This window comes from Schistocerca piceifrons, chromosome 3, assembly GCF_021461385.2.
Source record: "Schistocerca piceifrons isolate TAMUIC-IGC-003096 chromosome 3, iqSchPice1.1, whole genome shotgun sequence".
Classification (NCBI taxonomy): Eukaryota; Metazoa; Arthropoda; class Insecta; order Orthoptera; family Acrididae; genus Schistocerca; species Schistocerca piceifrons.
In genome coordinates, this window is record NC_060140.1 from 335461357 (window position 1) to 335533445 (window position 72089).

At 40.7% G+C, this 72089-nt stretch overlaps 1 protein-coding gene across 3 annotated transcripts; it reads right to left on the bottom strand.

Annotated features, from left to right (window-relative positions):
• Nucleotides 1-341: 341 nt before the first annotated feature.
• LOC124790117 (islet cell autoantigen 1) lies at nucleotides 342-50495 on the bottom strand. Of its 3 annotated transcripts, none has more exons than XM_047257690.1 (10): nucleotides 39745-39977; nucleotides 39365-39636; nucleotides 39127-39287; nucleotides 38886-39047; nucleotides 30554-30746; nucleotides 30198-30315; nucleotides 17668-17873; nucleotides 3488-3673; nucleotides 3265-3377; nucleotides 342-954 (listed from the first exon to the last, which is right to left on the bottom strand). In XM_047257690.1, the coding sequence occupies exons 1-10, from the start codon at nucleotides 39753-39755 to the stop codon at nucleotides 853-855; spliced, it is 1524 nt and encodes a 507-aa protein (XP_047113646.1). In that variant the 5' UTR covers nucleotides 39756-39977; the 3' UTR covers nucleotides 342-852. The 3 variants fall into 3 exon arrangements, with proteins under 3 accessions (XP_047113646.1, XP_047113647.1, XP_047113645.1); XM_047257689.1 differs by having other exon boundaries at nucleotides 344-954; nucleotides 3488-3685; XM_047257691.1 differs by lacking the exons at nucleotides 39365-39636; nucleotides 39745-39977 and adding an exon at nucleotides 50373-50495 and having other exon boundaries at nucleotides 3488-3685.
• Nucleotides 50496-72089: the final 21594 nt, after the last annotated feature.

Genomic DNA, 72089 nt, shown 5'->3' on the forward strand with positions numbered 1-72089 from the left:
AATTTTTTGTTGAAGGCTAGTGGTACAAACTAAACATCACTGCTCCACTGGTAATAGGAACACGGGGTCATAATGAATCTAGATATACAAGTAGTACACCAGAGGTACACACTAAAATAATTGCTTTTAAAGTGTCAATAAGCTTAATATGGATTTTAACACTGCATTTTGCCTTATGTATACACTTTAAAGAAAATCCTTGTACATGTTGAACACTGACTTATTACAATGAATTACAGTTTCCAGAAAAGTTAGTTAATTGGATATATAACTTCAGAGTGTATGGAGGAATCAAGAAGGTTTGGATTAGGATTTCACTCTCAGCTCTCATTATAATTAAAGACAGAAATACTGAACTTGTCACATATAATTTTATTATACTCAGTTGTACTGAAAAAAAAATCTTTGGGTAAAACACTCAACAAAAAAATTCATCACGTTTACTGTCGATTTCCAATTCTTCACAGAAATAGCCTCGACATGATAAATAAAACACAAGCATATTTATAAGGTATAACTATTTCAATTTCAATTATTCGAATTGCCATTGTGAATGGTGCTATAAAACTAAATTATTACTTAAACTCCACAACAGAGGTGGGAAGAGAAAAATTTTGGTTGGGCATTGACTAGGAGTCCAGAGACACTTTCAAGGGTGCTCTGTTAAAAATTCGTACTGCACAAAATAACAAGTACTGTAGAGATCTTTAGGTTTTCATAAAATATCAACAAAAATGTAAACACACATACAAAACCACTGAAATAGTATTAAAAATCATAATGGAATGTTTGGATTACTTCATAAAATAACAATAATAATAATAATGAGACACGACACTCTTGGACAGTCTTTTAACAGTTATGTTCTCCATCCGTATTCTTTGAACCAAGGGCATCTGGATCAGCAAGAGGATCCAGTTCAGCAAAGAGATTGAACCAAGCAGCTTTCTTGTCCTGAAAACATGTTTTGTTATGATTGTCATATTAATATGCTACCCTCTGGATATCTAAAGAGGAATTTGGAATAGAACAAAACATTATCATTTAAATTATGAATAATCATATGATTGAGCTCAGCGTGACAAAAAAAGAGATGGCAAATCATAAAGAAAGGGAGTCCCATCAAAAATGTTCTAGTCATCAAGTATACCTCCTGAACAGATATCCATGTTTTTATCCTGTAGGCATTGCAACTTACATCTCTCTCTCTCTCTCTCTCTCTCTCTCTCTCTCTCTCTCTCTCTCCCTCTCCCCCTTTTACTCCTCACCCCTCCTTTGGTCTATCAGTCCCATCTGTCACCTATAAGTGACACATAGGTCCATCTACTATACACACACATTCACGCATCCATTTACTGTTCAAACAAATATAATACCTTACATATTTTTGAATCTTCAGAAACAATAAAAAATAATTACAAAATGTCTGCAGACCATATCACTCTTTAGCTGAGAAAAATAAGGTAAAATTAGCTGGTATTCCACAATCTCAGGAATGGCTGTTACAGAGATAGTCACAAATTCTGTGGATCGTATTATGATTTGATGAAGAACATATCCTTTATGCAACAGTCACACATACCATAACACAAACTGCTCTCAGGAAGGAGAGATTTGGCTGTGTGTTTACCAACAAAAAGCTGGAAATGGCCTACATATTTCTTGATGGACAATTAATATAATTTTTTAGTCTTCTTCTACATGGTCCAATCACATTAATGTGACCATCTGTCAAAAGCCTGAGTAAATACCTTTTGCAGCATGAATATGTGGGAATGGTGTCAGATGAGGTTCTGGAAGATACCAATATGAATGTGGAGCCGTGATGACTCCAGTGGCATGGCTAGCTGTGATAGGTTTCTCAGCTGAGGATCCACGGTGCAAACAGCAAGATCGATGTGACCACACAGATTCTCGATTGGGCTTAAATCTGGGGGTGGTGGTGGTGGTGGTGGTGGTGGTGGTGGTGGCGGTGGTGGTGGTGGTGGTGGGGGGGGGGGGGGGGGTTGAGTATGGTCAACTCATCCTGGATCCTGGGGTATTCTTCAAACCATGCACTTACACTGTGAGCTGTGTGCCATCTTCCACTGTCCTGCTGTCAGAAGCCACTGTGCCGAGGAAAAAGAAACTGCATGTAATGTAAATCTGGACATAATCCCCAAGGGCAGATGCATACATGAGTTGACCCATTGTGCCTTCCAGAATAATAAGATCACCAGGGAATGACATGAATACATGCTCCCTCCTCCTGCCTGCCAGCAGAGCCACATGTACCAAAGAGCATCTGTTTGATGGAACATAAAACATGATTCATCTGAAAAGGCCACCTATCGCCACTCAGTGATGCGGTACTGATGTGCAAATTCCAGCCTTTGTCGCTGATCAACAGCAGTCAGCATAGGTGCGTGATCCAAACAGCAGTCAACGTGGGTGCATCATCCAAGTGCCTGTTGCAGAGACCAATACGCAGCAACATTACATGTGCAGTCATTGAGGAGACACTTTTGGTAGCCCCTTGGTTCATCTAAGCAGTCAGTTGCTCAACAGTTGCACATTTATTCACCTGTACACATCTCCACAGTCGTTGTTCACCCCCTATCATCAATGGCACATGTGCACCACAGTTGCCTCGACGCCAGTTTTGGATAGCACCATTCTGCCATGCTCAGTACACTTTAACCATTGGCATAAGCGAACAGTTTACAAGCTTAGCCATTTCAGAAATGCTTCCATCCTTGGCCTGAAATTCATGATCATGCCCTTCTTGATGCCAAATAAATCGTCCCATTTCCGCATTACACCAACAGCTGCATGGTTTTCTGTGTCCACTGACACGTTTCATCTACCCTACCCTGCTAGTGCTGCCACCTGCCATATGTGTGTCATTACTGCACGTTGACTTCAAATATAGTCAGTGGTCACATTAATGTGATTAGACTGCATATATCAAAACTCCAAAATACAATCTGTAATAAGCCTCAGAATTCATTATAAAACTGATTTAAAAAATTCTGCCTAGCTTTCATTAAAACTGACACCCACTCATCCACCCACTCTCACACCCACCCTACCCCCTACCTACCTACCCCCCCCCCCCCACCCCCCCCCCCCCCACACACACACACACAAACAATTATTTTTAAGATGTGTGTAATGTGAAGACAGTAGCATTACAGATATGCCTAATACAAAACATGTCAGAATTCTTTGCCTCCCATTTAATTCATTGTAAAAACTAATGAGAAAAAACTTTTTTATACTTGCCTTTTCCTTAACTCGGCTAGGGCCATGAACTGGGGAACTTACAGTTTTATTTTCTGTCACATTGCCCAGTGCCACATTTGGAGAACTGAGTGATGTATTTGAGGTAACCTCAGCTGAAAGAGCACATCCACTATTTTCATATAAGCTACAAAAACTATCTGAACAAACCACAACTTATAAAAACAAAACATTATGAATCTCTAACATTAATTGCATAATTTACCATTATCATTTGTAGTCTGAAGCGAAGCTAAGTGATCCAGCAAGAAAGATGTTGATGAATCCTCTTGTGGATTGTCACCAAAAACTTCATCCCACTGGGAGCCGAAACTGCTCTGTCCATCACTTGCCCCAAAAATCTCATCAAGCAGTAAAATGTCATCAGCACTGTTGGTCAACAAATCTGTACCTGCAGCATTTGCTGGAATGAATTTTGATGAACAAAAACATTTTATAACTTTCTCCTTACATCTGATGGCCAATTTATACATTTAACACAGTGGAAAAATTCATATTTGAGACGTAACACAGTAGAACTTGATCTGATAAAATTAAAATACTCCTATCTACATCATTTACATTTTCATGAACATTTTTTTTCGTTCTTATAAAACAGACATTCTGGAAGTTTTGAGGATGACTGACTTCTGCTCCGCACCCGTACTTCCAAGAAAGCTGCAACACTGTACAACTATTAAAGACATAAGAAAGCCCTACACTGTGCTGCAAGCAGTATTTGGTGTTTTCCACCATGGAACTGAAATAAAGAATTACTGTGCACTTATTCTTTTCAAAATTGCATTTGAGTGTCCATCAGTGTCTTCAGGTATTTCACTTCAGATTTGAGTGTCTGTCACCTTCCACTCTTTCCTTCCATATAATAATTCCAACTAATTCAGAAAAACAAAAATTTTCTTGTAAATGATACTGATAGAAAGCCTTTTTCTATTTGAAGAATGAGTGAAGCATACCTACTGCATCTATCATCACATTTTGAGCACTCTTCTAATGAATACACCAACAATTTAAAGATCTTGCATCAAATTACCATGTCAGAAAAGCTTCCAGTTGGTTGATGCTACCTATGTAATCACAGAATTAAACCAAAGTACAGAAAGAAAGCTCATACTTTAACATCACAATGAGAGCAATAGAGATAAGAGCAAATGCTTAGATCGGACAAGAGGAGGAATACTGACCATGGTGTAGTTTTTTGTACCCAGCATCCACCTTGGAGTGATTGAAGGGGTGTTTAGATTATGTTTGCTATTCTGCTGTTCTTCAAATTTTAATCATTATGTCAAGACACTTAAATTACATAATTAATTCCTTGTTTGTTTGCAGGTATCTTTTACAGTCCAGGTCCACATTAAAGCCAGCTGCTAGAGGAGTCAAAATAATGATGAAGCCTACTGATAAAGTTGAGTACTGTATAGTAATTCGTTCACAACATATGAAGGGGAACAATGCTAAAACAATCCATGCCGAGATGTGAAAGTGCGCACAACAATGTTTCATCATATAGCACAGTGGTTAGGTGGAGCTGACATGTCCAGTATGGTCAAACAAGTCTGAATGATGAAGAAAGAAATGGCAGGTCATCTCTCTGCATAGGATTGGGAGCACCAAGAGAAACGGAGGCCCTGGTATTTAAAGACCAACATATCACAATTGAGACAACAAGGGAAAAAAAGAAAACCAATAAATAATTTCTTTTCAATATTTTGCACAATGTTTTAAATATGACAAAGGTCACTGCCCACTGGTTTCCATTACTGCTGACAACCACTCACAGAGCACACTGAACTGAGACAGCAGTGAAAAAGCTATAGCTGTGTCAAGCCTATTTAGCTGTCTAACCACAGACTTAATGTCAGGATGACACTACGAGCATGAGACAAAGGAAAAAAACAAGCAGTGGAAACGCACAGATTCACAAGTATCGAAAAGGCAAAGACTCAATCATCATCACGAAGAAAGGTTCTGGGACTGGAATGGCGTGCTGCAAACAGGTTTTGTTCATGAGCAACATATTAACTATGGAGTATACTAGTGAAATCTTCTGATGAGCTTAAGGGTGGCTGTCAAGACAAAGCAATACAGTCAGCTGCCCAAGTGGTGCTTTTGCTTCATGCCGCCACCACAGTTTATTCTGCACAACTCACAGTGATACATGCTCCTCTTTTGGACTGTCACATTTTGCACTGCCGTACCTCCCCCATATTCTCCTAAGATGGCAACCAGCGACTTCTTCCTGTTTCCTCAGATGAAGAAAACATTGTGTGGCAGACGTTTGCAGGATGATGACAAGCTGATTTTTGATATGGAACGCTTTCTGAAATTACAAAACACTGCCTTTACAACCAATGTCTCCACTAATTCACCTGTTGTTTGGGAAAACATGGTTGGATCGAAGGATGAATGTGCAGAAATGCCTAACACCATCATCAAGTTTCATGGTCACAGCTGGATTAATCTAAAGTGATAGTTAAAACTTTGACTACTCCTCGAATACCTATACCACTGATGTTTACAGTTATCATCAGCATCACAAACTTTCCTCAGTTTAGACACGATACAATTATTTTAACCTATTTTCATTTTGCCCCTATGTAGGAGAGCATGTGTTTCTGATATACAAGCACAGTTTGGCACAAAATGTGTGCTCAGTGAATACAGTGAAGCATTTTATCTTTCTGGACTTTATTAATTGCTCTTGTTAAGTGGTATTGTCCATTCAATTTCTACTTCTGCAAATTTAAAATCTGATACTATTGTGGCCATTTTAATTTTTTAAATCCAATTTCTTTTTTAAGATATTTCCAGCAGTCATCTGTAGCTGCATTACCTCTCTGGCTATTACAAAATTATTTGCAAGCACAAAATCATGGTGATAGTCATTATACATCATTCTTCAATCAAAACAGTGAAGACTAAACATTTTCTTGTTGTATATCTACAATTGTCCCAAACAGCAGTGTCACTGAATATGGATAAAGGCAAGACACACAGCCAACGGATACAAGCATTATGGAATGCCACTGCGCCCCACTCAACATCACAGTCAGTCTAGTAGCACATGGCTTTTCATAAGAACCACATTCCTCACCACAGTCATTGAATAAAGGAAGGCATGAAAATTCACTCTTTCTTGTAACACTGTCACAGGCTTATTCTATGTGGAGCAATATGACTCCCCTGATAACAATTTCTGCAACATACGAACTGCGGTTTCTGGCATGCATTAGTGTTATTGTGATGGTGCAGATGACAAAGTTACCCTGCGTTACAAGATTGTTTTCATGCGCTATCTGAACACAGCACCAATACCTTGAAATAAGGAATTTAGTACATTACTATTTTTTGAAATGTGGTCAGGCATATATTATGTTATTTCAACTGTACACAATCATCAAAGGTGTCTTATGCTGTACAGAACTTTTCATATACAACACGCTAAACATTGTTTAGTCTGTAAAATAAATAATTATTTATTAACCTATGACAGTTCTCCAGCTGCTAGTAGTAGAAGTAGAAGAAGAAGAAGAAGAAGAAGAAGTAGTAGTAGTAGTAGTAGTAGTAGTAGTACTGATCACAATTCCTTGAAACAGAGATTGGATGAGATTGAGAGGGTAAAAAAATTCAAATACCTTGGTGAAGCAATACAAGAGAATGAACTGGAGAAAGCTGCTGTGGGGGACCAGGTCTCAAAATGGAGAGAGAGCTTACAGATTAACTAAAAAAAATTACAATAAAAATGCATCTCTTGGAATTCCAAAATAAAGCAATACAATGCTGTGGTAAAAACAGAATGCCTGTATGCCAGCGAATGCCTGCCAATGAATTACAAGTTGTAAAAGCTGGAGATGTTAGGAAGAAGAATATTACAGAAAATCATGGGTCCAGCCCACGTTGAAACTGGCTGAAAACTTTGGAGCAACAATGAAATCTACAAATAGGTGACAAAAATCTTCGAGACCATGAAAAAGAGGAGGTTATCATTTCTAGGACACCTGTACAGAATGGACTAAACCAGATTAACCAAAAGGATACACGACTACCTGTGGAGAAAGAAGACAACAGTGACATGGATTAAGAACGCTCATAAAACCTGGAAAGGTTCAACATTTGGGAAGTTCAGATGTTAAATAGGGATACATTTCAAATTTGGAAGGATTTCAAGTTGAAAGAACTAAGAAGATTGGAAGAGCCTGGACAGATGAACAGAAGCAACAGCACAGTGTCCATATGAAGGAGTACTGGAGGAGGAGGAAACTTCAGACAAAGAAGAAATGAAATTGTAGCATGATCCTAAGTGGTCAATTCGCCAATAAAAAAATAATAATAATAATAATAATACAAGAAATGATCACCACTGCCATTTGCTCCTCAGCTTAGTCCCTGAGCAAGCATCATAAGACAGCAACATACAAGAATAAAGTTTTGAAATTCATCTCCGATTACATTTATACATGAACAACAACATTAAAAACAGACCCCTTTCCAAATGCAGATGATCTGTTAGTCTACAACTCCTAGTATTGCAGCAGCCCAAAAACAGAATAAATTTTTAAAGGAAAGTGCAGAATGAGGTTACCTGAAGATTTTATTTCCAAATCACGAAAATTGAATCAAAAGTACAGCTAAGGAAGTCAAATATCAAAAACCAGCAACCAATACTGTGCACCTCCAAACATACAAACCTAACAGCCCTACCATTAAACTACAATGCATCTATATAATGGAAACATTAATTCCGAACTAGGACATGGATACAAGGAACACTTAGGAACAAGATATAAAAACAGATATGTCATATGAACACCACTCACAACTAAAATTGCAAGCTCACGATAGCAGCATGCCACAAAAGTCAAATTGTCAGGCTTGGCTATGCAAACGATTAGCATTTCAGTACAATGACACAAAGCAGATAGGAGTAATGCCATCTACATTATGTATATGAAGAAAGATTTTGAAGTGGGTTCCTCATCCAGAAATCATATTTTAATATAGTTTGTGTGTGAGGAAATTGTGTTATGCCTTGTGTAAGAAGAAGAAACATGTATCAGCATTTGCTGGACTTCAACAGTGCCAGGATTTTGGCCCATCAAGGCAGTGCTTTATTGTTCTGTGATACTGCTGCTCCTGTTCACTGTGATACGACTGGCACGCCAATATTGAATCAACAGGCTCAGGAGGACCACACTTGACGCCATGCAGCATTTCACCGGCCCGGGGCAACTGTGTGTCCAACAAGATAGGTACATTTTTCACTCTGCTGTCCAGAACTGTGCAGCTACATCACATACCATGAATCAGTAAACATGCTTGTTTGCATCAAGCAACATATCTACATGTACAGTAACCACTGTTGTTTCCCCCGACACAGCAGCAGAAAGAGGTACATCGACAGTAAAGCAACCAATGGCAACAATGGACACAGGAGTGACACACATCATTTTTCCAGATGAATTCCAGTTCCATGTACGGCATTACAATGGATGTATCCGTTAGTGAAGGCTCCAAGGAGAATGAACATTGTCAGATTCCTTCCCCCATCATCATATAGACCGAGCAACTGGTAGCAGGCTTGGGTTCGCATAGACAGTAATTTGAACAGCATCCTTTACATTTCTGTCATGTTAAGAGTGATGGCTGTGCCATGTCTTCAAGGTCTTCATGATGTTATCTTTCAACGAGATCATGTAGGACCACATGTTACCCATGCTGTCATGATCTACCTTGATACAGATAGTGTTCAATTGTTACCCTGGACATCATGATCCCCAGATCCTACATCCACTGAAATTATCTGTCATGGGGTATTGTGAGGTTGGTATGTTAGTTACCATTCATCAGACACTATGATTGATGAACTCTCTCAAAGAGTTGAACAGCACAGAATGACATACCTGTACTTGTCCTCTAAGCTCATTTTGACTTGATACCAAGACAGATTACAGCAACTCTGCTGCCAGAGATGGCAACTCTGTGTACTAAATTTTGCACTTTGTAAACCTCAATGTCACCTACAAATGTAATATATTCTTTCTACTATACAGCATACACACAATAAGTAAAATTTCATTATTTGCTATACTTCCTAGTGTTGCAATTTTAACTGCCAGCAGTATATTTATTAATTTCTATAAGTTGGCACGACTCTTTCAACTTCTCTGAATATATGCTTTGCTTACAGGAAGTAACATATGAATTACAATGAGTGATGAACCATCCAGACAGGTTTCAATAATTCAAATCCCATAATTTTGATTGGTCTAGAAGTTTCAGTGTAGTGTCTGCCTTGGAACAGAAGTATCAGTTCGAGTGTGCTGGCTTCAGCCAGAGATTTTTAAGATTTTCCTTGAACTTTCACCTAGAAAATGAGGTTAGCAACATGCCTACACTACAATTAAGGGCCAACTTAAGTTGCAAAAGCACCTTTTACTCATATAAAGTGAAGATCTTCATAAAATGATATTATTGCATATTGTTTGGATTTCAGTTAATTCTCTTCCCACATAATAGCCAGTGTATAAGTTTAGTTTCAAAATGTGCTGTATTTCAATTTTTATGTTCACTTCTTAAGACCTACATACCTCCGAAGCAGTTTAAATCAAACAAAGAAACACGGAAAACTGAGTGCAACACACATATCTCAATATCTCAACCTATTAACTTTTGTAGGCGGTGCTGTAATAAGTGAGCTATCCAAGCACAATGTAACACCTATAGGTGGCAAAATTTATTAAATGTGATTAACTTTGACCAGTTAAACTGCCTGTACAATATTCTCACATTAAAGGTTAAAATTAGAAAGGAGAAAAGTCATTAACTACTGAACTATTTCATTTCACTAGTGGCACGATTTTCCAAAATTTCTAAGAAGGTGATGTTTTCTAGAATAGTATTCCAACTGAGCAAAAATAATATACGCTGTATATTACAGTCTGGATTTCAGAAGAGATGTTCAGTTGAAATGCCACTTACATGTTCACCAAATTTTACAAGCATTAAATAACAAAATATCATCAGCTGGTATTTTCTGTGAACTGTCGAGGGCATTTGACTGTGTGATGCTCAATGTCTTCCTGAATAAGGAGAAGTTTTGTGGAATTGATGATGTTGCCAACCAACAGATGTCATGGAAAGAGAATGCACTCAATAATTCAAACATGCAGACACGGGAGACTCTTCTGACTAGGGAGAAATCACTTATGGCATTCCACAAGGCTCAATCTTGGGTCCTCTATGGTTTCTCACGTATACAAATGACCTTTCATCTAACATACATCAAGGAGGATTAGTTCTTTTTGCAGATGAGACCTGTATTGTAATCAATCCAAACATACATACAATAACAGAGGAATTTTTGTACAATTTTCATGAAAGTATTATTTAGTTATTTTTTACAAATGTTCTTTCTCTCTGTTTCAGAAATATGTAACAAAGGGGAGACGGGGGCAAAAGTAACAGGGTATGAAAGAAACATCCCTCCCCGACCTTCGCATGTAGCTCCAAAAATCACGTGATTCAAACAATGTATTCCCTTCATGTTTCCAACTGCCAACCAATTGTTGGCCAGTATTGGAAAGTCTCGGTTGAGTGTAGAGCAGTAAAATGTTTTTTCAGTGTCTCACGTAAGTTTTCTCAATTTTCTTAGTTTTGTGATAACAGTGGCATTACACTGTAAACGTAAGTCTACTGTAATAATTTAACTATGTGAACTTCCAGTTTTATGCCACCTTTATCAACTTTTTCATTACTTGTATAGATTGTGTCTAAAATATCAATTAAACAGAAAAGCATGGTCAGAGACAAAAGAAATATTACTGCTGGGGACGAAAGTAACAGTGTTTCTTTCGTCCCACTTACTGAAAAAGTATTATTAGCTGTAGGTCACTGCAGGTCACAGCACAGGCATAGTACCATTTAATAGGAATGCGTTCAGTGAAATCGATTTTGCACTATCTTCTGTCACTGATCGCCCAGCACAAGCTTCCAATTATGGAAAGCAAACTATGCCCTTAGCAGAATCATTAGTGATTTATAGTGACCAAGCTGAAGCTGGGAGGACATCTAATCCTGATCCAGTAGCAATATGCGAGAAAACACTTTCAAATGTCACAGCCTGTAATGCAGGACCTAGTGGTTTACAATCATCTTCTTCAGTTTGCGCAGCCTTTTCACCCGAAGGTGTTCGTCCACTACCAAAAGCAGGTCCAAGGCAAGAAACAAGAAAAGAAAGAAAAATGAGAAAGTCTGCAGTTTTGACCGACACTCCAGAGAAACTGGCTATAGAAAAAAAGCTAAAGACCCGTCCCCAGGCGAAAAAAGCGGAAAAGAAGCTAAATTTAAAAAGCAGCCGGCCAAGAGTGCGAAAGCAGAAAAAACCTGAAGAATCATCATCGGAAGACAATGACAGCTACTGGCTTGTATGTATTGAGCCTTTCCGACACAGTCAACCCAAAGAGAAGTGGATTCAGTGTTGGGAATGTAAGGGTTGGTCTCATGTTGCTTGTACCAAAAGGGAGGGGGAGGGGGGGTGTTATTTACGTGTGCCACAATTGAGAATCTGAACAGGAGTAAGATATGCATTACTTTTCTCTTTTATTGACTCACTGAATATTTACTCATAAAGCCTGAGTTCGTTCAGTGCTATTAATTGCTATTTCAATTAATAAAATAATTGTAAACGAATGAGAATTTAAATTTATTGACGTTTAATTAATGATTTGTAATGGTATTGTACTTTAAGTTACTGTATGAGTCCTTTAGGTAATATAATGTGGCTTAACTTATTATGTTACTTTTGTAACCTACCTGTGTTACTATCGCCCCAGTAACGGCGACAAAAGTAACAGGTACACCGATGCCTTACAATTAGTTTTACAAATACCAAATACATGTAATTTGTGGAAACTAAATTCATTTGTGTTAGGAAAGCTTCAGAGAACACGCACATTAGTTCCTTATGTTTCAAAAGTTTACAGGGAGGTAATAAAAAAATGCAATATGCAAAATGTTACTTTTGTCCCCGATCTCCCCTACTCAATTCTGTACTGCAGGTAAGTGTACAGCATGGTGAGGAAATAATAACTGGAATAAAAACTTCAAAAATTTTAGGTTTTCATATTGATGAAAATACGGAACACCTGAAGCAACTTGGTTCAGCTACATTTGCACTTCACATCATTGCAAATCTTCTGGAGCTCACCCATGATCGTCTTGTAGGCATTCTGACAACTGCTTCACACTATCTTTATTCCCTTTTGCAGTTGTTTAATTAACCCACTACAGTTCAAACGCAACAATGATGTACATAACTATCATACCAGAAAAAAAATGAAATTCATTAGTTCACATTCACACTGTCTTTAGCAAAAAATATGGTGCACAAAACTAGCCCCAAAATTTTGATCACTTCTTCTTCTTCTTCTTCTTCTTCTTTAGTATATCTGTCTTATGAGAAGTTTCAACTGGAGATTCTCCATCGTCTCATGTTCTCTGCATCTTCCTTCATCTGTCTGCAACTTCGTCCTCTTCTATAAGATGTCCATCATCCAAATCTCTTTCTACCTCTTCCTCTTGTTCTTTCCATTTTTCCTCTCTTTAATTCATTTGGCAGAAATTCCTATGCAGTGCTTGTCTCAGCCGTGATTTTTTCCCCTTTTTGATCACTTGCAATAATCTTTGTTCTTCCCCTATCCCTAAGTTTTTGCAATCTTCTCCATAGCCACATTTTATAACTCTCTATATATCTTTCTTCTTTCTTTTTTTTTAACTGTCCGTATTTCACTGCTGCGTAATACCACACTCAAGACATAAAATTTTGCAAATCTTTTCCTCGGATCTATTGGAATTCTTCCATAGGCTAGCAAGTGCTTCACAATTACAGAGGTGTCCTCCTCCTTATTTCTTTTGTACAGCATTGGTTCCATGTCATTAGATTTCCCAGGTACAGAAAGTATTTTACTTGTTCTTCCTTTTTTCCATCTAATTATATGTTGACTGGAGCTTCCTTCTTGCTTATTCTGACCAGTTTCATCTTTTTTATATTCATCTTCATTCTGTACTCCTTGCCCCTTCTTACTCTTCAAGATCTGCTATTGTTCTTCTTCCGATTTCATCAGCACCACTTGATCATCCAAGTATTATTGATCAATTACCCAATGACATAAAATATCCGACAAGCAACAAAGGTATATTTGAAAAAAAAGATTCTCCTTGACAACTCCCTCTATTCCATAGAAGAATTTCTATAATTGTGATGTGCAACAGGTGCTGGGCAGGAATTACTAATTAACATCTGCATTTTGACAAACCGGTACTGGTAAGCATGTTGCCGTATTTACATTTGAATAAAAGGACTCGTTCTACCTCATTACAATTAGTCATACAAATGATCCATGGAACATGAAACCAACTAGTAAGAAAAACTTCTATTCTTTGAAGTATTTTGGGGTGAATCAAATTGTCAGTTCTCAAATCTAAATTACTGTTTTAATGAAACAAAATGAAACAATGGATGGAATAATGACAATATTATGAAATGGATAATTGTTACTCACCATACAGTGGAGATGCTAACTCACAGACTGATACAACAAAAAGAGTGCTAAACGAGTAAGTTTCAGCTAAGAGACCCTCTTCCGAATTAGATAACATACACATACATTCATGCAAATGCAACACACGCATGCATGCACATGCACATGCACACGCATGCACACACGCACACACACACACACACACACACACACACACACACGACCACTGCCTCCAACTGCTGAAGCTGGCTGTTTTAAACACACACACACACACACACACACACACACACACACACGACCACTGCCTCCAACTGCCAAAGCTGGCTGTTTTAATTCTAGTATATATGCAGAAGAAAATGTGACTTCCCTACCACGTACAGGTAACAAATCATGCCAACAATGTAAGCATTTGCTACAAATTCCTTTGTGAAGTACACCACAGAGACAACTGAAACATCTAGATATATTTTACATTACATACATTTTGATACAACTACAGAATGATTGAAGTAGTTTTATTTCTTTTATTCTTCATGTTCACTACACCCCGTGATACAAAGCTAAGTTTAAAGCTACACAACACAGTAACCACACCTGTCGAATAAAAGTCAAACAGTTTTATATTGCCACATGTGTCAATTCAGCATACATTTTTCTTCTGGTTGTGAAATTTCATCCTAAAATTGACTTTAGGCATCAACAACATAATTTCCTGAAATAATGTTTTTCCTCAGTCCTGATAATATTAAATGGGTTGTGATTATGGAGCTTAGAAGAGTGGAAAGAACAGCATAAGCTTTGCTATGGGCCGTGATGGATGTTCCAGTATCTCATATTACAGAACATAGTCCATCTAGCTGCCAAAACATAAAAACAAACAAACAAACAAACACACACACACACACACACACACACACACACACACACAAACACTCTCTCTCTCTCTCTCTATCTCTCTCTCTCTCTCTCTCTATCTCTATCTCTACCTCTATCTCTCTCTCTCTCTCCTCCCCCCCCCTCCCCCGTGTGTGTGTGGGCGTGCGCGCGTGCGCTTTTCCTAAACATAAAGAAGGACTGTGTCCAATAGCCTAGATTCCTTTTAAATGTGCCTATCTGCCTCTTAACACTTCTCTATGAGGTGACTAACAATCTCTTCGAATTTATATTGTTATTCCATCACAAATTTTCCATTTTTTGATTCTAAATTTCTTAAGTTTACAGTCAAAAGTACAAGGTGTACAACTTTGCTTCCACCATTTGCCGATTGGTGGCGACAACGGTAAGCAGCTGTAGAAAGAAACAGATTGCAGGCATCAGGCAGTTAGCTTTGACCTTGGTCAACATAACCTCATTCAAACATTAGTGGATTTGTGTCTGCATCATAAAGTGCTCCTGACTGAAAATGTCAGTTTACGAGCCTAATTCTTGTCTTTTGCGGGAGATGTTACTGTTTTGTTTCAATATGAAGAAAACAGAGACCGAGTCTCATCAAATGCTCTCAAGTACATATGGTAAGGATGCTATTAGTGAAAGAATATGTCGTGAGTGGTTTCAACGCTTCAAGAACGGTGAGTTGAATGTCGTAGACCGGCGCAGTTGTGGAAGAGAGAATGTTTTCGAAGATGCAGAATTGGAGACATTGCTAAGTGAAGACACGCATCAAACTCAAGAAGAATTGGCACAATTAGTGGGAGTGACACAGCACGCCATTTAAAAATCTCTCAAGGCTATGGGCATGATTCAGAAAGAAGGAACATGGCGTTTGTATGTTTGTGAACAGTTGCTTCAGAGGCAAAAACGGGAGGGATTTCTGCATCGCATTGTGACCAGGGACGAAAAATTGGTTCATTACGGTAACCCTAAATGCAAAAAATCATGGGGATATCCTGGCCATGCTTCCACGTTGATAGCCAAACTGAATATTTATGGCTCCAAGATCATGCTCTGCATTTGGTGGGACTGGCTTGGCGTAGTGTACTATGAGGTGTTAAAACCAGGTGAAACACTCACAGGTGCTCGTTATCGAATACAATTAATGAGTTTGAGCAGAGCATTTAAGTACAAACGGCCACAATACAGCGAGAGGCACGATAAAGTGATTTTGCAGCACAACAACACTTGACTCGACGTTGCAAAAAGAGGTCAAAACGTACTTGGAAACATTAAAATGGGAAGTCCTAGCCAACCCGCCGTATTCTCCAGACATTGCTCCCTCTGACTATCACCTGTTTAGATCATTGGCGCATGGCCTGGCTGATCAACGCTTCCAATCTCATGAAGAAGTCACAAATTGGATAGATTCGGGAATCGCTTCAAAAGATCAACAATTTTTTTGACGTGGGATTCGTACACTGCCTGAAAGATGGGCGAAAGTAGTGGCCAGCAATGGAAAATATGAGGCATGCTTTTAAGTAAGTACTGTTTAGAAATTAAATTTACATGAAAGCCTGTACCTTAATCTACTTTTCTACATAATTTTCGTCAATATTGAGGCACTTGTCATAATGTTGTACCAGTTTTTGAATACCCTCCTCAAGAAGTCTGCCGCCTGACCTGTTAACCACTGCATCACCACTGTTTTGCATCACCACTGAACCACCCAGGTGTTTCTTCAAGTGCAGGAACAGATGGTAGTCACTGGGTGCAAGACTGGAGCTGTACAGGGGATGATCTAGGGTTTCCCATTGCAAAAATGTGATGAGATCTTTGGCCTGATTTGCCACATGCAGATGGGCATTGTCTTGCAGCAAAAGAATGCCCTTGCTCAACATGCCACGTCTTTTGTTCTGAATTGAACAGCACAGATTGTACAATGTCTTACAGTAAGCTGCTGCATTGATTGTCTCATTACGAGGCAGAAATTCCACAAGCAATAGTCCTTTTCTGTCCCAAAAAACTGTGCACGTGATTTTCCGGGCAGAAATTGTTTGCTTAAACTTCACTTTTCTGGGTGAATCTGAATGCCGCCATTCCATGGACTGTTGCTTTGATGCTGGTGTGACGTAGGCCACCCGTTTCATTGCCCGTAATAATTTGGCTTAAGAAATCATCACCGTCATTGTGGTACAGCTCAAGGAAAGTCAATGCACTGTCTAAACGTTTGGTTTTGTGCACATCCGTCAACATTTTCGGTACCCAACGTGCGCACAATTTTCAGTAATTCAAGTGCTCAGTCATAATGCCATACAAAACACTACGAGAAACATTAGGAAAGTCATCCCGCAAGGAGGAAATCGTAAAGCATCTGTTTTTTCTCACCTTATTGTCCACTTCCTGCATCAAACTTTCATTAACGACTGAAGGACGCCCAGTCCGTTGTTCATCATGCACATTTGTGCGGCCATCTTTAAATGCTCTCACCCACTTTATTACCATTCCATCACTGATAATGTTTTCTCTGTAAACTGCACAGATTTCATGATGAATATTGATCACTTTTAGGCCTTTAGCACTAAGAAATCTTATAACTGCCCGTACTTCACAGTCGGCGGGACTCATGATTATTGGAGGAATCTTAAACACTCAGTTCACAATGTAAGCAAGGAAGAATCAAACTGTAATGACATCAGTGTGTAGACAACAGATGCAGGTACCCAGTGCGCATGCACAGAACGCCGACCGCAGCGCTGCGGCCACGGTGTGGCAAAACGGTACTTACTTAAAAAACACACCTTGTACTTTGAATTATACATGTGTAACCAAATTGTTTTTCTAAAGCCTCAAAAGTTGAGGAAAAAATGGCTGAAGCAAAGTTGTACACCTTGTACATATACCATGTTTGGTTCACTTAAAATTTCTCTTTGCAACCATCCTGTTCTTCCTGCATACAACACTTTATTTTTAATCATACCTGATATATGTTCTGCAACTGCGGCAGGTTTTTCAAAGTCCAAGTCCACAAGAGAGTATTCAGCGCTCAAAGGTTGCGACGGAGGATATAAATTCTCCAAACTCTCCGACTTATTCTGTGGTGGATCACACTTATTTTTGTCAGCAGGCGTATCTGTGGAGGCATTTTCTGCTGCATCATGATATTCTGATTCAAAGAATAGTAACCTGGAAATTAAGAGAGAAACTAGAAATTAACAAAAATGTGACACTGGAAAACATGCTTTTAATACAACATGCTAAGACTCATAAATTTTCAGTCAGTGCTATTTATGAAACTTGGCAAATGCCTGCTGAGAATTTTCTCTTCCTAGATACAGAATACTTCCAGGTGAGAGGGACACCAGACACAAAGGGGTAGTAAGAGAATATTTTTTAAAGAGAATATTTCTTATGAAATTCTCAAATGGAAGTGGCACAACTCAGAGATACAAACAGAATGATACATACCAGATCATCAGTAATACATATACAATCCACGAAATCCACCCAGGTCATATTGGCTGTCCAAATGCTATCAATTGATCCTCTACCAAGTGCAGAATTCAGGTATCTTCCATGAAAACCTGGCTATCTACGACTTGTAGTGAGGGACTTTAATGCCCACCAAACTTCCTATGAATGTGATCACAAGGATCACAGTGGTGACTTTATATTAGAAGCCTGAAATTTAGATCATCTGAAATACAGATATCAAACAAGAATATCTGCAGACATACTTTACAGACAAATTCAGCTTAGCATCACAAAAACTGTCACTAGCTATCAGTTAATCACAAAAACTGTCACTAGCTATCAGTTAGGAAGTAAAAGTAGGTCTTTTGGGTTTTGATCATCCAACAGTTGTTTTGATTTTCCATGGCTTGGTGGAAGAATTTTTCTAAATCTACCTAGCAAACAGATGGAGGATCAAGAGTACCGACTACAACAAGTATCCCTCAATTAGAGATATCTGACAATCTAGTATCTCATTATCCAAAGTAACTCAGTGCAGTAATAAAACAGCTATAGAGGCAAAGCATTTCTGCATTAGAAATAAAATCAGAAAAATATGGTACAATAGTAAATAACAGGGATACTTTAATGAACACAAGGAAGACAGAGGAAAAGTAAGTCAAATAACATCCAGTAAAACAACATCAAATTGCAGAAAATATAAACACTAAGAATATGATGGATCAACTTCTACAATCCCTTAACCAAGGTGGCCACAGCAAGTGTAAGGAAGAATGTGAAGAGCTTCAAGAAACACATTACACCTCGTTACTATTACACTGGCCTATTATTTACATTACGGAAAAGACTGCAGAGAGGCAAGACACCTCACACAGTCAAACATCCTTCAAGCACACGGAATCCAAGTCCCAATTAAATTCACCTGCATCTACAGTCATTTTAAACAGTAGAGCTGCAACGAACTCTCAACTTCAGTGGAAGTATTGCTTCTTTTCAAGGCAATATCCATTACAAAATACTTACATTTGTAACTAATGAAAGACAACCTAATGTGGACAGAACATTACAATATCATAGCTAATTAGTACACTTTTTGCAATCATTTTTGCATTTTCTACTGATATGATGTGGAGCAAGTCAATTTACATGCTATGTATATATGACTGCATTTAAGCTATTTACAGAATACTAAATGTAATGAAAATGAACATATTTGTTTCTTCACTGTTCAGGTTACAAGTGAAACATGGATCTATCAGCAATAATAACCTGTTTTTCTACTATGATGCACATCCTGCCAGTGTGGAGTAGAAGGAGTTGGCTAGAAGAAAAGATTTCAGATTTGATTTAAATTTTACTTTGCTCTCTGTTAAGTATCATACAGTATCAGGTATATTATCAAAGAACTTTTTTCACTACATGCTGAACTCCCTCCCAAGTCACTGGAGTCATTTAGAGCATTTGTTTACTTATAACATGATTTTTTTGAAATACTGAAAAATACACAGAACATAGAACATAATATGTAATATACAGCCTTACAAACAAACATACATCTAAATCATTTATGTAATCTACCATTTTGGAGATGCCTACAAGAAGTCTCTAGTCTATCACTGTATGATCTGGTAGGGCATTCTTTTGTGATGTGCTGATGGTCTATGGTTCTCCACAACCAGAAAGTGTGGATGGCAACTTACTTTATTTGTGTGCAAAATATAAACATCTACAACGTTGGTTTCTAATTCTGCTTAGCATTGACCAGGTTGTTTGTGGCAAGTAAAATCTCCTAGGTTTTTGGGTAATATAAGGCATATTATTAATTTGTAGTTCAGTCCATTCCCGAGTCAATACACTGGTAAGGTAGAATTCATCTTCCACAGCGATGATTGCTGCTTTTGTTGACGCTCGTCTAGAGTGGAGTTGGTTCGCTTTGCATCAATACCTTGGTGGACAGGTAGATTTTTACTATACACACTCTTTATGTACTCTTTCATGAGAGCATATGTCTGCTGCAGTTGAGGGAGTGAAATACGGCTTAGTATTGGTAGCTATTCAGTAGGAGTTGATTTTATAACATCAGCAGTCATTCTTATAGTGTTATTTAGCTGAATGTCTATCTTTTATACATGTGAGTTGTTTAGGCAAACTGGAACACAATATTCAACAGCTGAGAAAACAAGACCCAGAGCAAAACATATGGCAGACACCAATGCTCCCCAAGTTGTACCCCACAGCTTTTGGATGATGATGATGATGATGATGATGTGCCTTGTTTTCAATTTTTCAGCTGTTTTTGTTTTGTGCCCTCTGAAAGATAAAAGTTCTATCAAGGTTACCCCAGGTACTTGATATTTTATTGTAAATGTAGGGAGTTGAGCTTTTGCATTGTACACCATTCACTGATTCCTGTTCCGTGAGCCACTTTTAACTCATTGGTGTATTTTTATTTGTGGCCCAGAATTTCATACACACAAATACATGTACTGTGGTGAGGGGGGGGGGGGGGGGGGGGGGGGAGATGGGCAGGGAGAGGAGAGGATAGGTGGGTGGGTCGTGGGTCGGTGACGGGGGAGGAGGGGTGTGGCAAAAGGGGAGGGTATCTCCCCTCCCCCAAACTAAGGGAGAGATCATTTGCATAAAATCACTCTTTCATTATTTGAAAAACATTGTTAACCATTTCTTCTGTTGCTTAATTAATTTTAAGAGGAAGATCATCACACAACTCAATGCAAATAACATTTCACCCCCAATGTTTGCCACGGAAGTTAAGGTCAACACACATATCATGATTTTGCATCTTTATCTTTTCTGTCCCTCGTATCATACATACAGAATGTACAAGTCAAGCAAGAATACACGTATGTGCTTGTTGATGGTTCAGTTTTGGCAACCCTTATATTTAACACATGCAGTACTAACCTGCAAAGTATTTCCCTGTAGCGGAGAAGAGTTCTGCAACATACGATGTCCTCCTCCTTCTTCTGCTTACCCATTAATGGATGTTGGCAACCACACATTGTATCTTTACTCTATGAAACACAGTTTGTAGAAGTTGGTCTGCACTTGATAATCCTGTCCAGTGCTTTATGTTATTTAACCCAGGGAGTCTTCTTCACCGTTTCTTCTTTTATCCTCAAGCTGACCTGTTACCGACTGTAGAAGTGTATATTTGGTGTTCTATAAAATATGTCCTATGTATGCAGTATTTCTTCTTTTAAATGTTAATATTTCTTGCTTTTCATGCATTCTTTGCTCTACTTCGGTGTTACTTATTCTTGCTGATCGTGGTATTTTAAGCATTCTGTGTAAAATTTACATTTCAAAGGCAATGTATTTACACAGAAAATACGTTTTTTCAAGGCTGTATGTTACAACTGACTACTGCAATGTTCAAACTATGGTTTATACAAAATGGATCGGAAATATCTCCAGCAAACTCTTCTGCAATAATGTTCCCTTGGAGCAAAGTAACTCTATCCTAGTTAATTCTACCAGGCCAATAACACTTACTAGTGAAGACAGCTGTCAAATATCTCAGGCTCCCAACTAGCTAAAAACTACCTTGTAAAGGTATAATTTCATTGAATCATCTTGCTGCAGAGGCTGAAAAAGACAGCCAGCTGTAACTGCCCGACCATTAGTGCCTGGGTGTTGGGAGAAAACTTCAAAACTGCTCACTGCAGTAGAGACTCCTCTCAGTTTATTATTAGCCTCCATATGTGATGCACACAGCTGCTGTCGTCATTCCCCCTCATCCAATGCACTGTTGGGTGAAGCACATGAGCCTCTTAACCATGCAAATTTTCTTTTGAAAAGAGTTCAAGAGGAATATCAAACCAATTCAAACTGACTGGTTCAAATTTAACCACGAAGTGGATAGTTGGACAATTACGGACTACCATGATTACGCTTCCATTACTACAAGCATACTTACATGTTCAAGATATTTTTCAGGAATATTACGAGGTGTGGCTAGAAAAAAACTGGACTAGTACTGGTGAAACAATAAAACGAATGCAATAAGGCTGAAAGTCACGTGGCCTGTCACGTGACTCTCGCTCCGCCTACTGCTCGAGTTTCATCTGCCTCCTGCACTCAGTCTGCCCGTGGCGTCTGTTTTAAGTAGTTGACGTTTTGTCTGTGCGTCGGAAAATGTTGAGTGTACAGAAAGAACAGCATGTTAACATCAAATTTTGTTTCAAACTAGGAAAATCTGCAAGTGAAACGTTTGTAATGTTACAACAAGTGTACGGCGATGATTTTTTATCGCGAACACAAGTGTTTGAGTAGTTTAAACGATTTAAAGATGGCCGCGAAGACACCAGTGATGACACTCGCACTGGCAGACCATTGTCAGCAAAAACTGATGCAAACATTGAAAAAATCGGTAAACTTGTTCCTTGTCAACTCCTGTTAACTCAGACACTGCTCTGATTGTTAAACGGCGATCTTGTCGAACATGAGAGACTCATCTTCGATATTTTGATTGTACTAACTTCATGACTGAAGTTCCAGCATGCAAAGTAATATGGGCTAGCCAGCAGACAATTGTATTTTTTCTGATGCTCTGCATGCTTACCATATTGCCTATTTTGCAGGAACATGCAAAGCCTTGCTAAGCCCCACTGGCTGCATGCCATGCTGACAACACTGCCCCTCCCCCCCCCCCCCCCCCCCTCCCAACTGCAATCTGCCCTAGCTGCTTTATGTCACTTCACAAGTTGTAGATTTCTTTGTTTTCCAATACAATTACACTAGTACCAGATAGTCTGATCACTTGACTGGACCCAACTAAATCTCCATTTGCCTCCACTCAATTGACTGATCTCTTCCTCAGTTCATTGGGAACACTATTTTACCACTGTTGCATCGTGTGAAGATCAAAGACAAAGCAATCAATCACTGCATAAACTGATATAACAATGAAAATAATCAATAATCAATTTCTACTATATAATGTATGGAAGGGTTGAAGGGTAAGAAAGAGGGGTAAAGGAAAAGGATTGGAGAAGTTTAGGAAAAGGGATGGAGTTTGGAAAAGTCACCCAGAACCCTGGTCAGGGGAGTCTTACTGTCGTGAAGGAAAGACTGATGGGGACAGCACCAGGCGAGATTTGAAAACTTGAGAGCTTAAAGGTGGAAGGCAGGGTAATATGCAAGCAGAGATTATTGCTAAAACATTGTGAACGAGTTATACGAGTGAAACACTACATGCATTGTACGTAACAGAGGTCAGAGAGGGACGGCGAAAAATAATCGAGTCAGAAATCAAAAAATATAGAAAAATAAAATGGAGTGAAAAAAGAAGTAGTTACTGTGAAGAAATGCTGAGGCAGAAGAAAATAATGTAAATTAAGGCCAGGTGGGTGGCGAGAACCAAGGACACGTTGTAGCACTAGGTCCCACCTGTGGAGTTCTGAGAAACTGGGGTCTGGTGGAAGAGTCCAGACAGCATGTATGCTGAAACAGGCACTGAGGTCATGACTGTCATGTTGTAGAGCATGCTCTGCAATAGGATATTGTTTGTTGCTGGTATGAACCCTCTGCCTATGCCCATCCATCCTAAACAATAACTTGCTGGTAGTCATGCTGATGTAAAAGGCCGAACAATGTTACATAATGACTGGCATACAACATATGTCTTTTCACAGGTGGGTCTCCCTTTGATAGTATATAGTTTTCCAGTTACAGGACTGATATAAGTGGTGGTAGGAGGGCGCATAGGGCAAGTCTTGCAGTAGGGTCACTCACAGGGGTAGGAGCCACAACACAGGGTTAGGAGCCATAGAGTAGCGAGATGGATGCAGAAGGAGCATAGGGTCTGACAAGGATATTTTGGAAATTGGGAGGGCGACAGAAAGCTATTCTAGGTGTGGTGGGCAAAATCTCAGACAGAATGGATCTAATTGCAGGGCAAGATTTAGAAAGCCATGGCCTTGTTGAAGTAGCTGATTAATACATTCAAGACTGAGTGATAAGTTCTGAAGTTTTTTTAGGGTGTATCAGTAGTATCAGAACTGGATGTGATGGCATCAGAAATCTACTTTTTAACTAGGTTTGTGGCATAATTATGTCCAGTGAAGGCTGAGGTGAGAATGGTGGTCTATTGCTGTAAAGGATCTGCGTCCAAACAAATACATTTGCCCCGAATGCCAAGACTGCATGGGAGGGAACGTTTGACATGGAAAGGATGGCAACTGTCAAAATGTACATACTGTTTTCCGTTATTAGGTTTGAAGTGTACAGAAGTGTGAAGCTGACCTTAGGTGAGGACAAGTTCAACATCAAGGAAAGTGGTATGGGATTCAGAACTGGACCACATGAAATTTAAATGGGTGAAGGTATTTAAAGATTCCAGGAATTTTAACTGGTCAGCCTCACTATGAGTCCACATGGCAAAGAAGTCATCAATGTGTCTACACCAAATGATGGGCTGAAGGTGTATGGATCCCAGAAAAGCCCCCCTCCTAGCGATCCACAAAAAGGTTGGCACATAGGAAGGAGCCATCCTGGTATGCTTAGCTGTACCACTGATCTGTTTGCATGTCTGCATAAGCTAAGTCTTACATGGTCATATAAAGATTATATCATGACCCAGGACCGATTCATAAACTGGTCACAATTACATCTCCTCAGCAAATTTCCCCACATTCACTATTTACTTTTGTGGAAGAAGTGGTTTTCATGTTCAGTCTTCTTTTGCCAATCAGAATTTGTGCAAGGAAGGAAAAAAGCATTTATAGAACCATAGACACTAGGGACAACAGATACACAACACTACTTGGTGTTGTCTGTAGCAATAGATTACTGTGGCTTTCTCATCCAAACAATCAAGCATTTGCTTGAAATAATTTAAGGGGAACAGGAAATGCCTATGCTGCCCATGTTAAAATCACTAAGTTTGAGGAACATTTATGAATAAACTACCAAATAGAAAAATTTGAATTTTTTTTTACATATAGAGTGGTTAAGTATTGCAGTTATGACAGAGGGATTTTGGAGTATCTTTTCTAGTTTCCTTCCAATTATTTTTTTTATTAATGACCCAAATTTTTTTTTACAAATAATTGCTTTATAATTAAACTGAAATGAAACTACTGAACAATTTGCCAAATGGCTGTGTTACAATGTAAGTTTGACCACTAGGAGTGCTGTATAAAAATTTCATCTTTCTAGCTTGAGTGGATTTTGAGAAAACGTTCCTTATATTCGAAAAATTCTAATTTACGGGAAATGGCTATCAAAGTTTCTCAATACATTCCTGCACTATAGGATGGATTATCAGGGTCTTCTTCTTCATCCTCCAAAAGCTTCCTCTTCTGTCTTCTTTTCTGGCCTGTTGTTCCATCATACTTCATATGCCTTTCTCTTCTTCCTGCTCCTCTTACCCTTTCTCTGTCAATATTTCTTAGTGCTCGTACAGTGTTCACCCCAGCTGTAAATCCTAATGCCTTCAGAACTTCACACTTCACACTGTTCCCTTGGTTGTAGGTTGCTATTGCATCATAAACGCCAAAGTGCAGTGTTTTTATGCTTACAAACACCCTTTTAGGAATCACTTTCCAAATCAAATTGTTTACGCTCTCATTAGGATTCTGCGTCTTTCCGTGTAGACATTTGTGTAACAATTCTGGCTGTGCTAAGTCATGAAAAATTGGTTTTATTGCATTTATCACAGCTGCTGGCAAACCATGTTTGTGATCATAGTCCTTTTTTGCATTATATTTGCACCAGGAATCTTTTGGGCACAGGCTGTGTTGAGGGTATTCATTGGAAGAGGCAGTATGAAGGAACAATGCCCACACTGCTTTTAGCATGTCACTAACATTACTAGTATTTTGCCTTATAGCATACCCATAGTATCTCTGTAGACGTTCAATCACCTCATCAGTAAGCCTGCCTCTCTCTCCTATTGTCTTTCCATCACTGAGTTTACTTGAACCCAAAGTTTGTTTGAGCCTTCAAAGCCGTGCACCCATACGCTTTTGCACATGCCCAACGCATTCCAACTTTTCCACTACAAATTCATTTCCATATGGTTTCAGTTCCTCTATAGTCTTGAAACCTTTGGAGTCACCATCCCCAAGGTAGTATTTGTACCTAACGTTGTATCTGGGAACTGAACGTTCAAAAATTTGTTTCACTCCATCCACTTCCATTGCTCCACTTGATCCACTAAAATTTGCCTCACAGGTTCCACTGTGCTCTCCTTTGATTTTATTTTTGCACCTACAATGTTTTGATAACATTTCAACATCTATCACTTTTGCACTATCACCACAAGTAGCAGTTACAACCCCATTCAGGGATTTATGACCCCTCTTTTGCCAGGAACCATCTAATGCCACTACCAAATCCCTAGAACCACCGTTCATTTCTACAGATTCCTCCACTGCTTCCTTCATGGTTTTCAAAGCCACATCTTCAACAGAGGATCCTACCAGTTCACAGTAGTACCCAAATTTGCTTGGAGGTGATGGCAAGTTCATAATACCACAAAACAGTTTACCAGCAGCAGACCCTTTTCCAATGGATCGAAGACCATACACAAGTCGAACATTCACATCAAACACTCTAGATCGTCCATTTTCACCAAAGAGACTGGCATGTGAATTGTAGAAAGTCACTTGATGCTTGCAACATGCACAGATTTTCTTCATCTCACAAGCTAAACCAAAGTGTTTTGTTATCTCTAGTTCTACTCCTACACTTGAACACATTTTGCACAGAGCACTTTCTTTCAGCACAGAAGATAATAATCCAATATTTAGTACTTCGCTAATATCATCACTGTCACTAACATATTCACGAAATCTGTCACTTCCACCAGTCAGCTTCTTGCTAGAAGATTTCACAGGGCTATGGCCGGCCATGTGTTGCTTAGCAGAAGAACGCACTGTTTCAGTAATTGTAGTATCGCAACTTGGTATTAGTGTTAATTTTCTTTTCCCTATGTTCTTCCTCTTCTTATATACACGGTTACTAAAACGTGGCATCGTAACCAGAACAAAGCTTTACACAAGAAGTATAATACTACCAACAACAGGTGCAACACTGAACTAATTTGAAACGGTAAACAGCAAAGAGACGATGTTCCGCGCTCTTAGCACTTCATTTGTCACAGAAAACAATGTAGCCAACCCTTGCACACTCGCTGCATGCGTAACATAAGGCGCTGTATGCGTAACAGGCCGAGAAAATCCCAAGCAGTTCACCAGGAAGTCACGAGAAGGTGTTAGATGCATTCAGCGGCCGCCCATTTCCTCTGCAGGTGTGGGGGAAAATGGTAATAACTCCACTTCTAGGGCGAGTAGAACAATAATTCAAAGTTTACATTAAAGAGGAATGTTCCAATTAATTTTCGGTAGGGGGAGAGAAAAAAAAATGTAATTTTTTGGATTTGACCACCTCCGGCTCCCCTTAAGAAAACAACATAAATGGATGCTAACAATATCTAAAACTCTGAAAATGTTGAGTATAAATGGACAAATTCCAGCATTACTATACAATGTGCTTTTAACAGATGTGTGCTGAGTGAAGTTGTGAGGGAGGGGCACGACCTGCTGTGACTCAGACAGCTATGCTAGAAAGCTGCTCTGAAAACAAAGACAGATTAAACAAAGATTTAAAGATATCCAAAGCATCATGTCAAAAAACCAAATGAAATAAAATTAGCATAAGGAGAATAATGTGTGAAGTGTCCTACAAATTCAAACGTAAAATTCTATCTGCTTATCTGAAAAGCCATCTGTCCACACATTCAGTGACCATAATGGCACTGAAATGGAGAATGACAGTGTGTCAAAATACTGGCTTGCTTTTCCAAAAGTGTTTCACTGAGAAAGCTCAGTCAGTAGTTCCTCCTCTCAATTGTTACAAAAACACAAAAAAGTGACCATGGGATAGAAATCAACTGAAATCACTCAATTGAGAAAAGTCACCTGGATCTGACTGGTTACCTCCATGATGCTACACAGTTTGAGAAAGGACTTGCTCCTCTTCAAGCTGCAGCCTACCGTAGGCACTGGTGGAACAAAGCACTCCTATTGATTGCAGGTAAAAGTGCAGATCATTCTCATTTTCAAGGAGGATCATCAAACAGATGCCTGCAACTATAGACCCAGATGACTGACAATACTCTGTTGTAGAATTTTGGAAAATATTTTATGTCCAGATATTATGACTTTTCTGGAGACTGAAAATTGGTTCTCCAAACAGCAATTGTGTGAACCACAGCTTATCCAACAGACACAGAATGTAGTGGATAACAGTCCCAGATGAATACCACGTTCCTCGAATTCAGGACGGCATTCAGTGCAGTTCTGCACTGTCACTTAAAGAAAATACAGAATATCAGACTAGCTTTGTCATTAGATTGAAGAGTTCTCAGCAACTTGAGGCAAGGCCCAAGGGAGTCTTATAGGACCATTACTGATCACAATTTATATAAATGATCTCATGGATAATGTCAGAAGCACCATGCGTCAGTCTGCAGATGATGGTGGAGTGCACAGAGAAGTCTACACTTTGTGTAGAGACTGACAGTTGACCCTCAACAAAAGTACTGTGCACTAATAAGCAGAAAGAAATGTCTTGTGTGATTATACAATTGCCAATCAATCACAAGGAGCAGTCACATCTATTAAATACCTGGGAGTATGGATATAGGGTGATTTCAAGTGGAATTACCAAAAAAACAATCACAGAAATGCAGTTGCTAGACTGTGATTCATTGGAAGAATTCCCAGGAAGTATAATGTGTCTAGGTGTAGCCCATAAAACTCTCATTCAACTGATACTTGAGGATCACTCAGCAGTCTGAGACCCTTGCCAGATAGAACTTACAGAGGAAACAGAGAATATCCAATGAAGAGTGGTGCATTTCATCAGGAATTTCTTTAACAAATGTGAAAGTGTCTCATCCGATAATAAATTCAACTGGGAGGAACAAACACAGATGTGCTGAAGTGCCTAAACCATTTTTGTCTGCAATGCAGATCTTGTGAGCCATATGTAATATAAAAAATACAAAGGCAAGCTTACTTTGAGTACTTTCATCCCAAATCTACCTAAATCTTCATTTATACTCTGCAAACCACAGTGATATGCATCACAGAGGGCACATCCCATTTTACCACTAATTAGGGTTTCTTCCTGTTCCATTCATGTATGAGGTGTAGAAAGAATGACTGACTGCCTCTGTGCTTGCAGCCATTATTCTAATATTATCCTCATGAGCCCTATGTGAGCGATACATATGGGATTGTGGCATATTCCTAGAATCAACACTTAAAGTCAGTTCCTGAAACTTTGTTAACAGGCTTTCTTGGGATAGTTTACATCTATCTTCAAGAGTCTTCCAGCTCAGTTCCTTCACTCCCCAAGTCATATGGAATCATTGTAGGGTAACTTGTCACATCAAACTAAACTTTTCCGAGTTCAAAAGTGTCTAATACACATTATTTTTCATGGGAAGTCAAGAGCATCCTGCAAAGTTATGTTGTTCAAGCAACTGGGAAGCTAAGTATTGCTTCCCAATATAGCTATTTCTTAATTAAATTTTGTCATAAATAATCTCTTTCTTTTTCAAACAACTCAGCTCATGGAATAACACTAGAAATAAGAATAATCTTCAAAAAGATTTTCATAAAGGTTATTCAAGAATATACATTTTCGATAAATTGCCAGCATCCATAAGAAGATTAATTCCTAGTAAAGTTCAGTTTAAGAGTATCCTAAAAGATTTATTGGTAGCCAGTTCTCTCTATTCCACTAATGAATTTCTTGGTAGAACCAATCAATGACTATACATTATCAATAACAGCAAACAACTTGAGTGTTGCGCAAAATCTGACTTCCGCACAGGCTCAGTGCAACAGTGTGATCAATGTAAATACGCACTGTAAACTGACTTTCTATTTGATGATACAGGACTACGGAGTCAAGATGTAGAATCATTACAAAATAGTACAAAACAATAGCTAATAGCTCAAAAAGAGAGCTCTCAGTTTTATCAACTATGAAGAAACTCACTTGTCTTTATCTTCTTCCTCTACTGGCTGGTCCTCTGATGAGCCCGATATCTGTTCTGCTAATTTTAAAGAGGGTTCTGTCAATTCCTTTACAACACAGAAGTCATAATGCTGGTAACCTGACCAAAAAGACAAGCTTTGATACAAAATTCATTATATGATAAAAATTTATTAAAAAGGACTCTCAAGTCTTGACACAAATTGAAATACAAATGAGAAAAAATAGCTTATTTAGATACTATTTCTCATGTCAGTTCATATGATTAAGTTTACATACAGGTAAATGCATTTTATTAAATCTCTTCATCAATATAGCTATTCTATCTATCTCTTTATAAACGAATAATAAATACTAACCTTTGAAGCTATTGGAGATGGTGGTGAATGTTTTAGATGTTTTCTCTGCAAACTGAAGCAATGAATTTTGATACAGAATCAAAGCATGAGAAAACATATTACATCGTGCTGCAGCTAAAAGATCAACTTTTTGAAGGCAATCCAGCTTTAACTTATCAAAACGGACCTTGCTTCGACGTACTTGTGTCTGCACCTGTTACACATACAATAATGAAATAAAATAAAACTGAATAAACAAAAGGGAGCACAGTAAACAAATAGGTTTAAAATATACTCAAAGAATGAAATTAAAGTCAAATAATTGATAAGGTAGAAAGAATACATCACAATTCAATGGTTCATAAGAATTTTGTGCCCTCAACATTGTTCAAAATTTATGTTTTTATTATATTTTTCAAACTTTCACATTTAAATCAAATGTTTGACACAAAGAACTTTACAACAGTAACAGCCATCAGAATGACATTGCAATGGCTAAAGAAAATATATATATATCAAAAAGAGAGCAATGGTATTTCTCCCTAGTGAAATGGATGATGAAAATCAGACCTAAAGAAGCAAGTTTTAGATCTTTTTGTTGAAATGACACTGGCTGAAACAAACAGATCTAAAAATTACACAAGGGCCATTAAGTCTGTAACCCGTGAACATTGGAGAAAATCACTGGAAGGAGAAATTGCCTCAGTGGAGGAAAATGCTTAGTGGACTTTGTTACCACTGCCACCAGATCGTAAGCCCATTATACAAATCTTGGGTTTATAGAATTAAGCACAAAGTTGATGGTAAAACTGATCACCATAAGGCAAGACTAGTTGTTTGTGAATTTGGTCAACAAGAAGATATGACCAGAACGAAATTTTTAGTTCTATCAGTAAATATGATACAATTTCAGCAATTATGAATGTTTGTGTTAGCAAACACCTTCCTTTGGCACAGTTCGATATATGCAGGAACCTGAGGGATTTACTGAGGGGACTAATGGGGTGTGTGAGGTTCATGAAAGCTTATATGTACGAAAGCTGTCTCTAGCGAATCCTTGACTTGTGGATAGTAAGCCAGATCCCTGCCCATTCTATGAGAAGACTGCAGTGATGTAGTGATGGTAATTCTTCGTGTTCATGACAGATTAAAATCTGTAAATATGTAGGAGGACACAGGTTTTCTCAAAGAAAATTCAAAATGAGTGCGATTACTGTTGAACCACTAGGATATTTTTGAAATATTAACATTATATGTCGAGAGTGGATCAGTGAATCAAGAAAGATATGTTAAAGACGTGCTTTGATGATTTAACACAATGGAGGCAAGCCCTGTGTGAACTCCAATCGAGCAATATCTACATCCAGATGGATTGACCAATGATAAACCAACAAATGCTTCACATTGGGAAACAGTTGGCTGTCTTAAGTATTTAGCTGTTGGTACAAGGCCCAATACAGCATCCATAGCGAGCCACACATCAAAGTTTTTAGAGAATCATTGATCTTTAGTACAAAAGGATTCTCAAGGATATCAAATGTTCCGCATAATTTGATATGAATTGTAAATCTAGACGTGCAAACAGAAGATCTGAGGTACACAGTGATGCCAATTATGCCAGTGATCCAGCAACTTGACACTCAGAGATGTGGTTGCAAGATTTTGTGTAGGAGCATTTACCTATGCAAGTAAGCGGCAACAAAGCAGATCACTGTAAACAACCGATTCAGAATATGTGGCTGCCAGTGAAAGGGCAAGAGAAGCAATATGGGTATTCAAACTCTTTGAAGGAATGTCACCACTGGATGATGATTATGACAATAAAGATGATGATATGGTTGCTTGGCTTCACATGACAGAAAGATCTTTCAGTTTGCTGTTCACCACTGGATGCTGTTCCTGTTCTTCTTGTTTGGAATGCAAATGCCATCAAACTAGTCAAAAATCCTGAATTTCACAAGATATTGAGGCCGCTGATATTTGAACACACTAAAACAGAGAGAAAATTCAAGAAGGCCAATTAGTCACAGAGCATGCACTAGGCAATGAGCAATCTGCAGAAATTCTCACCAACTCAGTACCATGTGTTCAGTTTGAATATTTAAAATTGCAATTTGGAATGCTTTTATTACTGTATTTAGCATGATTAACATTCCAGGGAAGTGACATTTGACAGAAACCTCTGCTTCATAGATGCGTCTCTCTGTATGTCTTTTGCATTCCTAAATACATTTTCTAAGAATAATGTTATGAATGTCTTTTTAAAATTTGTTTAAAGATTATTGTGTTCTTTCCTTTGAACTTTCACAATAATCAGAAATATCTATCCTCATTAGGCAACCCACAGTTCAAAATCAGAAATGTGAAACCGAGCTAATTCTCTTCATTTTCATATTCTGGAAGTCACAGACATTCCGACACTCATATTCTGTCTTATTTGATGTTGAAGAAGTATTGACTCAATATGTAGTCACAACTTTATCAGATGATAGGGAAATACAATGCTACAAACTGATTAGATTAGATATTTGATGGTGCAGAGGATTTCTTGACATACAGAATCCAATATATTATCTTGGAAAAAGAACTATCAACTGATTGCAAACATGCAAAATGGCAGTGAAATGGTACCTTGAGTATTTATTTACATACATATTCTATTTATCATTTAATATGTGTAAAAAACTAGGATGTAGAACAAGTCAAAAAATATGAAAATGTTAAGTATATAGAAAACATAACGAGGTAAAGTACAAACCTTAAAGAAAAATTGCAGTAAAACAAAAACATAAAAATAGAACAAAAATAGATGAAATTTGAAAAAAGCACTATATAAGAATTACATGTTGACCAATAATACATAATAAACAAACATCAAAAGTCTACATGTGTCTCCTAAAAAAGTTCATCAAATGAATAAAAGGTTTTCTGAAGTAAAAACATCTTTATTTTATTTTTAAATAATGCAATGTAACTCGACAGGCCTCTGATGTTATTTGACAATGAATTACATACATATTTATACGCTAGAATACTGGGATAAAGAGGAATATTCGATACAACTCACAGCTTTTATCAGTGATGTAAGAAACTTGAGACAAATGTCATAAATATAGTGACTAGAACATGGTATCAATGGTGATGTTTACAAATACACTAAGCTATGGACAGTCTGTCACCACAACCAGATTTTTTTTAGTTTCACATTTGTTGGCTTTGTCAACCTGCAACCAAATTATCACCTGCCAAACTAAACTACACATAGAGCTAAGCTACAGGTCAATCAGTGAAGGTGTTTTTGTTTTCACATTCACTGGCTTCACCAACAAACAAAAGAAACTGTGAATGTAGCCACCCCAAAATGTGACAACACAGCAATGGCTGTGGTCTAAGCTGATAACTCATACCAAATATTATTCTGGACCCAAATAGTCTACATCTTTCTGCATCTAGGTTAAATTTTTGAAATCAAAATAGAGGTCAGCCTTTCGTCTTTCATTGTTATCACAGGACATTTCATTTGTTTCATAGTGCATGGGATTGTCAACCACAAATGGAATAAACATATTTTAAATATATTGGGAAGTGGAGATGAGTTCTTAAAATGACTGTGACAGGAGGTTCTCAAGGGAACTGTTTATAGTCTGGATAACCTTTTTCTACAGAATGAAAGTTTTCTTTGTTGTAGAACTGCACCAGAAGATGATTCCATAGAACATAATAGGGTGGAAGCACCCAAGTAAGTGGACTTTGTCACACAAGTATCTCAGATATACGAGTCATAATGGCAAATATAGCTTAGGTCAACCTTTTTATGGCCTGGAGGACATGATGTTTCCAGCTTACCTTGCTATTTATATGCTAAGAGTATGGTGCAATATACCCTTTGTATTTGCTGACTGTCATGTATGAGAGGTGCCTGCTGTGTGATTTTGTGGCAGGAGTTGAACTAGATGTAATTAGTTTTGCTCGTATTTAATGACAATAAGTTTTCTTTGAAGCATGTTAGGACTTCAGGGGTAATTTGTTGGCATTAGCCTCTACATTGATTAAATATTTGGGGTTTATCATAATGTAAGTATTATCAGCAAACATAGTGAACTTAAATGTTTGGTATGACATGTGCAAGTCACCCTTGCATATAAACAGCAGTGGACCATGGAGAGATCCCTGGAGGACTCCACGGAGTAAAGTGCCCCACCTGGACTCCACCTCCTCACCCTCTTTGCTGATCTCATCCAAAACCACATTCTTTAACCTGTCATGGAGGTACGATTTTAGTCTGTTTCCCACTGCCTCTGTGATTCCATAGTGGCACAATTTTTTATAAGAATTTTGTGATTCACATAATGAAAGTCTTACAATGATTACAAAATATACAAGTGGTTTTACTCTTTTTTTTCCCTTGGGATTCTTCCTGCCTTATCCTTACCTAATCCCACCCTATTCTCATTGTGACAGAATATATGGCTTCAGTTGTGGACATACCTTTTTGGAAACCAAACTGCCCTCCATCAATCATATCAAAGTTTTCAAGGTACTTCACAAGCCAACGATACAGTACTTTCTCGAGGACTTTTGTGAATGTGGTCACGAGAGAGGTGGGACAATTGTTTGTAGCTTGGTGCTACAGCAAGCTTCATTCCATCTGACAAGAACCCTGACTCATAGAAGTTTTAAATATGGTTGCCAAAACTTTGTGTAACTTGTTTTGTTTCTTCCTTTTTGTGGAGAGGCAGTTCTACAGCAAGCTTCATTCTGTCTGGCAAGACACCCTTATTCATAGAAGCATTAAATATGGCTGCCAAAACTTCACTTTTAGAAGTTAAATAGAAATATTATCTACACCTGATGACCCTTTGCTTTTTAAGGAGACAATAGTTCTCTTTACTTAATTTCCAGTTACGGAGGAAATGCTTATCTCATTTATAGGATTAGGAAAGTGGCATTTCAGTATTTCCATGGCACTTTTTAAGGAGACATTAAATCCTGTATGCTCAGTAGCACTAAAAACCATCACTGAAGATTTTTGCTAAAAATGACACAATATGCTTTGTGAAATAATAATGTAACAGAATGTTTCCTTACACGGTGATATAAAACTTGGGCAAGCCATATGGTTGTTTACATGTTCATCATCAATAATTAAGACAAAGTCTTCAGTTTTACTGGTACAGTTGGCAGAGGTCTCACTTCTCATTACAACCCTGAATGTTTTGATTTTATTACAGGGTTGATTGATTTTGGAGCTAAAATATGAACTTTTTTTAATATTTGATTACTTTACTTAAAGAGTTACAATTTTTTGTAATGATTTATTTGGGTACGGTTGTCTAAATTTTTCGATGTAGGGTAGAATTCTTGTTTTGATTTGCAAGATATCCATATCCTCTCTGTGGGAGATGTCTTTTTCATGATTTTTTTGGCGCAATTCCTGTATACTCGTTTTGGAAAAGGAACTATCAAATACTATTGTAATTTCACTGCAAAACAGATTGTATTTCACACCGAAATCTCTTTCACAATATACCTACTTACATCTCCAACTTATGCTTCACTTTCATGACTAGCACGTGACTCGGTAATTAGCAACTAATGAAATTATGTATGTCAATGTAATGTCACAAGAGAGTTGCAGTGCTGTGCCAAGCCCTTCAACAAGCTCTCACACTAAAAATGAAACAATATGCTTTGTGAAAGTATAATGTAACAGAATGTTTCCTTACACAGTGATACAAAAGTTGGGCATGCCATATTGAAAAAGTAATGTGGGTTAGGGAGAACATAAGGGGCCACTGGCAGGGTCCAATTCCACCCTTCTACTTTGACCCGTGACATAATGTTGTTGGGATGTGTGACATCACTATGATGCATTGTTTTTGATTTGGTTTGTGTTTGTAAATCTCACATTGTTGTATTTGATGGTGCCCTCTGATGGTTGACGGTGGATGTTGACATGTTAATTTTAACATGTGGCATTGGGTTCATTTGAGTCTTGGTTATCACTGTGGTAATGTGGGTTTCTTTGAGTCTGTGTAGTCAGTGCAGTAACGTGGATTTGTAAGTGTTTGCTTTGTTTTCAGTGAGTTGTTACTATTGTGTGTGTGTGTGTGTGTGTGTGTGTGTGTGTGTGTGTGTGTTGGGAGGGGGGGAGGGGTTGCACGCACACCCCAGCCAGCCTGGGTGATTTTTGTTAGAGGCATTTGTCAGTAAGTAGTTTTTGTTCTGGTTTTACTCTATACTAATTCTGATGTTTTGTCTGTTTTATATTTATGGTATTTTGTTGCGTTTTAATTGACCTATTTAATATGGTGCTTTCTGGGTTTTCGAGTTGTTGGGGTTTTGGTGGCATTTTGTGATTTATGTAGGTGTGGTTTGCCTGTGGGCGTTGACAGTTGTATCTGAGTTACATAGATGAAGGGAAATGCCAGACTCCATTTTTCGAGTAGGAGGTGTTGGTTTTTTGGTATCAAAAGCTTCATTTGAACTACATAGGTCAAGGGAAATGTCTGATTCCACATTTGGGAATTACAGATGTTGGTTTTTTTGGTATTGTGGACTTGGTTTGAGCTATACTGGTCATGTGAAATGTATAATTCCTGTTGGTTTTATGGCTGTAGCATTTTGTCACAAGTTTAGTTTGTCCCAGTCCTAAACCTCCATTGCCTACAGTTGTCCCTTTAGTTTCATTTTATTGCCGGAGTGCGATATTTTTCTGTCATTTTTATTTTTTTCATATTTGTTGGAATGTACATGTAGTGACAATATTATTGCCATTTTGTATGCACTGCAACTAGGTGTTTCCACCACATTGATGACATCATGGGTCAAAGCACATGGTGGGAATCGGACGCTTCCCTAATGCCAACGTAAGTTACATGAAATGGAATGAAAAACTTTTATATTATACCAAAAGACATTCTGTTTGTGAAAGGAAATTCTTGACTGAACTATTCTGGAATATCACTGGAGCAAGAAGAAATTGTACATACAATAGAATAACCAGGGACAACATTTGTTCCAGTTCGACAAAATGATAATAATATTCACAAAAATAAATAAGAAGAAGAGGCTACTTAGTGAGTGAGTGAGTGAGTGAGTGAGTGAGAGTGTGAAATTAAAAAAATGTCAGGTGAAGATCCAAGACAAAAGCCAACAGGCATAATGTCTATCAAAGAGACAGAAGACTTGGTCAATACATACTTTCAGGAGATGGAATAGGTAAAAAAAAGGGGCAAAATGAACAGACCACAGGATGAGAGTGATGTGTGACACATCTGTTGTGAGGACCAGGGGAAGAAAAGATGAAGATGGATGTGTCATACAGAATAGAAGGTCAAAGATGGTACACTGGTAAGCATGCCAGCAAAATTAGAGAGATGACATAATGTCAAAGTGAAAGACAGAGGGATAGAGGGAAAGAAATAAGTACTGAAATGGGAGGGGGAGGGAGAGAGAGGGTGGGAGGGAGGGAGGGAGGGGGGGGGAGAGGGAGAGGGAGAGGGAGAGGGAGAGGGAGAGGGAGGGAGAGAGAGAGAGAGAGAGAGAGAGAGAGAGAGAGAGAGAGAATAAAAGTGGGCAGATTGTAGGTTAGTGGAAGTAATGTCCTCCCCACCCCCATACTTCTGGACTAAACTTAATTTCTAGTGAATTGTCGCATTTTCAAAAAATAGTTTTAATAGCTTAACTGTGGCTCCACCATAATTTCCAAACTAATATAATTTAACGACTACATTCATTAAAACAAGCAAGTTGGCATAGTGGTTACCACATTGGATTTGCATTCAGGATGATGACGACTGAATTTCCTGTCCAGCAAACCAGATTTAGGTTTTTCATGATTTTTCCTAAATCACTTAGAGCAGCTGCTGGGATGGGTCCCATGAACGGGCACAGCCAATTACCTTCCCCTTCCTTTCCCTGTATGAGCTTGTACACTGACTGTAATGACCTTTCTGTATATGGAACATGAACTCTTAAACTTCCTTCCTTCCTTCCTTTATAAGCATTAAGTAGCTAATGGTGCTTAACAGTGTTGTTTCAATACATTGAAGTTTTGCAGTATGGCTTGCATACAATACATGATTGTAAACTTAACCGAATATGACACACATGGATATATCACAAGAGGCACCATGTAAAAAGGGGGTATATACTACAAAAATGCAAGCTGATTGCAACTACAGCATAAGCACCAATTGGCCAAGGGTTGAGCAGAAAATAGGTAAGGACATTTCCAAGTGTGTGTGTGTGTGTGTGTGTGTGTGTGTGTGTGATGAGAGAAACAGAAAGAAAGAGAGAGAGAGAAGCAATGTTACATTTTGTTTATTACATAGCATGAAAGGTTATGTACCTTCCGGAAACGTTCCAACTGCTTGTATGTATCAGGATCCAATTCCTGTGATACATTTTTCATCCAGCTTAGAGATGCACGATATTCAGTTCTTGCCTTTTCCATTCCATTCACATTTTGCAGTGTATCTTCAATGGCCCTATGTCTAAATGTCTCCACTTCCTAATCAAAAAATGTCGTTTAGAAAAGATATATACGAAAATCCTAAACAATGCAGCTACCCTCCTACTGACAATATTACCTGATACAAACGTAAGAGTGGTACCCTAAGGGTTAGCCGCTGCTGTCCTGAGTAGGAAAGAGATTTGCCAACTGCAGTCATCATTTTCCCAGCTCTGGTTTTATCGGTTTTCCCGGCTTCCTTTAGGAATCGTCCCATAGAGTTCTCTTCTTGGGCTAAAGCTGTGAACAACACACATTTAAAGGAAGTCATTTCGGAACAGTATGCTACTACTGCTTCAATATTAACATCAACTTACTACACAGCCTCTCCTGGTATCTATCAATGATTCGTTGAAGAACAAGGCAGCTTTCTTGAATGGAGCGGAATAATTCTAACTTTGCGTCTAACTCTGCATCTGATGCAACAATACACTCGTCTTCCTTTTTCCCCAGTTTCCGAAACACCGTTTCCTTTGTTACCCAGTACTGATGTTGCATTTTGGTTAGAGCAGATTTATTGGTATTTTCTGCACCATGCTGCTCAACCCACCGATCATACGCCGTACCGCTACAACCACTATTCGTCCGGCTGCATAAAAACACATGTTATTCAGAAAACTCATAAATAAATAACTGAATAGGTCTTCTCATGACCATTTCTTGTACTTCTAGGTGGAGACGGTACTCTTATACTTACTAAGCATTCATTTTAGTTGGGTAACTACATGAAGCAGAAAATTTCTAGTCCTGCTAGCGAAATCACAATATACTGGGTGGATTCTTCGCCGACATTTCGCAGCACTTCAGTTTCGATATACGAGTGTTTACTGCTTTAAGACATATGTGTGCATAAACAAATACACTATCAACAACAATTTCATATCACTCCCATTCACAACTGTCAACATTGCGCGTGGTATCCATATTGAGTTAATGTGGCAGTAATTTGCAAAGATAATATGTGCATTGCATGATCATACTGATACGGGAAAAATCAGCCGTCGGTGATTTCTAATACATTAATTTGCAAATTAACGCTACGCAATTATTTAAATTCCAGTGGACATTGCATTCATTCATATTTTAGATAGCCATTTTTTTTATTCATTACCATCTGAAACAGTTCGAGCCAAAACTTTATTGTGTACTGTCATAAATATCTCAGCTAACGAATTAAAATCTCATATCTAGGGCGGTAGTGATATTTCGCACATATTCGGCACTAGAGTGAAATGAAGGTCTCTGACGCTACCACAACTTGGCTATCATCTTTGAAAACTTCTATGTACGGCAGTGTGTCTGCTTGTTTGAATGACGTTTCACGTCCCGGGCTAGACTCTGTGTAGTTCAGTAAATATACGGTATCAAATGGACTGTTAAACAAGCTGTACCAGACGACAATATACCGTCAATACTTTTTCTCTATTTACAACGAGTCCCTACAAGGTCAGGTAAGCAGCAAAAATGTAACACATGTTTATGTTGGAGCGAAGCAGGTATGGAAATGATTGCTGTTAAGATTTTAACATGTATAGTGAGATGTGCCATTGATGATAATCACTCGGTCTGTAACTATTAATTCCATTAATGATTCGTTTCACCCACCTTTCTGTTATTTTCTGTTGCAAATATCGAAAGCAAAAAATTGTGTTGCGTGAGCCACCTGTTACATGTTTTCGTTTTTTGACGGTTGTTAGCTGGATTGCTAGAGAGGAGCAGAAAAGTCACACGTTTCAAGTACCATTTTGTAATGCGTTAGATTGAGAGAGGTGAAGTTACTTTTTCTGTACATTACAGAATTTGAAAATACTGTCAATAACCATCGTATAGCCAGGAAACAAACTGTCACTACTTTCGGTTTTTTGTGTGTGTATGTACTTATGCATTTGTTAGTGTTTGGCCTTGATGTCTTTTGACGTACATTAAATTTGAATGTGCATTTAAAAAAAAAAAAAAAAAAACGCTCATGCCTTCAGTTATGATTACTGTTATGTATTGTTGACAGTTTTGTATAAGACAACAAATTGATACAATATTTACTGCTACGTTATCCCTGATATAATTGTTCTTTGGAGGAATGTCATTATCAAAATAATTGTTACATTTTTAAGAAAAATAAAAGACCATGGATTACACAGAAGCAAGCCTAAAGAATTTTTCATGAAGTGAGTCTGTCAAGTTTGTTCTAGGTTTGCGTAAACACTTAGCGTTTTTTCCCCCTTGCCCTCTGAATTCGAATTTTGCCGAAAAGCAGTGTAGAAATTGTAATATACACATAAAAGTATAAAATCTACAGGTGGATAGCTCATCGTCGATTAGGGAATTATTTTTGGAAGGTTTGCCCTGCAAGGGGCAGGGGAGTTATGCACACAGTCTCTCCTCCTTTCGCACTCCCCTCTCCCTCCCTCCCCTTCTCCTCTAAAAACTCATTGACAACCGAGGTCACACATTCTGCCCCTTCAGACAGACGTATCAGTATATTATTAGTTCTAAGAAAGCCAAAGCATATAATAATTATTGACTAGTACAAGCGTTCCAGGTCGATTTGTTGTGAAATCTGAAATCTATTTTCTCATTCATTTCGAAACTAACGTGAGTTGCCCCCTTCTTCTAAAATGCTTTTGAAACTGTGCTTTCGTGTGCCCAAAGGCGTGTCCTTCGATAAAATGGAAACTTTGTTTCTTGCTTGTTACCGCACCTTAAAGATTTGGAGCCCCCAAGGTATTCATGCTAACTCATGTTTTCCAGTTACCTTACATCCAATCACTCGGACGTTGGAATTGCCAATGATTCGTATCTGATAACCCAGTTGGCTTTCAACTCAGTCTTAAACAAAATAAATAAAAAAGTATTGCAATTGTAGTCTACTTTCATGATGTCGACCTGAAGGTGCGTTTACACTGCGATTTGTATCGGCACATGTATGAGATACATGTATATGCGACTTTGCGACATGTATCGCGATTTGTATGAGTTGACAAGTATCAACCTCATACATATTTGATCGTGCGTTTACACTGGTTGATATGTATCACTGTGCGATAGCTTCCGACGACGATTTGGAAGTTTTCACATTTTTATGTGCTGGTACACTTGCTCTTTTGGAAGATGATAGGAAGAAAAGGCGGAGGAAGCGTAGATGGTGGCACAGAGAGTTTCTCGCGAATTAACGCTAAAGGATGGCGCATATTTTAGAAATTATGTTAGGATGAGTATGGAGGATTTCCGCGGTTTGTTATCACTTGTGGCTCCTCTTGTGTCCAAAACCAACACAAACTTTCGGGAAGCGATTCCACCAGAGGATCAGTTGGCAGTAACACTCGGTTTTTTAGCCACTGGGGATTCCTCGTAAAACGAAGATTTCATGACAAAACATTTGCATTGTCGCGCGATTGCTAATGCCAACGTCTCACACACGATTGTCGGCATCCGTTGTCAACATTATCACGCGAGGCCGCCGGAATAACAGCAAAACATTGATATACGTGCCAGATGCATGAAAAAATTATATAATGTATTACATACTCTGATATATATAAAACTTTTACCTTCACTTCTTGGGATAAAACTTGCACAATGGCCTCGCATATACGAAGAATAATGTTGCATATGGCACTTTTTGATATTCTATGCAGATACATTAACGTCGAAACGACAGTCGGCCCCTTCAAAACTCAAACAGCCGCCAAAGAGCCTGGTACTAGGCATGCGCTAATCGTCGAAATAAGCGGCAGTCGACAAGACGACACGAAATGATAGTACTGCGCATGCGCGAGTTCTTCAAATGTCGCTCATACATGTCGTGTATATGGCCAAAAAGCGATATACAAAATGTATACGCGACATGTATGAGCTCGAGGGTCCGCATACAAGTTCCGTGAATTTTTGTATGAGATGATGTATCGCGACATGTCAAATTGACATGTCGCTCATACATGTCGCGATACATGTATCCCAGTGTAAACGTACCTTTACACCGCTCTCCACATAATTGAACAGCGTCTGTGGTCTTTCGGGAAAAAAAGCCCATAAGTTTCTCAGTGTGTATTACTTTTTGCCTGTGAATGTGGCTGGTACCGTAGCTGAGTGGTACCATCAAATTTTGGAAGTTGATAATTTTGAGGACGATATGGCACTATCAAAATTGTCAGACCCATGTTCAAGCTTTAATCTTAGCCTAAGCCGACGCACCACTACCTGGTCTAAGTAGGCGTGGCGGACAGACCAAAACACGCAAAACCTTAATTTTCCAAAGCCGCAAGCTCTCCAGCATAAGGTTTTATCGGAGAAATGATGTAACTGAGATGAATTTCATCCAGGATTGCTCCTTCGGCAAAATATGCAGACGAGGCTCTGTGCTTTTGGAAGAGTGGATCTATTTGCAGCAAGTATTGTGACGTTCTAAAGGTTTATTACTACGAGTCAACTTATAGCATTCATCGTGAAGAAAAAATATTATTGTTCAAAATATATTTGCCCCTGAACATATTTTTAACCAGTTAGGGATGGTAAAAGAAATTTCATTCAAAGGAGCTTTAAAAAAATTAACAAAAACCTGCCCATCGCCCAGAAGATAAGCACAATTATTTTAATGTCAGTGGTGAAAGGTATCTGCTGCGGAAGTACCAGTCATATTCCCGGATTGGGTGCAATCTGTCGTTCCATTCTTCTATAGATAATTTGTGTTAGTAGTTTACGTACATGATTTAAAAAAAAAACCGTTCGGCGATACACCTGTCAGCGTCCGCTTTCTTCGGAACTGACTGTTCAAATTCATTGTGGAATCTGAGTGTTATTTCGTCTGGCTACCTGCCAGGTGAAGAGTTTGGTCATGTTTGGTTTGCCAAAGAATCTCAATAATTCGGAAGGAATGTCCACTCCAGGACATAGGTCAGTCAGTGCCATTTCTCCTTTTTTTCGCGTGTCACATAACCAATCTCATCATTTACTTCCTATCCTATTTCCATAATTCTCTTGTAGAGTTTATGGCAACATCACAAACACAATACATTAAACGTGCCTAATACCGTGTAGGACCACTGTTGGCGTTCAAAACAGCTTCCACACAGTCTTGCAATGGACGAATACAGGTCGGCATGGTTTTCAATGGAATCTTATACCATTCTTCTTGCAAAGTAGTTGTAAGTTCAAGTAACGACGATGGAGGTGGATGCCGATCAACGGAACACCCATCTCTCCAGAGTAGACCACAAAGGCTCAATAATATAAAGATCGAGTGACTAGCAGTCATGGAAGATGGCTCGTGCTCACAAAACCAGTCCTGGACGATGCGAGCTTGTGAACAGGGACCCTGTCGTCTTGGAACATAGCATCATCATTCGAGAACAAACATTGTACCAAGAGATGGACCTGATCATCCAAAATGGTCACGTAATCCATAACAGTAGTGCGACTTTGCAGTGTGATCACAGGGCACGTGGAATAGCATGATATGGCTGCCCTTATCACCGAACCGTCCCCGCGTTTCACACTTAAGACTTAAACGTGGCCAGAAGTTGAAACAGTATGAAATAAGACTCCTCCGACTAAATAACAGTCGTCCAGTGCTCCCTAGGTCAGGCTTTGTGGCTTCGGCACCACATTTTCTTGTTACAAGCATTTAAATCACGGATGAGTGATTTTAAAATTCCAGCTCGCCCAGCAGTTCCCTACTTCTGGAGCTCCCTTCGTGTTTTACTGCTGACAGGGTTCGCGATTGCATGTTACTTTTGCATCTGTCGACCCCTTATTTTTCTTAACAGCCCTCTAAAATGACCGTTCGTCAGTGTCACTCAACACTCTCCCGTCTGCGTTGTGACTTACCGGATGATTATTTTCCATTTTCCCTGTATGCCCAATAAATCTCAGATACGGTGCCTCTTGAAGTACCGGACACTTTGGCTAGCTTGGTTATGGAAGTACCCACTGTACACCACCAAATAGTTCGACCACAGTCCAATTCACTTACTTCAAACATAATGCACCGCCAACAGAACATTATTTTACGACGACTGGCACTTGCAACGGATTGAAGACATTGCACAGGTGTCGTTCCTGGTCAAATACACCACCCCACCCTGCAGGCTTGGCTAGCATTTGCAATTATTTTCAAGCATGCATTTCACGCGGTGTTCTTGTATTTTTGTCCAGCCCCTGTATGTAACTGTGGTTTGAGTCGTGGACTTACATCATTCGTGGTTATGACAGCAAAACTTTGTTATTCATATTTCACCCGTATTCTTACTTTTTCGTTCATTATTAGACCACCCCCTTCATTCTCCTTATTGAGTTTAAGCTTGTACTCATCTAACCAGAAATCTTTCTCCTGCAGCTACTGCGCTTCATTACCTCCCTCGTCGCTTCAACCTGTCCATTTCTATATTCAAGATCTATAACCTATCGTCGTGATTAAGCATCTAACAGTCCTTCCTTCCACCTGAATTGAATCGCAGCATACCTTAAATCTGAAGTGGTAAATACTGCATGAACACAGGCGTAATTTGACGTTAAGCAACAAGAGATGTGGTGGAGTTGTAAGATACTTGACTAGTGGTTTTTCGGAAGATAGTGATTAAAATCTTCGTCCCACCATCCAGATGTACGATTTCCGTGGTTTCCGTTAATCGTTTAAGCAGAATGACAGGGGTTGGTCCCTTGAAGGTCACGATCGATTTCCTTCCGCGTTCTTCCCCAGTCCGTGCTTATGCCGCACCTCTGATGACCACATTATCGACGGAACATTAAATCGTAATCTTACTTCCTATAGCTTTCCAAAATAACGGTAATACCAGCGCCATCTCTTCGTTTAAATGTAGGAGCTACAAAGATGTCATTATAAAACTGTGTGAAATGAAAACATCAGTTTGGAGAGATTGGCCATGAGACTTAAATGTAGTGGGAAGTTAGGGGAAAGTGTAGAGTAATTGCAGTGAAGATGACATTCAAGATTCATGACCTACTCTTGAATACTGTTGCAGTGTTCGGAATCACAGAGCGTGCGCGAAGAAAGAGGTAAAGCAATTCAGCTGGGAGATAGGACTGAAGCGACAGATTTTGTCAAGACAAAAACTTCAAGAGTGAAGAGGTTGCCAAGAAACATAATGGGAATCGTTGGGAGGAAGGCGACGTCATTCTCGCGAAATGCTGTTGGGAAAAAAATCAGACACCATACATACAGTTCATTTTTCCCTCTCCGTGCGCAATGTAACAGTAAACATCGTCCTGTCCCTCTGCTGTACGCAGTACACAGAACTGTAAAATATATTCGTATCCTTCCGCATTTTGCGTTTCGTTAAGTGTAATAAGGGGATCACACCCCAGTCGCGAAATACACCCTAATATTCCAACAATATCTGTTCCGCACGTAACTGCTGGCACTACACATGACAGGTAAAGTCATCCACACATTTTCACTGGTCACTGCTGATTCCCCCCTCCCACCTGTAATTTACATAATAAGAGTTGATACTGAATAGAATTGAGAAAATACATTTATAGCACAGCCTGATTAGAAGAAGGGATAGGTTGGCAGGACACATCACCGCCAAGGAATCTTCAGTTTGGTAGTAGTGGTGGAGAGGGTAAAAATTGTAGAGAGAGATCAAGAGATAAATACAGTAAGCAGGTTCAGATGTGTGTGGGTTGGAACAGTTATGCAGGTATGAAGCTGCCGCAAACAAATTTTCGGACTGAAAACCATCACTACTACTTTGCACAAAAAATCGTAGTTTTATTTTAAAAAACGTCTTAAGCCTAATGACATTTAGAGCCTTTGGTCCCATCATAAGGTCAGAAAATCTTGAGTTAACTAATTTATTTATGTAAATTCTGTAAATTCGTTATTCAGATCAGGAAACAAGAATTCTGTGTAGAGCTGAAATGTAAACAAAAAAACTGGAAAAACGGCTTTCCTTCGACGGACATTTTCAGATGCAGATGCAGGTGAACTAAATACAAACCTAGTCCCAACAGGGAATCATATAGCGCTCGTAGAAAAAAGTGTTCCGAGACTGTTACCTGAAATGCTCCTCCATGATACTGACAAGAGGGAGATTGAGTTAATAATTAAATCTCTAAAGACCAAGAACTCTCATGGATATGACGGGGTATCTAGCAGAATACTGAAGTATTGTTCCACGTATGTTAGCTCAGTACTTAGCCATATCTGTAACTTTTCCTTTAGGAGTGGTCGGTTTCCTGACCGATTAAAGTACTCGGTAGTGAAGCCACTTTATAAAAAGGGAGACAGGGATAATGTTGACAATTATAGACCTATTTCTATGCCATCGGTGTTTGCTAAAGTTATCGAGAGGGTTGTATATACAAGGTTACTGCAGCATTTAAATTCACATAATTTGCTGTCAAATGTACAGTTTGGTTTTAGAAATGGCTTAACAACTGAAAATGCTATAGTCTCTTTTCTCTGTGAGGTTTTGGACGGATTAAATAAAAGGTTGCGAACGTTAGGTGTTTTCTTTGATTTAACGAAGGCTTTTGACTGTGTTGACCACAAAATATTACTGCAGAAGTTGGAACATTATGGAGTAAGGGGAGTAGCTTACAATTGGTTCGCCTCCTACTTTAAGAACAGAAAGCAGAAGGTAATCCTCCGCAATATTGAGAGTGGTAATGATGTTCAGTCCCAATGGGGCACTGTTAAATGGGGCGTTCCCCGAAGGTCGGTGCTGGGGCCGCTGCTGTTTCTTATTTATGTAAATGATATGCCTTCTAGTATTACAGGTGATTCAAAAATATTTCTGTTTGCTGATGACACCCGCTTGGTAGTGAAGGATCTTGTGTGTAATATCGAAACATTATCAAATAATGTAGTTCATGAAATAAGTTCGTGGCTTGTGGAAAATAATTTGATGCTAAATCACAGTAAGACTCAGTTTTTACAGTTTCTAACCCACAATTCAACAAGAACCGACATTTTAATCAGACAGAATGGGCATGTTATAAGCGAGACGGAACAGTTCAAGTTCCTAGGCGTACGGATAGATAGTAAGCTGTTGTGGAAAGCCCATGTTCAGGATCTTGTTCAGAAACTAAATGCCGCTTTATTTACCATTAGAACAGTATCTGAAATAAGTGACATTTCAACACGAAAAGTAGTATACTTCGCATATTTTCATACGCTTATGTCATATGGTATTATTTTTTGAGGTAATTCTTCTGATTCAAAAAGGGTATTTTTGGCTCAAAAACGGGCTGTTCGAGCTATGTATGGTGTAAGTTCGAAAACCTCTTGTCGACCCCTATTCAATAGTCTGGGAATTTTGACATTGCCCTCACAGTATGTATTTTCTTTAATGTCGTTTGTTGTTAGCAATATTAGCTTATTCCCAAGAGTTAGCAGCTTTCACTCAGTTAATACTAGGCAGAAATCAAATCTGCATGTGGAATGCACTTCCTTGACTCTTGTGCAGAAAGGAGTGCCGTATTCTGCTGCATCCATTTTCAATAAGCTACCACAAGAACTCAAAAATCTTAGCAGTAGCCCAAACACTTTTAAGTCTAAACTGAAGAGTTTCCTCATGGCTCACTCCTTCTATTCTGTCGAGGAGCTCCTGGAAGAGCTAAAAAATTAAGCAAATTCCAGTGTTACATTCTTGATTTTCTTTATTTAAACTAACGACTTGTCGCCTGAATATGTTTCTTATATTTCATTTTATCTGTTTCTACAATCGTGTTATAATTTCATGTATTGACTCGTTCCATGACCATGGAGACTTCTCCTAAATGTGGTCCCACGGAACAATAAATAAATAAATAAATAAATAAATGCCGTTGGTCATGGACGGTATTTGGAGAACGAAACGCACCCAATTCCGCTCATGACCAGCAGCTTCTGAAGATGGCCATTGTAAGTCGAAACCGGTTATGATTGTTTCATAGAATGCGACTGTCTGAAATTTAAAAATATGAACAGAAAATACCGGCTTCTGAGTCACAGGATCCGAAACGTACTTTTACTTACGGAAAAAGCCTTTCGTACTTGTATAATTCTGTTACTGCAATTTCTATTAGCATAATGCGTGCTCGCGTAAAATATATGTCGCATCCCCTTGCTGTGTAGCAATCAGCAGAACTGTGGTAAGACGTTTCTTTAGAGTATGGTGTGTACAGTTTATTAGGTAGGTTTATTATAAGTTCGTAGTGTTTTTGTTTTGCATTTTGGTATTGTGGTTGCTACGGCCTTACTTATCGAATGTCATTTTTTTATTTGTAGCTCGATGTTGTAATTTTAGTTTATATATTATTTTGTCGTTTGAAGATAGTGAGTGGAGCTGATGGACGCTAGAAAGTGGAGTGCCAACTGGAGATATCGGTACATTTCCGACATGTTCTTCTGTTTTAGTTCAATAGAGGGGCGACAGCAGTGGAGGAAGCGAGAAATACTTGCGCCGTGTATGGAGATAATGTCACTGGACACAGCACAGTAAGAAAATGACTCTTTAGGTTTTAGGAGGATCGTTCTAACGTTAGTGGTTCTTCACGTTCAGGAATACCTGGGGGGTTTGAACTCACTAGTTCACAATGATATACGCCAGTGTACTCCAAAACTGGCAAACTTGATGAATGCGATCAATCCACCACCGTGCGACATTTGAACGCGATGGGTAATGTTGAAAAAATCATGTGTGTGGATACCGCATGCACTTAGCCAAAATCACAAAAATCAGCGGGTGGCCATATATGCATCTCTGCTTGGTACTCACCAGTTTGCTCGTGAACGACACCGACAATTCCTATTCTGTATCATTACTGGTAATGAGTAATGGTGTCTTTACGCTAAAATAAGGCAAGAAAAGCAGTGGTTGAGCCCAAGCAAACCAGCAACTCTCCGTACAAAGCCTGCGTGCATCCACAAGATAATGTCATTCCTCAGGTGGAACAGCGACGATGTGGTGTACTACGAAGAGCTTCCCCGAGGGGTAACCATCATTGCTGACATTTATTGTCAACAACTGAGACGTCTTGCAGACGCAGTCCAAGAACAACCAGGAGGAAGACTGCGTGAAGCGATTTACTCCACGACAACGCCTCCCGCATTCAACTAGAGCGACAACAGACACTATATAGGAGCTAGGTTGGAAGGTCACTCCACGCTCACTTTATTCACCTGATCATGCGCCCTCAGATTTTTACCTTCTCGTCTATCAACCTGCAAGGAACTGCCTTTCCGGATGAGAATGCACGCCGAACAAGGCTCGACGAGTGCCTCGCCTCAAAATCACAGGATTTCTACAGTCGAGAAACTTACGCCAGCATTGGCAGAACTGTAAAAACTGAAGCGGAATGTATTATTGATGACTAAAGTACCTGTTATGTGTATCTGCTGTGCTCGCCACACTTGTGCAGAAACGCCCAGCTAGTCACAAATCCCCTGTATCGATGTAGCCTTCCTTGACACTGTGTAGTGTTGTACGTGACAGAGTAGCTGAGCGCAGTGGCAGATAGAGCTGGTCTGAAGGTCAGTGATTAACCGCGCGCTGGCATCGCCTGACGTGCCCCACCTCGCCAGATCGCTCTGACTACAATGTAGCATTCAGGTCGTGCCGTGCATTTTATTACTGGGCAGGCGCTGATGGCTTGTAAATCGATGCACCTAACTGAGCATCTCACCAGTGACGACGACGACTACGAATACGAACTACGCTTTTCTGTATCAAAGAATCGTTGCCGGGAGACCAGTCGAACAGGCTGACTTTGTCGCAATATAACAAACATGCCGAAACGTCGCCCCTAAATGAAGGTACTACTCCGCAGATTTTGCGATACTAATTCACCTATGCAATTAGACGTGAGAGCCAGTCCATCTCATGTGTGTTTATATAGCATTTAATTTAGCATTCGAAATTTTATCAGCCGAAAAATTTATGTTGGCTTTATGTGCGCTCTTAAATGAGATTTCCATTAGCGCTTGAAACTTGGAAAATAATCTGTTTACAGCGCTTGATTATTGCCAGAGAACGAGATTTCCACTTCAGTAACGGTTTCAGCGATGACTGCATAAAGTTGGTACCAGGCGCACTGCCGAATAGAATGAACTGGAAGTGGGCTGTTTAGCCTACGTGGACGGCCTGCCACTACTTGCAGACAACGAAACCACAGCACTCGGGCAGGTAGAAGTACTCAGAGTGCGCATAAGAGGTAGGGCTACAAATCTCACTCCAAAAAAAGAGTTCTGCACGAAATTCAACATACTGAATTTAAACACACAATATGGCAAGATCAACAGAGTAACACATTTTAAATACCTAGAGGAAGTGCTCGAATCGACAGGAAAAGAAAAAATCACGCAGAACACCAGGTTACTGAAGATGAGGAGAGCCTTATACAAAACACAGGGTATCTATAACAAAAAAATGTCTGTCCACGTCCATCAAAATTCGTAAGTACAATACTGTAATCAAACCTGAGGTGCTATACGCCTGTGAGACACTGACGCTACACACAGAGGGCGACCTACAGAAGATCCTCACAGAGGAAAGAAAAACTATGAGGAAAATTATTGGACCAAAACTCACAGACGAAGGATACAGGCTTCACTCCAGAGACACCACACAGAAGTTGTTAAACCTCGCAGCGGGAATCAGAAAAAGGCGACTAAAATTTTACGGCCACGTCAGCAGACTCTCTCAGACCAGAGTCACCAACAGAATACTCAGATGCATTCAGAGGCTCAAAACCAGTACACCTTGGAAAGCACAAGTCAAAATTGATCTGGAAAAAGCACAGGTGGATTCAGTGGACGTCACAGACAAAAGCGTCTATAGAAACAGCACCTTAGGCCCAAAGACCAAAGTGGACCCAAGAAAGGAAGAGGGCCTTTAGCGAACGAATGAAAGGGCACTGGAAGAACAGGAAGAGCAAGTAGTCATAAATGCTTCCCATTGTCTGATAAAGACCTATAACGTGTGTAACTATGTATACATATACTGGGTGGTCCATTCATAGTGACCGGGCCAAATATCTCACGAAACAAGCATCGAGCGAAAGAACTACAAAGAACGAAACTTGTCCCGCTTGAAGGGGGAAACCAGATGGCGCTATGGTTGGCCCGATAGATGGCGCTGCCATAGGCCAAACGGATATCAACTGCGTTTTTTTAAGTAGGAACTCCCATTTTTTATTATGTATTCGTGTAGTACGTAAAGAAAAATGAATGTTTTAGTTGGACCACTTTTTTCGCTTTGTGATAGATGGCGCTGTAATAGTCACAAACGTATGGCTCACAATTTTATACGACCAATTGATAACATGTAGGTTTTTTAAATTAAAATGCAGAACGTAGGTACGTTTGAACATTTTATTTCGGTTGTTCCAATGTGATACAAGCGAAAAAAGTGGTCCAACTAAAACATTCATATTTCTTTGCGTACTACACGAATATGTCATAAAGAATGGGGGTTCCTATTTTAAAAAACGCAGTTGATATCCGTTTGACCTATGGCAGCGCCATCTAGCGGGCCACCCATAGCGCCATCTGGTTTCCCCCTTCAGGCTAGACAAGTTCCGTTCTTTGTAGTTTTTTTTCGTTTGACGCTTATTTCATGAGATATTTGGCCCGGTCACGATCAATGGACACACCTTGTATATATAATGTGTGTATTCAACTTTGGATGGATTTCAACCAAACTTGGTACGCATCATTTGCTATATGGAAAGGAGTACTGTGGGGATACGATATTGCAGTGCCTGCGTTATTGTGATTACGATGGAAAGTTCCTTTGGCCATGCATGCATGTCCAAAGAACAGGCACTGCGGCGACTATAGCCGCTATTGAAGACATCAAATGCATTCGCAGTTGCGAATAATGACAACCATCAGCTGTAGAATGGAGTGACAATGAAAATTTGTGCCGGACCGGGACTCGAACCCGGATTTCCCGCTTATAGCGAGCGGTCACCTTACCGTTGCGGCCCGGCACAAATTTTCTCTTTCGTCATTCCATTCTACAGTTGAAAGTTGTCATTATTCGCAATTGCGAATACAGTTAATGTATTTCATAACGGCTGTAGTCGCCAAATTTCCTGTTCCTTTGGAGCGACCTCAAGTGGAATGACCAAATAAAACAAATAGTAGGAAAAGCAGACACCAGACTGAAATTCATAGGAAGAATTTTAAGGCGATGTAAGTAATCCACAAGGGAAGTGGCGTGCAAGGCGCTTGCACGGCCGATTCTGGAGTATTGTTCATCAATCTGGATCATTACGAGGTAGGTCTGATAGAAGAGACAGAGATCAACGAAGAGAGACTCTTCGGGAAGGTACTTTCCGAGAAGAGTCGCACAACATATTACTTCCTCCCATATACATCTGGAGTAAAGACCACGACGAGAAAATGCGAGAAATTAGAGCAAATACAAAGGCTTACCGACAAGCATTCTGCATACGAGCCTTTCCGGTGTGGAACACAGGGTAGGAGGGACCAGTTAGCGGTATCAGAAGCACTCCGCCACTCACCATTAGTGGCTTGCGGGGTATTGATGTAGAATTGTGTGATGTCCGCTGGAATGCCGCGACCGCTGTTAGTAAGACGCTGTGAGCATTGGTGCTGGATGAGTGCGGCCCAAGAGAAGCGGTTGAGCTTGTTGGTGCCAGCGCGGCATTGTGCCGCCGCACAACGGTTGCGAGAGGCGTGCGCTTCAATTGGCGGGGATGACTCCGCGGCACAGCGGGCGATACTGCCGCCTCGTCCTTCCCATCACAGGCTGGCTCAGCCACAGCTGCTGCCTCTACTCCGAGGTGGAACAGTTTTCGGACTGACAAGAGAAAGCACGTGGCTCAAGGGGTGCTACTCAACCACGGTATTATTGCACTTGATCATTATAGGAAATACGTCGTTGTTGTTGCTGTTGTTGCTGTTGTTGTTGTGGTCTTCAGTCCTGAGACTGGTTTGATGCAGCTCTCCATGCTACTCTATCCTGTGCAAGCTTCCTACTGCAGCCTACATCCTTCTGAATCTGCTTAGTGTATTCATCTCTTGGTCTCCCTCTACGATTTTTACCCTCCACGCTGCCCTCCAATACTAAATTGGTGATCCCTTGATGCCTCAGACCATGTCCTACCAACCGATCCCTTCTTCTAGTCAAGTTGTGCCACAAGCTTCTCTTCTCCCCAATCCTATTCAATACCTCCACATTAGTTATGTGATCTACCCATCTAATCTTCAGCATTCTTCTGTAGCACCACATTTTGAAAGCTTCTATTCTCTTCTTGTCCAAACTATTTATCGTCCACGTTTCACTTCCATACATGGCTACACTCCATACAAATACTTTCAGAAACGACTTCCTGACATTTAAATCTATACTCGATGTTTACAAATTTTTCTTCTTCAGAAACGCTTTCCTTGCCATTGCCAGTCTACATTTTATATCCTCTCTACTTTGAGCATCATCAGTTATTTTGCTCCCCAAATAGCAAAACTCCTTTACTACTTTAAGTGTCTCATTTCCTAATCTAATTCCCTCAGCATCACCCGACTTAATTCGACTACATTCCATTATCCTCGTTTTGCTTTTGTTGATTTCATCTTATATCCTCCTTTCAAGACACTGTCCATTCCGTTCAACTGCTTTTGCAAGTCCTTTGCTGTCTCTGACAGAATTACAATGTCATCGGCGAACCTCAAAATTTTTATTTCTTCTCCATGGATTTTAATACGTACTCCGAACTTTTCTTTTGTTTACTTTACTGCTTGCTCAATATAAAGATTGAATAACATCGGGGAAAGGTTACAACCCTGTCTCACTTCCTTCCCAACCACTGCTTCCCTTTCATGTCCCTCGACTCTTATAACTGCCGTCTGGTTTCTGTACAAATTGTAAATAGCCTTTCGCTCCCTGTATTTTACCCCTGCCACCTTCAGAATTTGAAAGAGAGTATTCCAGTCAACATTGTCAAACGCTTTCTCTAAGTCTACAAATGCTAGAAACGTAGGTTTGCCTTTCCTTAATCTTTCTTCTAAGATAAGTCGTAGGGTCAGTATTGCCTCACGTGTTCCAATATTTCTACGGAATCCAAACTGATCTTCCCCGAGGTCGGCTTATATCAGTTTTTCCGTTCGTCTGTAAAGAATTCGCGGTAGTATAGCAGCTGTGACTTATTAAACTGATAGTTCGGTAATTTTCACATCTGTCAACGCCTGCTTTCTTTGGGATTGGAATTAACGTATTCTTCTTGAAGTCTGAGGGAATTTCGCCTGTCTCATACATCTTGCTCACCAGATGGTAGAGTTTTGTCAGGACTCGTAATACTACGGTAAACAAGTACGATGTCGACTAAGGGAAATACATTGTACTGTCAGTACTTCCGGGTCAGTTGTGCGTGTACTATAAAGTGACCCGACGGAAACGTCCCCACTGCCAGGGGCAATAATGTTGGAGTCGACTAACACACTGACGGGAAAAAATCCTAACGTCATAGAGTTGTACGATATAAACGAAAGTTGGTTAGCGTGTTTCTACATCTGGAAGACGATGTCTGTTCAAATTTCACGCCAATTGCTCACGAGGGGCGCTAGTAACGCCACTGTTTACTTTGAATACCGATTGTAACGGTAGTGAGCGTTAGTTGCCTTTGAGATTTGTTGTGATGAGTTGTTGGTCAAGGATGCATTTAAGGCGACAAATACACAATTAGCATCACCTCACTGAGTTAAAACGAGATCATGTAATAGAGCTACGTGAAGTTGATACTACAGCAAGACTTGGCAGGAATGTAGCTACTGTACATGGTTGCTGGCAGAGGTGGTAGCGAGAATATAGCCATAATAAGACCGGGCTCCGGACGGCCAAGGGTCACTGCCGAGAGGGAAAACCATCGTGTTCAGTGTGTGGCTGTGGCGTATCTCACTGCATCTGAAGCAGCAATCTGAGCAGCATTTGCGGCCAGAGTGACATAACAAACTGTCACAAATCGATTGCTTCAAGTACAGCTCCGAGCCAGACATTCCACTGACCCCATACCACCGCCATTTGCGACCTCAACGGGTCAAGCGAGAACTCGCTCTAGGCCATGGTGGAGGTTTGTTGTGTTTTCTGGTGAAAGCTGGTTCTGCCTCGATGCGAGTGATGGCCGTGTAGTGGCTAGAACGAGACCATTTGAGGACCTGCAATGAACCTGCCGGCGCGTACACACACTGGACCTACATCCTGAATTATTGTCTGGGGTGCGATTTCGTATGACAGCAGTAGCATTCTCGTGGTCATCCCACACACCCTGACTGTCAAATTGTACGTCACTCTGGTGATTAGACTTCTTGTGCTACCATTCGTGAATACCATTCAACACCATAACGCTCTCCCGTGTACCGCTGTTTTAACCCAACATGCTCTACAGAGTGTCGACGTGTTGCCTTGGCCTGCTCGATCAGCAGATCCGTCTCCAAAGAAGCACGTACGGGACACCATCGGACGTTAACTCCAGCGTCATCGACAAACAGTATTAACCGTCCCTGTATTGACCGACCAAGTGAACAGGCATGGAATACCAGCACACAAACTGACAACCGGTCCTGTAAAGCACTATGCATGCACATTTGCATCCGTGAATTCAACATTCTCGCGGCTACACTCGTTATTCATGTACCACCATTTCCCAGTTGCAATGGCTTATCTCGCGCGTACATTAACCTGTGATCTTGCAATGCTAATCACTTAAATATGTTACCTAGATAAATGTGTTCCGGAAATTTCATTAGTGTACCTTATCTTTTGATGGTGCATTTTATCCCGTCAGTGTACGTTGTTGTTTTTAGTCGGAAGACTGATTTGTATGATGCAACACTCGACACTAGTTTGTTTTGTGCAAACCTCTTCATTTCTGCATAACTGGAAACTACATCCAATTGAACCCGGGTACTCAAGTCAAGGCTTGGTCTCTCTGTACAATTATTTTAGACTGAAAATGGGAAACAATGAAATTGCGAAACGTCAGAATGTAAGAAAACGGGAAAACTCCGTTCCAGATTAACATTACACATAATGTTAGTTAAAGGAATGCAAATTACCATAGTTTCACATCATTTGTAACTCTGACTGAAAGTCTTACAAAAGAAAAATTAAAAAAAAGATATCAAAGTGGAAGCTTAGGTAAAGTCAGAAGTGCCATACGTAATTTCCAAGAAATCACTTAATATGCCAGCATTACCTCACTTATATCTCTGCCGTAACAAAAAACGCAATGTTAACATCAGTGACAGAACTAGAAATAAAATTCCCCTGTATCTCTCGTCAAGAAAATCCACCATTTTAATCTGTACTCCATTCTAGCAAGCTATCACTTCAACACTTTACTGCTTCGACCTGACTCCAGTCAGCCCTCAAGCGCTGTTGGGTCTGTACCGTCAGTACCTGCATAAACATCGTTGTAATTTAACATAGTTGCGTCTTTTATAACGCAATCCCAATAATGACTCAGGGCCGAAGTTTGTCCTGTTTGCGTCTGTTATCCATCCAGTGTCGGCACGGCCTATTTGTCCAGGTACATTTTCTTATACGACTTGCGCAACACAGCACTCGGTACGAAATTTTTATGTTTAACGGCGAGAATCGTGTATGCGATCTTCGAATTGGGTAGGACCTTCAGTTTCAACGCGCGCAAGTGGAATAAAAGTTCATATGTTACTAGTGATTGCGTTAAAATACGGAAGCAAAGCTATTTGATTGACTTTTCCCCTAGGTCTGGACTTGTCATCCGCTGATTACACCGGGAAGCGTCGCAATATCTTCTTACTATAAGTTTTTCCTGAACATGCCTCTCAAATACTAGTACTGAAGTTCGACTGAGGATGATAGTGGTATGTTCGAACGTGCTTGAAGACAGCTTTTTGTTCGGTTCGTACGCTGAAAGCTATTTTGCTTACAGGTACGGATCGGCATGGATTGGCTTCCTGTACACTTGGCTTCCTGTACTCTCGGGTAACTTATTGCTTGCTCTCACATCTAGCGAAATTATTTTACCGGGAAAATCAACGAAATTGCATAACTCACCGGAAGATAGCCAACAAGATTCCTGAAGCAGTAGCGATTATCGCCAGGGAACATTAAAGATAAAATGGTCATGGAAATAGCGAGATAAGAGGGAAAGTAGATACCTGAGTTGCCAGAAGTCGTGTGAACTCGTGATCGTTATGAGACAGATAGCTGCGAGGCAGATGATGTATTGCGGTGGTGTTACTGTGTGAACTGGCTTAAATTTAGTAATTACACTAGTGACGGCTTAAAAGCGGATGCTACAATAGAGTCTGTCGATTGACTGTAATAAGGATACGTACGTCAGCTTATCGCCCTACGAAGAGATTTGTTGATGACCTTGTTGCGAAACGTAGACAAGTGAAGTTCTAAGTGGAAGGACCGCCGTACTGCTGGAATTTAATAACCTATGAGAATCTCGCGAAGTCTCCAGGATAATTCTGGACTTGTTAGCATCCGTTGCTATCTTCCCTTTTTTTACATTATGACCTGCAAATACATGTACATGTTGATGTCAACCATTAAGTCTTAGCAGTATGTGACGATCTCTTGCTCCAGACAAATGAGTCTGTTGTTAGCTGCGAAATAACTGTGTACTAAAAATTTTTGTAAACCAGATATATTGCTTCAGATTTTACGCTCTTTGTTCTTTGTGATATTTCTATGAAATCCATTGGCAGGAGTTAAAAGAGATGTTTAGTTTAGCAATTTTGCGAGTGTATTTTTCAATAAGACTTGGAAAGCTTATTGCGTACTCTCTCATATCCGAAATGACCTTGTCGGTGAAATTCAATGAAATTGCATCTCATACAGGGACTTGGCGACCGTCGTTCTTCCCACTTTATAATGATACTGTTGGATTCTTCCCTCTTTTTTATAAACCAAACCAGCTGAGTATTAGGCATTGTCCGGGTATGTATGTATTCTAATCTTTCGTTAGTCCCTCTCCAAATTCCCCGTCTTTCATTCCACCTCTTCTTCCCCCCGCCCTCTCTGTCCACTTCTTCCACTCCCACTCCTTTTCTATCTGCTCCTGTCCCTGTAACTGCTCATCTGTTCCCGTCTCTGTCGATAGCGTCCTACCCTCGTTTCTGTCCATCTCCTCCTCTTTCTTTAACGAAGCGAAGTGGCGCAGTGGTTATCACTCTGGACTTGCATTCATGAGGATGGCGGTTCAAGTTTGCGTCTGGGCATCCTGATTTAGTTTTTCCATGATTTCCCTAAATCGCTTCAGCAAATGCTGAGATGGTTCCTCTGAAAGGGCACCGCTGGCTTTATTCCCCATCCTTCTCTAAATTGATGAAACCGATGCTTGCTGTTTGGCCCCCTCCCCCAAATCAACCAACCTCTTTCCTGTCTGTCCATCTCTCCCTGTCTCTGTCCGTCCTCCTGCTCCCGGTCTCTGCTCGTCCCCTCTCCTGCGTATCTGTGTCGACCTCTTCCTTCTCTCTCCAAGTTATCAGCCCCACCCCATTAGGAAGTTGCTGGATCTTACCACCATGGTATTTCTTTCTGTCCAGTGGCATAGGTGGCTGCTGCCTGCAAAAAGCGTTGTGAATAGAGTTAGCAATAAAGAAGTAATTCATTAAGTCATGCAAGATGTGGCAGTTTCTCACCGATCTCAGTGTTCATCATTTCGTATCTCTTGAACTGTGGGTCGTATAATACGTAAAAATTTGCTGTTACACTCAGTGGCATATGGGAATACTGTCTGTAGAATGTGTCGCGAATACAGTCAGTTGTAAGGAAATAATCAATTAAAACGGCATACCTGATGCGGCAGTTTTTCAGCGAAAATGTAGTAAGCGATAAACTTGTTTCCATTTATCATTTTGTAGGGATCGTCAGCGAGGAAAAGTTTCGCGAAAGTTTGAAATTATGTGTAAAGTTCGTTGAAAGTCACTAAGTGCCCTCATTCTCAAATACTGAATTAATGTAGTCTGGCTATTTGCATGTCTTAAGCAAGGCACTTTCTCACCGTCCACCCCCAGCCGTTTGAGGTATAGGTGGTGCTTACCCTCACAGTGATTGTTCCCAGACAGTAAGCACACACATCAAAAAAAGTTTTGCATCACCTCGGTTCGGAGAGTTCCGGAACCTGTACAGAAAATTGGAATAGAGATCAACATAAACATCATTTCCGCCCTTTTTATTGCTCATGAAAACCACCCATTTTACGTTGTACCACCATGCCGCGAGACCTTCAGAGATGGTGGTCCAGATTGCTGTACGCATCGGTACCTCTAATACCCAGTAGCATGTCGTCTTGCATTGATGCATGCCTGTATTCGTCGTGACATACTATCAACAAGTTCATCAAGACGTGTTGGTCCAGATTGTCCCACTCCTCAATGGCGATTCGGCGTAGATCACTCAGTGATTGGTGAGTCACTTCGTCCATAAACAGCCGTTTTCAATCTATCCCAGGCATGGAGAACATGCTGGTCAGTCTAGTCGAGCGATGTCGTTATCCTGAAGGAAGTCATTCACAGGATTTGCACGGTGGGGGAACGAATTATTGTCCATGAAGACGAAGGCCTCGCCAATATACTGCCGATATGGTTGCACTATCGGTCGGAGGATGGCGTTTACGTATCGTACCCTTGATGGCGTTTACGTATCGTACAGCCGGACGGCGCCTTCCATGACCACCTGCGGCGTACGTCGGCCCCACATAATGCCACCCCAAAACAGCAGGGAACCTCCACCTTGCTGCATTCGCTGGACAGTGTGTCTAAGCCTCTAAGGCGTTCAGCGTGAACGGGTTGCCTCCTAACACGTCTCCGACGATTGTCCGGTTGAAGGCATATGCGACACTCATCGGTGAAGAGAATGTGATGCCAATCGTGAGCGGTCCATTCGGCATGTTGTTGGGCCCATCTGTACCGTGCTGCTTGGTGTTGTGGTCGCAAAGACGGACCTCGCCATGGACGTCGGGAGTGAAGTTGCGCATCATGCAACCTATTGCGCACAGTTTGAGTCGTAACACGACGCCCTGTGGCTGCACGAAAAGCATTATTCAACATGGTGGCGTTGCTGTCAGAATTCCTATGAGCCATAATCCGTAGGTAGCGGTCATCCGCTACAGTAGTAGCCCTTGAGCGGCCAGAGCGAGGCATGTCATCGATAGTTCCTGTCTCTCCTCCATGTCCGAACAATATCGCTTTGGTTAACTCCGAGACTCCTGGGCACTTCCCTTGTTGAGAGCCTTCCTGGCACAAAGTAACAATGCGGACACGATCGAACCGCGGTATTGATCGTCTAGGCATGGTTGAACTACAGACAACCCGAGCCGTGTACCTCCTTCCTGGTGGAATGACTGGAACTGATCGGCTGTCGGACCCCTTTCGTCTAATAGGTGCTGCTCATGCATGGTTGTTTAGATCTTTGGGCGGGTTTGGTGACATCTCTGAACAGTCAAAGGGACTTTGTCTGTGGTAAAATATCCAGTCAACGTCTATCTTCAGGAGTTCTGGGAACTGGGTTGATGCAAAACTTTTTTTGATGTGTTATGTGTACCAAGTTTGGTTGAAATAGGTGCAGTGGGTTAGGAGGAGATGTATAAATAAACGTAAATTCATTTTTATAACATGTATGGATATCGATCCCAAGCACTCGACCTAAATCCAGTCCATTGCTTCAGACTTTATGCTCTGTATTTATAATAACCTAAATTTTCGCGGAGGAAAAGCTGGTGCTGAAACAACTTTCGACAACAATGTAAAATAGCTGGAAACTAAAAGTCTCCTATCGACATATCTTTTTAATGACATTTACTGTATCTGCTCTTTTCATGTAATTCAAATTTTCGTATTTCTTCTCTCTTTTAGAAATTATCCACAGCATTACTAACACATCATGGAAGTCAGACTAACCTCTTACCCACAGTGACACAATAGGTCTCTGGGAGACTGTTTCCATGAACTAGTGAGAAGAAGCAATATACAAGTACAATACTTACCTTACTTTTCGACACTTTCAGTAAAAAGTGTTCTGAATGAATTGATGTATCACTGTCGATTTACGAGATCAAAATCCTCCGCAAAGGTAGTTTTTCATCTAGAATACGATGTTTTAATTAGTATTAATCAATATTAAATAATTAGTGTTAGTATTAATAAATACCAATTAAAACAAGGATAAATTCTAATTAATTTTGAAAAGCCGAAACTTAATGACCACCTACTTTATAGGGTGTTTTGTCCACCTTAGGAACGCAATATAGCAGCCAATCTGCATGAAATAGATTCAGAGTCCGTAGATTTCCGGAGGTATTATGGCACCAGGTGTCAACACGTCAGGAAGTTCCTGTAAATTACGGACCTGTAGTTTGCAGTCGCGGAGCTGACGCCTGATAGTGTCCCCGATGCGTGCCATCCTGTTCACCTCTGTTCAATTTGGTACCCGAAACATCAACATGATTTCATTCCCAATAGTAGAATGATTCTGGTCATGTTATACGAACAGTTATACTGCTACGGAGCCCCATGTGCTGCAGTGTTTATTGAATGGTGTGCTCCAAAATACTTGTGGCTGCACCGCGGTTGTACCATGTCGTTTGGTCTGCTACACATCGCCTCCTATCGTATCCGAGGGAAGTGCGACCTGTTCTTGAGTACTACTCGAGTGTTTGGGATCCATACCAGGTCGGATTAAAGGCAGACATCGAAACAATTCAGAGGTAGGCTAGTAAGATTTGTTACCGGTAAGCTCGAACAATACGCAAGTGTTATGGAAATGCTTCGAGAACACAAGTGGAAATCCCTGGAGGGAAGATAGTGTTCTTTCCGAGGAACGCTTTGAGAAAATTTGTTGCTTACTGCAAAAAGATTGTACTGCCGCCAACGTATATTTCCCGTAAGGACCACGTAGATAAGATACAAGAAATTGGGGCTCATACAGAGGCACATAGACAGTTTTCCTTCGCTCCCAGTGTGGGAAAGGAAACGACTAGTAGTGATATAGGGTACTCCCCGCCACGGAACGTATGGTGGCTCGCGGAGTCTGGATGTAGATGTAGATCCAACTTTACAGAGTAGACGAGTCTCCCACCTCCACGTTCTGGAATGAGGAGTGGATTTCCAACAACTTGTCGCCTGCTCCTGATTTCACCGTCCTTCCACGATTTTCCATACATGCTCACAGCTTCCGAGATTCTCGTTCCTAGGCGCCAGGCCAGAACAATCTGCCCTTGGTCAAAGTCGCGTAAGTAAGTGGATTTCCGCATTTGCGTCTCGTATCGTCGCTGCAATAATTTGCCTTTCGCCTCTGCTCCACTTACATACCTTACCTCATCACGTGCCTGCAATGCCACCAGATAGCCCTCAATCTCGCGGTGGACAGTGGTCGTAATCTGATGCGTTAGCCCTTCTATTCTCGTGTTAAACCGGTTCAGTCAATGTATTATAAACATAATTCGCGTGCGAACAGTGTCGGCAGTTTGTGAGGGTCTCACAGTTCTCTTTGTGTCCATGAAATCTTCCTGAAAATTGAGCCCCCGTTTAATTTTATATTGTACAAATTATAATTTGAGTCATTAGACACTTTGTAATCCCGCCATGAAAATGTCAAGCCACGGTAATAAGAGAAGCTACATTGAAACGGCAATGAAACTGATATATGCATGCGTATTCAAATAGGCAGGTTATCAAGATTTGAGTGAGTTTGAACGTGACGTTACAGTCGGCGCTCGAGCGATGGGACACATCATCTCCGAGGTAGTGATGAAGTGGGCATTTTCCCGTGCGACCATTTCACGAGTGTACCGTGAATATCACGAATCCGGTAAAATATCAAATCTCGGACATCGGTGCGGCCGGAAAAAGATCCTGCAAGAAGGGGACCAACGACGACTGGAGAGAATCGTTCAGCGTGGTAGAAGTGCAACCCTTCCGCAATTTGCTGCAGATTTCAATGCGGGGTCATCAGCATTTGTCAGCGTGTGAACCATTCAACGAAAAATCTTCGACATGGGTTTTCAGAGCTGAAGGCCCACTCGTGTACCCTTGATGACAGCCCGACACAAATCTTTACACCTCGCCTGGGCCTGTCGACACCGAACTGGACTGTTGATGGCGGGAAACGTGTTGCCTGGTCGGACGAGTCTCGTTTCATATTGCTGGAGCAGATGGACGTGCATGGGTATGGAGACTATGGACCCTGCATGTGAGAAGCGGACTGTTCAAGCTGGTGGAGGCTCTGTAATGATGTGAGGCGTGTGCAGTTGGAGTGATATGGGACTCCCTGATATGTGTAGATACGACTCTGATGGGTGACACCTACGTAAGCATCCTGTCTGATCACCTGCATCCATTCATGTCCATTGTGTATTCCGACGGACTTGGGCAATTCCAGCAGGACAATGCGACACCCCGAACGTCCCAGAATTGCTACAGAGTGGTTCCAGGAACACTCTTCTGAGTTTAAACACTTCCGCTGGCCACCAAACTCCCCAGATATGAGCATTACTGAGCATATCTGGGATGCCTTGCATCGTACTGTTCAGAAGTGATCTCCATCCCCTCGTACTCTTACGGATTTATGGACAGCCCTGTAGGATTCAAAGTGTCATTTCCCTCCAACTCTACTTCAGACATTAGTCGAATCCATGCCACGTTGCTGTGTGGCACTTCTGTGCGCTCGCGTGGACCCTACACGATATTAGGCAGGTGTAGGCCTACCAGTGTCTTTGGCTCTTCGGTGTATGTCATCTGAAGGAAGTAGTTCTACAGTTTCTGAGGGATTTACGGCAATTACTAGCAGAATGGCAGGAGAAACAGGTGCTGCTCTGGTCTGACAGCTTCAGAAGACAATTTGCATTTTCGATTCGGGTAAGTCGGTGGTAACACTGACGACGACCGTATGAAAAGGGAGATGTATTTTTTGTCTTGAATAATAATAAACAAACATGTGGCATAGTTTCTGTTTGTCACTGAAATCTTTCAAATCACCTGATATGAAGCCGTAGACCTGCAACGCTACAAAGACTTGCAGTATTTGGTCATAAGTATCAGGACACCCTTATGTAATCCGGATTTGACAACTAAACGCAACAAGAGGCGGACTCACCAGTGTAAAAAGAGGTGGGGACTATTGTGTTGGCAGTAGAGAAGCTGTAACAGCGTAATGGGTCAGATAGGAGAGCTCAGTGACTTCGAACGTGGGCAAGTCATTGGATGGCATCAGAGTAAAAATCCATCACGGACATTTAAATCCTTTTAAAGCTGCGCAAGTCGACCGTTGGTGATGTGATTGTGAATTGGAAACGCGAAGGAACAATCCACAGCGAAAGCAAGACCTGGTATACATCATGTGGTGACTAAAAGGGACCGTTGAGCATTGTGGGGGTGATTGTAAAAGATCGCATGAAATCAACGGAGTTCCAAAGTGCCACCACCAGTCCAGCTACCACACTCACTGAGCGTATGGAGTTAAAAGCATATTCTACAATGAACGAGCAGCTACACGCCCAGTGAATGATTTGTGGCGAATCACGCTATACCCTGTAGCAATCCAATGGAAGTGTCTGGGTTCGGCAAATAACTGGAGAACGTTAGCTGCGCATCATGTATAGTAGCAACAGTGAAGTGCGCAGGCGGTAATGTTACGGTATTGCGGCGTTTTTCGTGGTTAGGTTTTGGTCCCCTTATTGCGCATAATAAAACATTAAATTCGGTAGGATAGGAATAAATTTTACAGCATTGTGTACTGCGTACAGAAGAGGAGCGGTTTCTAGGCAATGATTTATCTGCATCACAATATACTTTTTCATAAAGCAGCGTATGTGACGCAATGTTTTGTGAACAGTAACATTCCTGAAGTTGTGGCCTCCCCAAAGACCTGACCTGAACCCACTGGAACTCCTGTTGTATGAGTAACATCGTCGACTTCGATCCAGACCTCAGAGTCCAACAACACCTTCTCTGTTTCGGCTTTTGAGTAAGAATAGGCGGCCATTCCTCCAGACGTATTCAGACACAGCACAGAAAGTGTCCCGTGCAGTGTTCAGACCGTCATAAAGGCAAAGGGTGGACACGGCTCATACTGATGTCCACTAATACGTGTCCGGATCCTTTTGATCAGATAGCGTGTGTCCACTACTGAATACGGTCTCGATTTTGTGCCAACAACTACTAAACATAGGAAGATGTCACCACCCACCACTCAGGAATGGAACAGGAAAGGGGAGAAATGATGATGGTACCCGTAGTACCAACCGCCACACACCGTAATGTGATTATTGAGTATAGAGATAGGAGAGACAGCGCCGAGTGGAGGACTAAAGTAGCAGCAGCCGCCGGAATGTGACAAGCGCTGGAACTGGGTGCTGAAATGAATAATAACGGATGGCCGACCGCTACTTCCAGGAAGCCGCAGCCACTTTTCGTGGATAAGATAGCCTGCCTGTGCCTTGACCTGCCGGTTGGCCTCCCTATCTCACGTCCACGTGTACAGGGGTAATAGTAACGCGACGAAACATTTCAACAATTACTAGAAACGAAGGAGTATTAGGGTTTAACGTGTTGTCGACAAAGAGGTCATCAAAGACTGCGGACATGCTCTGTATCGAGAAGGGCGAGGAAGAAAACTTGCTGTGCCCCTTCGAGAGAACTAACCCGGCATTTGCTCGACTTTAGGGGAAAAAACCGTGCCAAATTATCCAAGTTACACTGCACCGGAAAACAGATGAGCTAACCAAGCTTTTGTAACTTAATGGAAGAGGGACCAGCGGTGATAGGTCTCCAAAGATGGTAGAGATTTACGGATGTTAGCCTCGCGAAAGAGCCGTCACAGGGAGAAATCGGGAAGCGTGAAGCAGCGAACTGTCCCCCCCGATCCCCGCTCACCAAGGGGAATGCAGAGATGTACTACATTAGTGCACCACTTCTCTATATTATCCTTCACTGTCGTAAATTTCGATTGCGATACCGACTCACGTGTCTGTCGTAGCAAACCGAACATCCATCATACTGGAAGATGTAATACGCTACGTCTACAGCCACATTCTGCAAACCGCGTGAATGCATGGGCTGCTGAGGGTGCTTCCATTATCACCTATTTGAGTTTCTTCCCGCTAGATTCGCGCATGGTGTGCGGGACAATGGCTGCTCAAATGGCACTCTGCGCGATCGTAGCGGGCCTCTCAGAAGCCATGCGAATTAGACTCTACAGCATGTCCCTGGTTCCCTCTCTTGTTCTGGCATTCGTAGGGTGGTTGATACGTATTTTCGAGCGTCCGAAAGTAAATAATTCTCGTTACAATCTCCAGAGAGTCAAGCAAAACTGTGACCATTCGCGCTGCTCTTTTTTGTATGCAACCATATCCCCTGTTAGTCCTGTATGATGCGGACTCCATACACTTGTGCAGTTTTCTAGAATGGGTCGAACGAGGGTGTTCAAGAAATCTCCTTTGTAAACTGACCGGATTTTTGCAGTATCCTCCCAGCGAAGCGAACTCTCCCACCAGTTTTCCCGACTATTGAGCCTCTTCGATCATCCCATTTCATATCCTCATAGATTGTTACACTCGGCTACATAATTCGCTTGTGAATCACTGATATTGTAGTCATTCTTGTGAAATGGTTAGTTTTTTCATTTCTGAGAATCTACTGCGAGTTGCCATCTTTGAAGCAGCTTTGAATCTCACCAACATGTGCCTGAATATTCCTGCAATTTTCCTTTTTCCAGGTAGTACTTCGTTTTAGATAAATGCATCGTTTGCAAAAAGTCTGAGGTTACTGTGTCTTTCACGTCATTAATATACAACATGTACAGCAACGCACCCCACACACTTCCCTGGGGGAGTAGCCTGTTTTCCGACATATCCAAGTAAATTATCCTCATTACCGTACGTTGTTCAGGGAGAGAAAATGTCCATCGGCCTATATTGAAATGCAGCAGAAGATTTTATTCTCAGGCGAGTCTTGCGCTGATATTGAGGTGTCAAAACTCTTGGGATACCTACCAGCATCGTGTCGGACCTCCTTTTCCCCGGCGTAGTGCAGCAATAACCGTGACATGGACTCAAGTCGTAAGTCCTCTGCATAAATATTGACCCATGCTGCCTGCCTCTATAGCTGTCGGTAATTGCAAAAGTGTTGCCGGTGCAGGATTTTGTGCACGAACTGGCGTCTCGATAATGTCCCATAAATGTTCGATGTTCATGTCGGGTGATATGGGTGGCCAAATCGTTCATTGGAATTGGCTAGACTGTTCTTAAAATCAGTCGCAAACAGTTGTGGTCCGGCAATATGCCGCCTGGTCATCCATAAAAACTCCATCGTTCTTTGGGAACATGGAATCCATGAATGGCTGCAGATGGTCTGAGTAGCGGAACATAACCGTTTCAGTCAATGATAGCTTCATTTGGACCAGAAAACTTAGTCCACACAGCCCACACCATAATGAACCACCACCAGCTTGCACAGTGCCTTATTGACAACTTGGGTCCATGGCTTCTCGGAGTCTTATGCCACACTCGAATCCTACCGTCGGTTCTTGTCAACTGAAATCGGGACTCATCTGACCAAACCACGGTTTCCCAGTCGTCTAGAGTCCAACCAATATGGTCGCGAGCCCAGAAGAAGCGTTGCAGGCGATGCGTCGATACCTTGCTGTTAGTAAAGGCACTCGCATCGATCCTCTGTTGCCATAGTCCATTAACGCAAAATTTCGGCGCACTGTCCTAACGGACACGTTCTTCGTACACAGCTGTTATTTCACGTATTGATGCTTGTCTGTTAGCACTGACAAATCTACACAAACGCCGCTAGTCTCTGTCGATAAGTGAAGGTCGTTAATCACTGCATTGTCCGTTGTTAGAGGTAATGCCTGAAATGCGGTGTTCTCGGCACGCTTTTGGCACTATGGGTCTCGGAATATTGAATTCCATAACGATTTCCGAAATGGAATGCATCTAGCTCCAACTACCATTCCACGTTCAAATTCTGTAATTCCCGTCGTGCGGTCATAATCAGGTCGGATACCTTCCCACATGAATTGTCGGAGTACAAATGATAGCCCCCTCAATGCGCTGCCCTTTCATACCTTGTGTACGCGATACTACCACCATTTTTATATGTGCATATCGATATTCTGTGACTTTAGTCACCTCAGTGTATTTTGGCATTGTACATGCACTTACGGACTCTTCCATATGCACATAGCGTAAATTCACGTTTTCTGACAAGTGGGTCGATGGTTCATTGGTAAACATAATTCATTTCATATTTACATCAGCTGTGGACATTATATTGCAAGCAGGCTCATTAGCAGATGCTCTATATTTTTCTGTAAATCACCGAAGAATGAGTTGTTATCCATTCCAGTTTCTCTACAAATGGTCAATTTTAAATATTTTCCTGTTTCAAATAGTTCCGTAACGTTATACCTAAACATTTAATACATGTGGCAGTCAAACGGCAGACTATGGATACCCACTGTAAAGCTTTCTGATTTACCCTCCAACTAATGCACGCTGTCTTACCACTACTTCCGTACTCTGCAAGCCAGTATAGGGCTTGTGCCGAAGGGTACGTGAGTGAACCAGTACTGTTACATCGCTAAGAAAAGTGCGCTTTGGATGGTCGTACCAACATCAAATAACTCATCTACTGAAAGAAACTGCGAATTCTGCGAATCACTGGCATTATCACTGAAATTTCGAACATTTTAGTCTCCCGTCTCAGTTCCTGTCGTACGAACACAGCCGAACTTACCAGCGACTGCTCGCAGCTATTCACAAGTAACTATCACAAGGAGAGGACGCCTGCTCGTCATCGCCGAATTCGTCCAATTTTATGGTACATGTAGGGCGTGGTGAGACAAGAAAGAGCCCCAAGTGGAAAGTCCAGATGGCCAAGCGTTTAGGAAATAAAAGGAATTTTGATACGGATGTATCACCATGTGCATCTTATCAATTGTCCCTACGACAATCTGTTTAGGAAGCGGTGTTTTGTTCAGCGGTAAGAGATCGGATTCGCAATGGAAAGGTCGCAGGTTCGACTCCGCCAGGGGCAAATATTTTTGTGCTCCTTGGCAATGCATACACTACTGACATCACAATTATCCGCAACATCATATAGGCTATATTATCAGTTTATATAAGCAAAAAAAGTATAGACATAAGATAAAATGCGGGACTGCAAACATTTAAAAAGGGATTGTAGTTATACGCGTAAACGGGAACCTCGTGTATGTAAATCGACGTTCCCGTCTACGTGTAACCTACAATCCCTTTTTAAATGTTTGCAGTCCCGCATTTCATCCTATGCCTATACTTTTTCTGCTTATATAAATTAATAATATAACCTATATGATGATGCGGTTAATTATGATGCCAGTAGTGTATGCATTGCCAAGCAGCACAAAAATATTTGCCACAGAGTGGAGTCGAACCTGCGACCTTTTCAATGCGAATCCGATCTATTACCGTTTTTTTTCCAATTTATTGGTCATAACATTCCACAGTAGTACAAAATTTTCAACTGACATTTAAAAGTAACGAAACAAAGTAAAATTAATTACAGGTTCCTTGACATTGAGCCAAACACCTCTTTCTAAACAGACTGTCACAGGGGCAACTGACACGTGCACATGGTGGTAGATCCGTATCAAAATTCCTTTTATTTCCTAAACGCTTGGCCACCTGGAGTTTCCACTTGGGGCGCTTTCTTGTCTCACCACGCCCTACATGTACCATAAAATTGGACGAATTCGGCGATGATGAGTAGGCGTCCTCTCCTTGTCAGTGGTCTTCCGTGATGCGTTGTATTTGTTGTTGTTATTTTTTTGGACAGTGGCAGAAGGTAGATGATTCGTGAGAGAGATGGGGATGGGGGGGGGGGGGGGGTTGATGTGCGGATACATCCAGTGGTGCTGCTGGCTTGGATTATCATAACCAAAACGCTTCTCACCGCAAGATAGCAGTCGTCGGAAAGGGGGGGAGGGGGAGAGCGTCTTTCTCCGGACTAGCCCGGAAACATAGGCATTCATTCCCGCTTGTTACTTCCTGAGCGCTGTCAAAGCAAAATTCACCAACTCACTTTTATCAAGCCGTAGATATGCTGTGGAATTCAGAGTTAAATGTTGTTACCCGATACAGCACGGGTGGAGATACTCTAGAATTCTCTCAGTGCAAGAGCTGAATGTTACCCGATGGCACATATGTGATCACCCAGTATACACTGACGAGTCAAAACATTGACCACTGCTAACCGCGTGATTGGCTGTTGGCGTTGCGGCACAAGGCGCGGTAAGAAAAATATGTAAGCGGAGCAGAGACGAATGAAGAACTAACCTATCGACGATACGGGCGGCAAACGGCGAAAACACCAGACATGAGCGACTTTGACAAAGGGCAGATAGCTGTGACGCGGCACCTGGGATCGATTATCTCAGAAACGGTGAAGATGGTCGGCTGATCGCGTGCTACTGTCACGAGCATGGATGCAAAGTACTTGAAGGACGTTAAAAGCACGAGTAGACGACAAGGTGTTGTACACGCCCGCCTCATCACAGTACGTTGAAAATGGAGGCCTGCCCGCTCTGTAAAAGCAGGTTAGGCGGCGATCTGTTTCAGTTCTGACGACAGAGTTAAATTCTGCTGCAGGCACAAATGTTTCGGAGCGCACTGTTCAGCGCGTATTACCGAACGTGAAACCACGCAGCAGACGACCCTTATGTATTTCAGTGTTGATCCAACGACGTCGCAAATTGCGATTGTAATGGGCACGGGATCATGGAGATTCAACCGTGAGTCAATGGGAACGTATCATCTAGTCGGATGAGTCACGTTTCCTGTTAAATCATGTCGACGATCGTGTGTGGATACGCGGTTATCCAGACGAACGGCTGCTCGAAACATACAGCAAGCACACCTCGTACTCAGGGCAGCGGGGGCAGTATTACGCTATGGGGCACATTCATATGGGCTTGCATGTGACCTGTGGTCGTAATCGAAAGCACCGTGTCAGTTGTGGGCTGCGTGAGCATCACTGCCTTCAGCTTGAGGTCTTCTCGGATGGCGATGGTATCTTCCAACACGATGACAGTCCAT

Bases quoted from the DNA above. Each gene is read 5' to 3' on its own strand.
- LOC124790117 (XM_047257689.1), bottom strand. The intron at 17,874-30,197 runs GTGAGTTTCTTC...CTTAATTTCCAG, and splicing joins GAGGAAGAAGATAAAGACAA to GTTACTATTCTTTGAATCAG. The intron at 955-3,264 runs GCAAGTATAAAA...ACATGTTTTCAG, and splicing joins CTAGCCGAGTTAAGGAAAAG to GACAAGAAAGCTGCTTGGTT.